The sequence below is a fragment of the Carya illinoinensis genome, chromosome 1 (assembly GCF_018687715.1).
Source record: "Carya illinoinensis cultivar Pawnee chromosome 1, C.illinoinensisPawnee_v1, whole genome shotgun sequence".
In the NCBI taxonomy this organism is placed as follows: domain Eukaryota; kingdom Viridiplantae; phylum Streptophyta; class Magnoliopsida; order Fagales; family Juglandaceae; genus Carya; species Carya illinoinensis.
The window spans coordinates 50,540,097-50,608,488 of record NC_056752.1 but is presented as its reverse complement, the minus strand read 5'-3'; the positions used below and the strand labels follow the sequence as shown (position 1 = coordinate 50,608,488).

The window sequence follows — 68,392 nt, the reverse complement described above, 5'->3', positions numbered from 1 at the left end:
GATATAGCGAATTTTATTATCTATCAATGTCGTGACTCTTTATTAATGAGAATTGATAAAATCTCATAAAAGTATTAAACTCACAAGCTAACGTGTATTTATATAATATATTTGATCTATTTTATAATAAAAATAATTTTATAATTTAATATAACACATCACGTTAGTTGACTTAATTTTCTATTTATTAATATGCCCCACATGCTCTTACAAAATAGTGGATTGCATATTCTTTACATGTAGACTTTCATGGTTTCATGTTTTGAATTTGAATAATTTTACTTGCAACCGCATGGGAAAACCCCCGCGTAACCGGTGCCACGTGGAAAATGAGAAATGGGAAAATGAGAGTGAAATGTAGCGTTTCATACAAAAGAAGCCCCAAATCACTTCTTCTTCCTTCTTCTTAGTTTTTTTTTTTTTGATTCCTAGCGGCTACATTTCCATACTGATACACACATAATAGTTCAAACTTGAGTAAAATGCTTAAGTGTTTATTCTGGAGTACAATTATTGTGGGCAGTGATTCATGCCACTTACTTCCTTGTTCCAATTTCTGAGCTTTCTAAACTATTGAAATAAATTGTATCTTTTGAATATATGTTAGAATGAGCTCTGAAATTTGTTAAAGCTGCAAACTATAGACTCAAAGTGCCCATTTTAAAATGCAGCTAGAAGCAAAGTGGTTTCTAGAAAGAGTACAAGAATGGCGGAAAGGTTATGGTTTTCATGCTCTATCCATCGACATATTATAAAGAAGTCAAAAGCTTCAATGAAAGATTTGAGAACATGGAATAAGGAGCATTTTTTTGTAATATCGGGTTTCTGATTTCTCGTTGATATCTCATAAATTATGTATGTTTTTTGTACAAAAAGGGTTTGATGCGATCGAGAAATAAATTGATAGTGATGAAAGGACTTGAAAACTTAATGATCTTGTTCAAGTGCTCTGGCATGGCAAGGAAAGTTGGGGCAAATGGTTGTGGGAACTGGGTTATTGCCTTTGGTCTGAAGGGGATTTGGGAGAATGGGAAGATGAAGAGGAAAGGGGATTCGGGAAGAATGGAATTCAGTGGAGTGAACTTTGAATGAAACGACCCCGTTTAAATAAATCCATGTCAGCCACAGGTGCCCCCGTGATTCCCCTAGCCGGTTGCCTATAGAAAACCTGTTTAAATTTAAGAGTTTTGCTACATACAAGCACAGTTGTGCACTAATCTGTGTACCAACACTGATTTATTCATACTTAAAATTTAAATTAACACTGTTTTCAATAAAATCTACTTTTTGACCAATCACATCATATTGGTGCACAGATTAGTGCACAACTATGCTTGCAACTATATTTTTCCTAAATTTAATATCGAGCAAGAAATCACGGAAACTCACCTCTATAGGTAGAGGTCAAGGCCAGAAATTTCCTATGCTAAGAAAGCTATTCATTGTGGAAAAAGCGAAGAAGAAACCTCTATAGAGTGCAGACACTTCAAGCAGATTAGCAATAAAATCCCCAAACCTAATGAGTATTTTAAAAAGAGACTAATGTTGAAAGGGAAAATTGATGAACAAGAAGAAAAAGATTCCAAAAACAACAAAAAGCCGATCTGTCTCACAAAACCCGGCATCCTTATGATTGATGAAAAAAAAGCAAGTTTTATAAATTGGTATCCCAAATTGGGTTAATGTAAGGAACGAAAAGGGGAAAGAGTTTCTCTGCGAACCAAACGTACCCAATGAGCTGGTCAAGGAGAAGTATGCGTATGTATGCAACTGCTAAATTAAGTTGGAAATTAAATTGTCGCATAACGTGAAATGGCCAAAATACCTGAAATTTTACCCTAAATGGATATATATGATTAATTTTCCGTTGAAATTGAGATGATCTTTTAAGAATTGGTAATTGGAAAAGAGACAGATTTAAAAAATAAAAAAACATTTATGAGTTATTACACTTTAGACAATCACTTGAAGGCATTTATTGATATGTTTATAATTATTTATGATACTTTAAAGTAGAATCTTATGTATTAAGTTTTTTGTTTTTTCAATAAATAAAGTGTCAACATTCTAGAAAGAAATACAGGGTATTGATGAACAAACGCATTTTTTTTTTTTTTTTGTTGTTGTTGTAAACACGAATCATTTCATTAAAACCTGCATGAAGTCTTACAAAAGAGCAACCAGTAAACGTCTAGAAATTAGAATATTTTACAGAATTGGTGTATCCTTTTCTCTATGAAAATTAAGAAGCCATGGGGATGGAGATGAGGGTATGTTTCCAAAAAAGTTGTTGGAAGCTGCCTAATGTGTAATTGAATGCGTGCATCGATTTGATTCTCGATCAATATATTTTCATGATGTTCCAGCTTTGAAAGGACTGCAAATCCAGCTAACAACAGTTTCTTGATTTTTCTTGTCTTTGCTTCCTCTACTCCTATGTACATTGTCATGGCTTTACCTTAGTTTGGATTTTGACTTTGATTTGTCTGGCCTACACATAGATTGGAGTTCCTTCCTTCCACTGATCTGCAAATGGTTGCTGCTTTGCTTCCTGAGCTTCTTACCACCACATCAAAAGTTAACAAACGCCTTTTTTTTTTTTTTTTTAATACAGTTCTCTGAACATTTCTTGTGATCTCAATCTTGGAATGACTACTCGACAAATTATGAGTGTAATTTTGGGCTTAAGGAGAACAAAGAGGAGATAGGGGATTCAGACACACACTTAATGCTTGGAGGGATAGACTATGGAGGCAACAGCAGGAGAAAATCCCATGGAGGTAAGAGGAGAAAAGGGTTGATATGGGTTGAATGGTGGTTTTTGCATTTATTTAGAGCTACTTTATGTACCACACTCCCATTCCACCTCTTTCACACTGTACTGATGTGGTATTATTATCTACCATAAGATAGAATATGATTCTCATGTTTTACATCATGTGTCTCTCTCCCAGTAAAGGAGGATCCTACTTGAAGAAGTGATAACACAAACCGTCAATAATAACGCTAAGAGCGAGGTATACAATATTTAACCTCGTTCAAGCTAAAATAGTGGTTGATTGTATCTACTTCGACCTGTTACACATGCACAAAACCCTTCACAACCTTGTCTGGTTACCACAACTTGCGGATCTGTGGCTGAATTAAAAGCCCAGCTCAATAGAAGACTGTCTGAAACATCAAAACCTCCAAAATTACAAAACCATTTTCCCTAATGGTTTCTCTAGCTCTTTTCCACATAATTAATAGTGGTTGTTTGCATTCTTTTAAGCATGAACGAAAAAAAAAATGGTATGACATTTTAGTATTGTCATGAAAGACAAAAACTAGGTGAAAAAACATTCACTTGTTGAACACTTGAACTGTTATATTCACCAAAAATCTCTTCTTCAAAATTTTATTTAAAAAAAGCTTGAAACGAAGAGAACTCATTTTATCAGAAACTTGCTGCTAACTGATTCGTAGCTCGGGACATTGAGAACTGCACAACAGAAGGAAACTTTTTTTATTTACCAATGCAAGAACGTAAACAAAAAGATCAGATATTATTTGAAGAATAGAAAATTACCATCCCCATATGATGCCATTGTTAGAGGTGAAGAAATGATCATTTGTGATATCGTAGTAATATCCTTCAAAGTGATTTCATCTACAGCTTTCAAGAAATGCTCGACAGGCAACCTGCAAGGTCAAAACATGCTGTAACGACCATCTACAATCATTTTGAGATGGCAAGATTAATGAAGTACAGAGAATGGTTGTATTTTACCCATAGAAACAATTACCACCATTGTTGAGAATATTACAAGAAATATGCTAATATTTTATATAGAAATAGTCATAAACAAGAATCTTCCATCTCTTCATTAGTTCTCACGCTGTTGCAAAAATCTCATGTAATAAAAAAGTTATATGATGTTACAGCTAGACTAAAGGTCATGAGTTTTCCTTAAATCTCACATACCCTTGCCTTCCTATAATGTGAGCAAAACAGAAGCAAAAAAATCAAACAAGGAAGAAGTTTGTGCACGAATGCATAGAAGAAAAGAAAAAGAATCCAACTACTCATGGCATACCTCTTTCCATAAGTCAAAATCTGCCTCCCTATATCCTCTGATACAATCATCTGCAATATACAGAGCAATTATAAGCCCATAACAGATAAAGAAGCACCAAACAACAAATACATTTAAAAAAAGCTAATAAAATAGAAAACCGCAAGAATGATGTTCTGCTATCAATATAACCCCCTAGGCAGAGGGGAACAGAATGGCAAGACATGGCACAAAACACAAACAGGATAAATCATATATGTGTGAGATAGAGGGCGTGGCGGGATCTTCATACTCTAGATTCCAGATTCATCAGGACTGCAGATTTTGTGGACTCTTTGGCACGCTTAAGCTGCACCTCGCTAACTGCCACACAGGTATAGAAGCATAAAAAAATTGCAAAGACCATGGAGAGGATTTAAATAACAAAAACCTCATGAAGAAAGCACAGAATGAGAGGGATGCAGAGCAAACCTTGTCCAGGTGTTGCAATTGAGATTAATTCTCCAGCTGCTATATCAACTGCTTTTGATGCAAAGTCAGGGCCCTGAGTTCACAAATTGAACATCCTCAAGTTTAGTAGAGAATTAAATGGTGGCAATAAGAAATTGTTTACAGAACTAATCGTCACAAATTCATTAAATAATGTCAGCAAATCTAGAACAGAAACCCAATTATGGCCTAAGAAAAATGCAATATCTGAATTACCGATCAAAAAAAAACTACAATATCCAGCCCAAAAAAAAAAAAAAATGTCTTGAAAATAATCCATCTATAAGAAGAATTTATATGTGTGTATGGCTTACACACAAGGCTATATTCTAGAAAAAATTATGCAAAAAACCAGCTCGTATCTGTTAGGTTTTTCCTTGTCACTCCTCAAATTCTAGTCAAAAGAAAACAATGGGTAAACAGCAGACGAACATAATTTCCAGCATCATCGAATAGAATCACACCAACACCATTGAAGGACCTTAAATTAAGATAAAAAATCAAATGACCATCCTAGCCAACTCAATTAGGTAAGTTTAATTTATCGTTGATCAGGATCATTGAATATTTGAAATAAACATATACGTAAACCACACCACATTCACACTACAGTGATTGCGTGACCTAAATTAAGATAAACAATCAAATGACCATCCTAGCCAACTCAATTAGGTAAGTTTAATTTATACTGAATAAAAATTAGGTGAGTTTAATTTATCGTCGATTAGGAACATTGGATATTTGGAAATAAACACATGCATAAAAAACCACACCCACATTCACACGATTGTGTATATGCAATAAACGTTTTGATTACAATAATGGCAAGTTTAGATGGTCAGTGCCTTACAGTGCTAGCATAAATTCCAAACAATCCTGTTTCATTGAAGATACTGTTGAATGCAGAAAATGATTGGATCTGCTGGTACTCATTCAAGACATTGAGATCTGGGTTCAAATACAGACAAATTCTAAATGTTAGAAAAATCTGATATTGTATATACATAAAAAGCAAGTGAAATTCAACAAGAAATGAACCGATAGAAGGACAGTCTAAGCAAAAAGGACAAGAGAACAAAACCAGAATAAAAGCAAAATATATTCACGCTAAATTGACTCAGAAGACCTGGGTTAAAACTTACATAGTCGTGAGTGCATCCCTTTTCCAGGGCCCCCAGCAGAGAATGAACCACCTCCTCCCATTAGCATCTGCAGCACTCATACTGATTAATTCACAGCCATTTAAGCCCGAATTTTTTATTCCCCGCCCATGCAGTGCCCCAACAGGAAGGTGGGGGGAGAGGGGGAACTAGTTATGACATAAATTGTTATGCGGTGAATATATAATCACAACCATAAAATCTCATTCAAATGTTGATGTTAAAATCTAGCACCTGAAGAACAGTCACAAGAACAGCTTCTTTCTCTTTACGCCAGCCCCCAGGAACTTCAAATGCAAGAGCAATGTGCGTGTTCTGTTCTCAAGGGGGGTCAATGGATAAGTAACAATATGACTAACAGAATAACGTTTCTTACTCAGGCAGTCAATCCATAAAGAAAATACAGAAAACAAACAGGTGGCTTGGGGTGGTGAAACTAAAGACAATGGCCAAGGATGATGAGTGATACACACCACTATATCAGCTTGACGACGATAATCCCCTCCAACATATACAGATCTTGGTTCTTCCAAACGGTGTGCGCTTGGTAAGTCAGAGAGGAGTGGTTCTGCAATGGACAGAAACTCCTCATGTTCAACCCCAGATGCTGCAAGAACCATCCGAGGAGCTGTATAATTCTCCTGAAATACCAGAATCAAACACCATTTATTAAACAGAAAAACACAGAAGAAAGATAGGAAATAAAATAATAAAATGAGGAATCAAACACCATTTCAATGACGAAGAATTAACAGTTAACAAGTCCGCAAAAGTTTCTAGGTCTTACAGCAATAAATTCCTTCAAAATGGTACCATCCAATCTATTTAATGCAGCTTCAGGAGCCAAAAGAGGATTTGCCAATGCACCAGAGTAACCGGCAGAGTGAATAGCCTCTAATAGTAAGCCTTGAGGATTGTTAGAAAGTTCTCCGAGCTCTGCTTTCAGCTTTTGCAGCTATATGAGCATACATTATACCATGATAAGAACATTTGCACCCGAACAATAGACAAAAGGATTGGCTATGACAGATGGACAGTAAATCAATAAGGCTACAATGCATGGAAAACTTCAAACAGATATACATATTTATGTCTCAACCTTTTTTATAGGTAAAATAAATGTACCTAAACTCAAGCAAATGTCGATTGAAAAAAGCAATGGGGGAAAAGGTTGATAAATTCATTTTTTTAAAAATATATAGGAAAAGGAGAACGAGAGAACACTTCTTCTGAACCTAATCTATGAAAAATAGAATAAAACTCCCAAAGTGTCCAAACTGGTTTTATGCAATGGAAAATGCAGTTACATAATATCAAGAGTTCAATGTCAGTTCGGAAAGAAGTGTCCAACCTGCACGGAGACCAAAACCTTTTTTTATTTCATCTTTTAAACTGCTGATGGTGGGCTACATAAAAGCCATACGCTTCTCCAACCCTCCAAATCCCTCCCCTCTCCAGATTTGAGAAGAAGTACCGGTCGGCCACAAGGGTTGGTGTAAATTGGGGGGTGTATTCTGAGTATCTATAATGAGGAAATAACAATTCTTACCTCTTCGTTGACTTCCCAATCCAGGAAGGCTGGGTTCCTCACAGAGTCAACAAGCAACTCTACCATTTGTGGAAGGTACGTTTTTATAGCATCAGCAGTGTACCCCATTTGCTCCCGAGAAGCTGAGGCTCCTATGTTACCGCCGATTGCTTCCACTTCCCTCACAACGCTTAAGTGGCTTCTGTTTGTTGTGCTCTTGAAGGCCATTCGTTCTAGCAAGTGTGAAGCCCCAAATGACTCTGGTGTCTCATAAATAGAACCACAATCAAGGTACAACCCTATGGATGCTGCAGGATTCTGATTAAGACCAACTAGCCTAATCAGGATTATAAACAACAAAATGATAGGACTGAAATTTAAAATGAGAATGGAGTTAAATAAATCAAAGAATACAAAAGATGCAACACTTCTTCCATACCAGCGTTGTTTCTGAAGCTATTTTGACACCATTAGGGAGAGTTGTAATCTTAGTTTTACTCGGTTCGACATAATCAGGTAGTGGAGGAGGGAGGGTCACGCCTGCAAGTGGGATATTCAGGGAAGGTAGAGTTCCAGACCTTCCCCCCGCGAGAAAGCTAAAGAGACCCCCTGAAGATTGCTTTTCCGCAACTGCACTTGAAGTCGCAAACCTAGTGGTCCCAAAAGTGCCTGCATAACCCTACTCAAGCAGTTTCATTATACAGCATGGCAAATTGCCAGTCAGTAAAACATCAATGTAAAAAGGCCCAGTAGCAACGAATTTTCTTTCGCAACTTTCATATTTTAGTACTTGGAAAAAAAAAAAAATTAATTGGATACAAAATGAAAAGGAAGGGTTCACTATCAAATGTGAAAAAAAAAAGAGACATACAAAAGAAATAAAAGCTTATTTAAAATTTGAACCTAAGGCTGAATTTGGTGTTGCTTAGAAAAATCCTCCAAACGTAAAATATACATGCAATGTAAGGCCCACGACTTGATTTCCTCTGTATTCCTTTCTTCTACCAGCAACCAAGCAGATAGGAAAGAGCATTGTGACCGATTTATACTCTTAATCCCGCAATGGTAATTCAATTCAATAGGTTTATAGACTAAACTAAACAAACCTAAATCGCTTATTAAGCTCTCCACCCGATACAAACTCTTAAAAAACAAAGATAAAATAAAAAATATAAAACAAAAATCACATCCACTCATCACAAAACCAGTAATAACGTGAATAAATTATAATACCAAAGTCAGATCTAACCAAGAACAAGTCAAAGTTTCCGAGGAGAAATTATAGCTTCTCGGCCTTTTCACTTCGAGATGCAATAGTTTACGTTCAGGTAACGAAGATTCAGAATCTTTTTAACGAATTTTTTCTCAAGCATTTTCAGAGAAACAAACGAAAAGGTAGGATTTTTAGGGGGACAGAGCTTGATGGCGGCACTGACCTTGAGAGACCTAAGACGTGAAGCCGCGGCCCGGTACATGGTGATGCAGAGTACAGTTAAGTCCTATGAGGATCGCAGACAACGTCAGGGTCTTTCCGAGGGTTTTTTGAGGTTTCTGAAAGAAGTTAGTCAGGTGGCGAGTAGAATGAAGGAACGGTTCTATAGAAGAGAAGGCTTTTGTGTTTGGTTTTCGGGGAGTTGGATCCGCTGCGGCTAGCATGGCTGCGGTGAATTTTGGCTTCCAACGTGATTTGGCCACGTCAGCATTGTTTTGACCATAATTAAGGGTATTAATTTCTTGAAGAAATCAATATATTTTCTGTTATAAACTATCTTGAATTGTATGATCACATTTATCTAGTCGTCAAGTGCATAGTGTTAGTATAGTGTCAGCATAGTGCCAACATAGTACTGCATAGTAACTGGCATAGTAAATGGCCGACATAACACAGTGCATAGTACCAGTATAGTACTGCATAGTAACTGGCATAGTGAATGGTCGACATAGCACAGTGTATAGTACCAGCATAGTACTGCATAGTAACTAGCATAGTGAATGGCCGACATATACACAGTGCCAGCATAGTACTGCATAGTAAGATAGCATAGTTCCCTTTGTGCGCCTATATATATCGTTGAATTCTTTAAGAAATTCATAAGTTTCATAACTTCTTTGAGTTCTATCTCTCTCTCCTTTTAGAAAGTTTTATAATAAATCTATCTCTCTCTTTACTTTTCGATAGTTTTATAACACGTTATCAGCACGAAAGTTCTGACGATTTTGAAGCTAGTAGTCCTCTACTTCAAGTAAGTTTTTCAATATATTTTTATATTCCTGATTTATATATGTAAAAAATGTCAAATCTTACAAAATTGGAATTCGTTGCTCTTGACATTTCTGGAAAAAATTATTTATCTTAGATCCTTGATGCTGAGATCCATCTGGAAGCGATGAACCTGGGAAATACAATTAAAGAAGGAAATCAAGGGTCCCTGCAGGACCGTGCTAAGGCAATGATTTTCCTTCGGCACCATCTTCATGAAGAATTAAAAACTGAGTATCTAACAGTGAAAGATCCACTTATTTTGTGGAATGATTTAAGGGAGAGATATGAACACCAGAAAACTATAATCCTCCCAAAAGCTCGTCATGATTGGATGCACCTGAGGTTGCAAGACTTCAAGAGTGTTAGTGAGTATAACTCTGCACTCTTTAAAATTAGCTCGCTATTGAAATTATATGGTGAAAAAGTCACTGATGATGACTTGTTAGAGAAGACATATACTACTTTTCATGCCTTGAATGTGCTCCTGCAGCAGCAGTAGTATCGAGAGCGAAAGTTCAAAAAATATTCTGAACTTATATCTTGTTTTCTATTAGCTGTGCAAAATAATGAGCTTTTGTTAAGAAATCACCAGTCACGTCCTACTGGTTCTATATCATTTCCTGAAGTGAATGGTACTAGATTTACATCATTCCCAGAAGCGAATGGTGCATCTTTTCAAAGAAAACAAGGTTGTGGACGTGGTAGGAAAAATTATGGAAGTGGAGGTCCTAGAAGTAACCACACTAAAAGGGACAATAATAGATATACACCGTACCACCAGAAGTGGTTCAACTCAGAGAAGGGCAAAGGTCCCCAAAACAAATTTTTAAAAAAAGATGAAGATGGATGCCATAGATGTGGTATGACTGGACATTGGGCTTGTATCTGTCGTACAGATAAGCACTTGGTTGACTTATACCAATCTTCTATAAAAGAAAAAACAAAGAAATTTGAAACAAATTTTACTGAACCATCATATGCTTTAGATTCTATAGATGGAGAAGATATTACAAGTCTTGATGTTTCTGATTTCTTTGAGGATTCTAGTGGTAGAGTTGATCATGAAAGTGTTCCTTTTTAATTAATATATTTCATTTATCTTATTATAAAATATTTTTATATTCTACAATGTTTTGTAGTAATAAAAGTTTTATTTATTTATACTTGTTATAAATTATTGATGATATGATTTATCTGAGAATGGAAATGGAGCATCCCTGAAGGATCGCCCTAAATCAATAATTTTATTGAGTATCTCATATGAGTGATACTTGTACCAAAAACTCATTATGATTTATGCACCTGAAGTTGCATAATTGAAATTGTGGAAAGAATATATATTTGAATGAACGTCTCGAATGTGCTCCTGAAGTAGCAATATCGAATATGCTCCTGAAGTAACAATATAAAATGTAAACGTTCACAATATATTATAAATTTGTATCAGGTCTTTCAGTGACTGAACAAAATAATGAGCTTTTAATAAGAATCATTATTCACGTCTTACTAGATCTACATCATTCCCTGAAGTGAATAATAATGAATTTATATCATTCTATTCCCTGAAGTGAAAAGAATAATGTGTTTCATTCAAAGAAACTAAGAGATTGGACGTGATAATGAATATCTTTTCGGGCCAAAAGCTCATATTAGAAAAGCTGTAAGCTTTCTCTTTGATATGATATTATACAAATTATTGAATCAAATATTATGATGCATCAAAAGGTGATATGATTCAAAATATTTATATCTTTTCATGGTTATCTTAATCATCTAAAATCAATTACGATAAGTCGAATGATTTTCATATGGACGTCCATAAAAGAATCAGAAGATTCTTTTACTATAAAGTCTTACCACCAGAAGTGGAATGAAAAATTTGCTTGAACCAAATAAGATGAAATTATTCAACGTTATCTTGATTATCATATGTGAACCAGAAGTTCAGATGATAATTAAATTTTGGATGCAATAAGATAAAAATGTCTCATATTCTAGCTGCTAAAATCCCAGCGAGGATTGAAGTCCCTGTAGGACAATTAAGAAATTCAGCAGTCTAAAAACATGTATAAAGGCATGTGAGACTTATCGATACAAAAGATAGAGTATCTCAAAAGAGAAATGCACAAATAATTTGGTGCTCCTGAAGAGGCCATACCCACAAAACAAGCAATAAAGTCCATCCAAATTCTCTGTATAAAATTCTCCTATATAAACTCTTGAAGAGTGCCTCCTGAAGAGGTTTTTCATGAAAATGTCTTCCCTTGAAGAGGGACAGGTACCTGAAAATAACGAGATCTCGTTACATTTCATGAATAATAGAAAAATTATGAATAGAAATAAAATCGTTGTCGACAACGTATTTCCATATGAGATGGCAATTGACATTACCAGAAGTAATGGAGAAAGTGAATCAAGAACCGTCGAAGAATACCGACGTAAAATATTGGCCAATATTTGAAAGAAACAATTTCTGCAGAATTGATTCACTAGTAAAATATGATGCATCGGGACTTATAGTCCAAACACCTAAAGAGGTGATGCTTGTTGAATGTCAGTGAGTATTTATGGAAAGGAAATAAAAATGTGATATATAAATCACGAGTCAGTTTCTCAATTCCTGCAGAATTGATATTACTAAGTAAAATGTGATAAATATGGACTTGAAGTCCAAACACCTAAAGATGTGATTTTTGTTAAATATCAGTGGATATTTATATACATGATATAAAAAGCCTGAAACTTTTAATATGAAAATGTGATATAGAAATCACAAGTTAGTTTCTCGAAGAAACAATATTGATATGATTTTAAAGTGGTTGAAATCATATTGAGATTTTTATTAGCTTGAAAGTTATCGAGAGTTTGGATATGCATGTTTAACTGCATATTTATATGGATCATTGGATCATGATATATATATATATATGAAAATCCCTGAAGGATAGAAAATGTCTGAAACTTCTAATATGAATACATCTGGAAATATGTATTCTATCAAGTTTCAAAGATCCTTATATAACCTAAAGCAATCCAAACGCAAATGGAAACAAGCTATTATTGCAGTTTATATATATGATTTAAATGTCATTGAGGCTCCAGAAGAGCTCATGAAAACTGCACATATTTGAAATATAGATCTGAAACCCTTGCGGCTTCAAGGGGAAGATGGATGATGTTATTAGTTATGAAATACTATCTTTTAATACAATTAATATTTCAGATTCATATTATGGGTTTGATATGAAGTGTGCATTATTAAAGAAGAAATGAAAGGGAGCACACAGAACATCTACCAAAAGATAGAAACACAAATATGAATATTTGTGAAATATTATTTTATTATGTTGAAGCAAGAATTACAGAAATTTAAGGCACTTTGCCTCATTCTTTAAACGCTCTTGTTCTTCAAGAATCTGCATGGCATCCCTATCTAAAGGGGTGGGCAATCGAAAATAAGATTTAAGCAAGGATTTTAAATTCCTATTCTCTTGCTTTATTGATTCTATCTTCATGTTGGACTCCAAAAGAAGTCGCTGAAGTATAGCAATATTCTCGTAGAGATTGTCAACTCCACAAGTTCTGAATTGCAGTCGCTGAGAAAATGCGACAATGGATGATTAGTATCGGGTACCGAGACTCACAAGCTCATAGATAGCTTCATTATCTGACCTATGAGTCAGATCATTATATTGCATAATAGCACCTGTGGTAGAAGCAGGTACAGCTGATGAACGAGGTGCAGAGTACCTCATATATTGGCCATGAGAAGATCGCTGAGCCATTGTAAGATAAGAATGCAGAAAGAGATTGCAGAGTAAAAATGCAGTATGATTACAAAAAAAAATTGAAGAAGATGAGATGCGAATGAAGATGAGCTGAATATCTCTTTTATAGAGAAAATTATGATACAGCATCTCTCGTGAAGCAAGAGAAAAGAGACGAAATATAACTTCATAGCTCTGCGGCGCCTGATAGCACGCCTGACAGCACGCCTGACACCTACAGAGGAGTTGAAAATCCGCGGTGCTTGTCTGATCTTAAAAGGCTGGCCACCGTTTTTATTAAAAAATGAGGTTAGCGGTTTAATATTGATGAATTCTCCACTAACTGTGTTATTTACAAGAACTCCAGAAGAGTACAACTCCAGAAGAGTAGTGATGAGCAGAAAGATCCATTGTGATTATTTTATCAACATGGATCAAGTCCACAGTTAGTTGGATGTACAGATGTGAGTTATCTTTCAGATATACACAAGAAGATCATTGCAATTCATGAGAAGAAAATTGAAATTGATATCAAGAAGGTACGGTCAAGTAAAAATCTGGCAGATTTATTCACTAAAGCACTACCAACTGCAACATTTAAGAAGATTATGCAGAACATTGGAATGCGGAGGTTTGAAAAGCTGTTATCATGCACTTTTCAGGGGAAGTAATGTCTTGAAGACTTGTGCTGATTGTACTCTTTTTCCTTCGCTAAGGTTTTATCCCACTGGGTTTTCCTTTGCAAGGTTTTAATGAGACAATCCTAAAGCACTCGGCGATACACATGAATACTGTACTCTTTTTCCTTCGCCATTGGTTTTTTCCCACGGGGTTTTTCCTTGGTAAGGTTTTAACGAGGCATATTCTTTAAATATGGTCATCCAAAGGGGAAGTGTTATAAACTATCTTGAATTGTATGACCACATTTATCTAGTCGTCAAGTGCATAGTGCTAGCATAGTGCCAGCATAGTACTGCATAGTAACTGGCATAGTAAATGACTGATATAGCACAGTGCATAGTGCCAGCATAGTACTGCATAGTAACTGGCATAGTGAATGGTCGACATAGCACAGTGCATAGTACCAGCATAATACTGCATAGTAACTAGCATAGTGAATGGCCGACATATGCACAGTGCCAGCATAGTACTGCATAGTAAGATAGCATAGTTCCCTTTGTGCGCCTATATATATCGTTGAATTCTTTAAGAAATTCATAAGTTTCATAACTTCTCTGAGTTCTATCTCTCTCTCTCCTTTTAGAAAGTTTTATAATAAATCTATCTCTCTCTTTACTTTTCGGTAATTTTATAACATTTTCTTCAATTTTTTTTTTTTAAAATTTTTGGGCACAACATATCATTTTAGTATATAGCTATTCATTTTGCAAGTCCATTATTACTGTTGGGCGTAAATTTATCGAGCCCAATCTTCTACAGGCCCACTAAGATTATCCAAGCCCGATATAATTCTTGGTCTCTCCCTTTATACTACTTTCTCAGTAATTGTTTTTTTGGAAAATGATAATGATAGTATGCCTCATATTTTTGCTTCGATCCCTTATATATTTATTTTATTTTTTAATATTTTTTTCTTAATATTTAAAAAAATAACTTTTAATATATTGATATTTTTTTAATATATTTAAAGATGTTTAAAAATGTTTAAAAGAAAAAAGAAAACAAATGCACAATTTGCACTAGAAGTATGTCCCGTGGTCAAAACTGGGCAGCATAACAGTAGCGTCTTTTATTTCTTTTATTTTCTTTTTTTTTTTTTTTTTTTTTAATGCAAGGGTGGGGGTCAAACCTAGTTATCTCATTTAGAGATTAGGTCTTATGTTATCTTGTCTAAATGACTTTGGCTACTTTCTACTCATCGGCCAATCTCCGACATCTAGTATTAGAGTTGTTCGTCAGTGCATGTAAAGAATGGTAGGAAGAATTTTATTTTTATTTTTATATCCTTAGGTGTTCGGGCTAGTTTGCGTGCACATTGACTAATTTCACGGGATCCTAAAATTAACGGCTAGGTAAACCTCTAGTGGTTTTGAGGGGACTCGAACTAGTAACCATTGGATATTATTGAACAGACTAATAAAATAAAAAGGTTTTTATGGTTTTGGACGAGGCTAATGCTGATGTCTTGACTTTGTAGAGAGCATCCTCCAAATCCAAGCGTAGGCTTCACAAGGGAGGACCTCTTCTATGTCGATGGATCGACAATGAGTTTGAATTGTTAGCACGTCATATCGTTTAGTTATTTATAAAGCAGCATATAATGCAGAAAATTAGAAGGCATGGCCTTAAAGTTGCAGTGGCAAGAATACCCAAGACGATAGATAATAATACTAATAATAATAATAATCAAGGTTATTGAACCAGTTTCGCATAGTTCTTCAGATATTTCCATGTAGGACTCATAGCAATCTATGAGACTCTTGCTAGCCAAGATGTGGACTGTTGATTCCAAAGTTGCCCTTTTATCTTGAAGGAGTTGGTGGAGACTATTTGAATATATTGAGAAAAGAGTCGAAGAAAATGGGCACATGGTTATAGTAAACAACCGTAGGCGCAGAACAAGAGCTTTTTTGGTTGTTGTTTACTAATTATCTCAGACTCAGATATCTCCAGGACGTGAGTTTTTGGATATCTCAGACTCGGAAGATTAGGCACTATGGATGCTAGGATGTATTATCTCACTTCGTTGTTGTTTGCTATACGTTGTCATATTGCGAGCACATTAGCAATGGAATTGAGGTACTTGATGGTGTCTCAATCTTACGAATAATTTGCATTCCATTTTGCTTCGGACATTATGCCATAGAAGGAGCCACAGCTTTGCAAAGTGGCTAGCAGCACATTCCGAATTTGAGCGGCTGCTTATTTGGAGTGTTGTGCTCTTTTCGGGGTATCATTTTTTTTTTATCCTTTTTTTTGGCTGCATGATAGTATGTAGTTCCTACCCGAGTGATCACCGCGCCAAGTAGTGATTCATAAGGTTTTTGTGCGGAAATACACTTTCTGTAAATGGGGGGGTCTACGTGCTCCTTCACACGGTACTTCCATAAAGCATAACATAATATGCCGAACTGTGGTTGTGGCAATACTGATTATACGATAAATATATAATATAAGAATCTATGAGCGATTCAAGCACCAACAGATATGCTTTACACGAGTCTGCGTGTTCCCCACTTCATTGTAGATTTCTGAATCATGCATTGGGCGAGAGATGCTTCATCTCTTATTTCCATGGCAACAACATTTTTGGCATTGACAATAACATTCTTCTGACAAAGTTCAAAACGACAAAGCATCTTGGGGTCCTTGGTGTTAATAAAGATACTACATCTTTACAAATATGTTGATCGTAACCCAAGGACTGGTGGTGATCACTGATGGAGCACATCAAATCATATGAAAGAAAATCCCAAAATACAGAACCGAGTTGAGAAAAGGGCAACAAAGTGACTTTGTATGCACATTTTGGTGCTTCTGTAGTATTTATATCTACGAAATTTAATGCAACAAAAGGAATAAAACTGATCTACAGCTTCATTTCAGTGCGTCCTGAACACAGTGTTGATAACCTCTTTCAGATTCCTGCAGCCTATGACTTCCATTCCCTCAAAACCTTGAGATCCTAATGATTCCACAGCTGGCTTGGGAACAATACATATTTTATACCCCAGTTTTGCCACCGTGTTTACCCGTTTCTCCATTCTAGGTACCTAAAATGTCAAAATAAAAAAGTTTATAGAACTGTTAAGACGTAGTAAATAAAATAAAAACTGCTGAGGTCAACCTATAATTTTAACTTCACATCACTCAAAGAAATTCTAAGCACCACAACAATCTGTAGTGTTTTTCAAGGGTATAACGTCTGCAGTCAGAATCAACTCCTTTGCCTTGCTCTAAAATTGGCTATTAGAGACGTTCCTTGGGCTTTGCCAAACTTTTTTTTTGGTTGGCACCAGGTGTCCGAGTACAGTGTCCAACTAATTCCAGGGATGCAGTGCACGGGCTCTTGGCAAGGAATTTCCCCTCAAGTGCACATTGGGTAATTCAAGAAGAAAATCCCCCAATCCGATAGCCACTAGACATTGTTTGCATCCAAGAGGATACAAACCGACTTTGGAGGGAGCATACTGCCAAGACCAAGGCATTTACCACTTAAGCCAACCTCTTTGCCAAACTTACTCACTTCAGTAAATAATACCTGCCCTGCCTTATTTAATTTATTTTCCAGTAGTTCAGCGTCAAAAAAAAATAAAGGAAATGGCAGAGGTTGGGCATAGGAAATTTATGCATGAGAGCTATGTTAAGCACTGATAACAATACCACTAATGGAATGTAAAGAAGCTTCCATAACTGGAAAAGAATAACGAAATATCTGCTTACCGTGCGAAGCTCACCACCAAGGCCAACTTCACCAATGAATGCAGTACTGTTGGGAATGGGAAACTCCAAAAAACTGAAGACGGACAACACAAACATGTGAAGTCAACTCCAAGGAGAAAGAAAGAGAAAAATCCTTTCCACACCTTTCAAAGCTGCTAATGCTTTGAAAACATGTTATATCAGCCGTGGAATGTTTGAAAAATTCTACGAAAATTATCATGAAGTATGTAAAGCCCCATATATACTTTACAAGATATAGATTATAATAGTTGTAAAAAGGTAACAAGGTGAACTAGATCATAAAACACATGCCTGCTGCAAATTGCTGCCGCTATTGCAAGATCACCAGCAGTTTCAGTCAGTTTCACCCCGCTCACAACATTTAAGAAGATTGCCTATCAAAAAAGAACCCCCACCAAAATAGAAAAGAACAAGGTAATCAGATGTAAAATGAACACAGGTACAGCAGACAATAAAATCTAGCAATTGAAAGTACCATTTGTGATATAACTGGATGAAGAGTTTTAATATCAGTAAAATATCTTCTTACTTGTAAATATATATATATATATATATATAACTAGATGAAGAAAAAAGAGCAATAATGGGCCAAGTAGGTCCTTAAAATTTCTTAAAGATAGCATAACAGGTTTGAACATATTTCTTTGCACTAATTATCACCATTAACTGCATCATCTGTTTTATTATGTAAAATTATAATAAAACAGCTTTTACAATTAAGTTACAGACAAACACATAAAATATAAAAAAAAAATCACAATTGACAATATCCATAGTCTGATAATGTTACAACGAATTTAACTTTATTCCATTTAAAAATTACTTTTAAGTTATTCCATAGACAAGATTCTTTATGGATCTGCACCATTAGAATGTACTTTGGCATTTCTTCTGTATACTTCCTGTGTACATAGGCTTTGCCTATCTTCATTCACTTCAATAAAATTTACTTCTTACTTATCAAAAAAAAAAAATTCTTTATGGATTCTTTTGTCCTATATACCCCCAATATCCATTACATCTTACTCATCTAGGAGACTAGTATCTTAGAACTCCATGTGCAAATTTGACAATCGGTCAATTATTTATTTATTTATTTATTTGATAGTTAATAAGGACAATCGATCAATTATTCAAATAGTTTCATTGAAAAATCTGCTACAAGCTACTGTGCCTTCTCACATTAGTGTACTATTGGTGATAAAGATGACAGCACACTAAAATCATGATGTGTTTCCCTCATCTCACTTCATAAACTTAGAAGAATAGTTCCACATTAATTTCTTTAAAGCAAATCAAGGTTCTCGTTTTTTTCAACATCCTTGGAGCATTTGGAAGATTTTACTACTCTCTCTTTCTTCCATTTCTAAGCCACAATCCTGAAAGAACTTTAAACATTTAAGAAAATTTTTTGATAGGTAAAATTAAGTGACAGAAGCCAATTATACGCCTCATAAATACAGAGAAGAAAACTTAATTGCAAAGCATAACTACTACAGAAGAATCAACTTACATTCTCTTGAAGCTTTAGACTAGCTTGCTTCATAAGAACCTACAATTTAAGAGACTCAATGTGCTCAGTTCACAATCATGGACCACCAAGGCATCCTTTGGTAAGCAGTAAAATGTCATCTTGATTATTTAGCCCTACCCATCAAGAAAAGCGATTGTAGTGATAAACAAACTCGAGATAATAACATTACGAATTGGGCCCCACTGTCTGTTGCTGAAAAATATGCGATAAACTATATTTTAAGAAACATAAGAACCACATTTTTTTGGGATTTTCAAATTATACGAAATTTGAGCCAAACAGTTTTCTTAGATTTGAGGAAAGATCTCGTTCCTCAGATTCAAAGTGATGGAACGGCCAATCGGGCACCCCAGTTTAGAAAGAAGGATTGAAGGTTCTGGTCTTGTCATATCTCTTCTTGCAGTACAGGATATTTTAAATCTTCCTCTAATTTCTGAAAAAATAGCAATAAAAATTTTCTTCTTCAATTTGTATAATTAAAAAATTTATCATGGCCATTGTAATCCCACTTTATGTTCCTAGTTTTCCAAGGGTCAGGGCATGGACAACCACTTTGGCCTACTTGATCGTATAAACAAATCAAAGGTTGGACTAATCTGATTGCTAAATGCAGCTACCAGGTTCAACATATCATTGAGATAACAGGAAGAAAGCAGAACTGCCAAGCTTGGTATTGTGAGACTAGAACAGTAGGGTGACACTGAGCATTTGAAAAATAAAATTTGATAAGGTGGATTTTATAGCTCAAAGGACCTTCAACTTAATTATTACTCAGCATTCAAGTGGATTTTGGTGAAATATTGAATATAAAAAGAATAAGACCCACATAGTAATGATTGCATGAGCATGACGTGTTAAAAGAAACTTAAGCTTACTTACAGAAATGATCATGTCAGCTCTGCTTCCTTGAATGCCATTAACTTGCCTTGAATCTATCGACCCAGATACACATAATGCCTACATAAATATTCAAAAGTCAGTATTTTTCAGACAGAAATGAAGTGTAGATGTCAAGCAATTAAGAGTGTAAAGAGGTGCTTAAAAAATTCTCTTCATAACGTCAATATGGTTCAAAATGTCCTTGTAAGCGCTTTAATATTTACAAAAAAAAAAACCACCATAACATTCACGGTTCACCTATATAACCTGGGAATCTTCATGGACCTTCCAGAGTTTCACTGTAGGCACCACCATCTTGTTTAGTATTTGCACAAAGAGAGGCCTACTAATGTCACACGGGATGAGACTAATGCAACGAAACCCAAAGATTAGTGACTAACCATGATTAAAAATATGGTTGCTCCAAGGTTTAATCCTGATAAAATTCAAAACCGCTGTTTCAGAGGGAAATCAACGGGCCTTCACACCATAAAATTGTTCCGACCCAAAGGCTTACGTAGAATAAAGTAACACCTATTTACGGTGTTAAATAGTTTTGAAGCCATGACAGCATAAAGATTAAATCTAAGGAGTACAAAATGTGTTCCCTATGACAACCATGAAATAATGGATTTGGCAGGCAACACACTGCAGTAAATGTCTAAGACACATATACCTAAAGCAATCTGTAGATTTCATATATAACTCCAGCATCAATAATCCACAGACAAGCACAAAAAGAGTTCCCCGGTACTATTATCAATCCATATCATTAAACTCTCCTGATTCGTCAAAAAGGAAGTCCTAATAAAAAAAACCTCAAAAAGTAAATACTCCAATATAACAGAAAGATGCAGTCAATTGCACAATTTAACAAAGGATTCAAAAAAATAAAATAACTACAGAATAGCTACCTGAATTTCAATAAGGAAAGTTCGAGATCCATCCATAATTACAGCAACAGCTAGTCCAGCTAAGAAGTCTGAATCTGAGTATTGCTCACTTAAAAACATCTCACTGGGGTTCAAAACAGCTTGCAACCCTGACTGTGACATTTCAAGTACTCCAAGCTGAGAGCAAGAGTTAAGCCTACCATCAGCACGGACAGAATAAAACATTTTTCCAGTTGTTATATTTAGTAATGAGTAAGGAACTCTGATCGATTTGTACTTTGAAGGCAAATACAATTAAGAAAAATGACGTAATATACAACCTTTGGCCCTATTCTAAAACACTTCATGGCTCAAAAAATGCACAATTGCAGAGAGCAATATTAACATTACACTCTGGGAAAAAAAAAACTTCAGGAAGTAAGAGAGAATCATCCAATTAGATTGCACAGAGCTCTGTAAGATGGGATTTAACATGAAACTTCATTACCGATTTACCAATTCAAAATATCTTTTTTCATGACCAGAAGATGCTAGATCATGGGAGATGGGCTAGACTACTTCTTTTATAAGAGTAAAAATACAATATTAAGAATATCTTCAGACACAAGGTTGAACCTAAAATAGTTGTCATAACAATCATCACAATCAAAACTACAACAGAGGTTAAGATTAGGATTGAAGGACAATATGACTATAAAGTTAATGCTTCACGGTTATGCATGTATCATTTGAGTGCAATGCAAAGAAAGTGTCAAGTTGGAGCCCAAAGAAAAAGAATTTAACAAAATCATAATTATGAATAATGCATATAGTAAATAGGATTGAAGCAATAGCATATACCCATGAAATACCTCATCAGTGGATCCAAAACGGTTCTTCACAGACCGAAGCAAACGATGTGATGAATACTTCTCTCCCTAAACATTTATGTAAGATATCAGTGGTCAGTTTCTGGCATCATAACCATAATATGCGCAATCAATTTCAGGCATCATTTTGCAACCCATGTATTCACGATATATTACAAAAGCCACTCAGCTGACAATAAAATAGAAGTCATAATGCCTGCCAATGCAAGGAATATCTTATCTTCAACAAGCTAACTTGATGAAGTCTAGGTTAAAGTATGGGTGTGCTTCTAATTTAATGATGCCGGATCAAAGGACCCAAACCTAGACTACATGCTGATAAAAGAAAATAAAAAGGCAGACTAAAATGTGACCAAGTACCAGCTTTACCAACTATCCAGGAAAAGAAAAGGTAACAAGGTACCAACTTCCATATATAAAACAACATCAACGATGTGCTCCAAGACACGAGGCCCTGCTATCTCTCCCGATTTTGTCACATGTCCAATCTGAAAGGCACAACAAGAAGAGCAAAAATAAGAGTACAACTCAATAATCATGGAAGTTGAATGTAAACAAATTGGTAGACGTTATTTCAAGAAAGATCTATACATCCTACCAGCAGCTGCAATTGAAATTATTATCAACTGATCATACTGAAAGAAGTTACACTTAAAATGCTTGTGTAAAAGTTAGGAAGACAAGTAAGAAAGTTGAACACTAAAGAAAATTACTCCTCTCTCTCTCTCTCTCTCTCTCTCAAAAAAAAAAAAGGTTATATTCAGGGTTTCATATATAAGTTTTTATTCATACTAGGACATAGGAGCTGATAACTGGCAAGACAGATTCAAAGAACACAAGAATCAGGAGATGATTACAAACATGACGTGAATATTAACATTTAAAGCTGTCTTCTTATTACAATTATTCTGGCCTCAAATGGAGAGGGGTTCACTTCAAATGGTAACAGTAAATCATTAGCATCCACACGAATTATCTGCTAACTTCCAGTCCATTACGAAGCACTTATCATTCAAAACAACAAAAAATGGCCACTTTCAAAGCACTAGACAAGCCAAAAGAAACTTCAATTGCAGCAACTGGTAAAATGCAACTTAAAGGATTTCACAGAAACATTGAACTAATGTGCTTTAAACTTTCAACCTAGATGTGAAAAAATAAAGATAACATGTATCCCAAGAATTAAAAAGTTCAGTTTCTTTTCTTATTCTAGAGTACCAAAAGGGGCAGAACTAGTATTATAGACATATTAAATCTAACTGCATTAACGGAAAGAAGTCCTAGTATTCAGCAAATGTAAGTCATTTTTTTATAAGTAACAAATGTATATCAAGTTATGAAATGAGGAACAATATAAACAGACATGGTCAGATTTTAGACAATGTATCCTCACCAAAAGAACAGGGATGTTTGTCTTCTTAGCAAAACATAGCAATGCTGATGTGCATTCCTTCACCTGTCACAGATCAGAACCGTATCGGAACGCACATACCGTCCAGAAATCCACATATAAAATCACATCAAACATGTGCACTTAATGGCCATTAAAAATATTATTCTGGTACAAAGCGAGCCTATATGTTTACAAACTGAGAAAAAAAATGAGCACATAAAAAGAAAAATAAACCAATTTTATATAGAAAACCTTTTGGGTTATTAACAACCCAAAAGACCGATAAGCAAGTTTAAATGCATGAAAGAAATGCCTTAGGTGTAAACATTACCATGTACACATAAGATATTCAAACAAAATTGTGCCGCGGTAAGCATTGCCAGAAGCAGCTCATAAATATCAAACATCCTGAGCTAAAACCAGACTTTTTTCCCTCTGGTAGAGTATAAGAGTAATATTCTAACCTGTGAGAGCCCACCAGCGCTTCCAGTCACTCCATTCAAATAAACTGTTTGAATTGAATCAACAATAAGAACCCGAGGGGAGAGAGGCTGAATTTTTTTCAATATATCCTGAAGGAAGGCAAAAACACCAATTATTTTAGCATACATCTAACAAAAATCAAGATTCGGTCACCATTAATTAGATTGGAAAAGCACTTGACAAGGACTTACTACTAGGAGTTTCTAAGCATAACATACTACATATAGATCCCCATATCTTGAAACAGAAGTATCTAGCATGCATCAGTGTTTTCTTTAAACATTTATTTACTAATATAATTTTATATATTGGCCATTGTAATTGTGTTTCTTTTGCTGCAACAAAATGCTCATATCTTCAAGGGCACATCACCTAATTACCAAATGAGAAACCGAAAATATAGAACTTGATACTTAAAACTAAGAATTGTAAGGAAGCACGCATGCATGTGTGCACCATACACAACACACACTATGACGGTCCAATATACAAACAATGACAGAAGTTAGAGAAAAACAACCAGAGACGCAAAGGAGCCAACAACCAGGCACATCAACATGTGACTAACAAATATTGCAAGACAATTTTCAAATTGAGCAAAAATAAGTTAATTATAAACATGATATAAGTAAATGTAACATGATAAGCAGAGATCAAAGCAATCATTAAAAATACATTATAACTAAAACAGTCAAGTCCAGAATCATGCACCTCAATATTGGTGCCAGAATATAAGAAAAGTTCATCTCCTCCAATCGTCATTCGATCAGCTCTGTTTCCAATTTGCTCCACACTCTGCCATAGGGAAGAGACACGAGTTTGTTACTTGAAACAAACAAAGTAACTAGCTTCTAAGGGAGTGAAAATATCGTGCAACACAAAGATGGTGAAATCACAAATTCCACTTTTTTGTTACACAAGCTGAAGAGTTCTGTAGACCAAAAGCTTATGGGAACTATTCCAGAATAAGCAAAGTTAAGCTCCATTTTGGAACATTTCAAGCCACATTCCCTCCAACTAAATGGAGGAAAAATTAAAGCCGTAGTTAGAAACTTCCCTTATTTCAACTAGATATAACAAAATAAGTTTTTCAGAATAGCTATCACTAAAAATTCCTATCAACCTATATGATTTCACTTTCATGTGCTTTATTAAAAATACACGAATATGCCTAACAAGAATTAGAATGCAGAAAATGACCTCTTCACCAGAAACGTACACAACTGGGGCTGGTCGACCAAGATCATGCCCTTCAGCTATTAATGCAGCAATCTTCCAATCAAAGGTAAGAAGTGAACATCAGAATTTTTAATGAGAAAGATGACTACGGTGAAACCAATGGTATAGAAAAATCCGGTACCCTTGGCAAATTTATGAAGTAAAAGAAATACTCATAAGTACAACTACAATGTAAAGCTATTAAGATGAAAATTGATCCTTAAAACAAAATTTATACCTGCAACAAGAGTGTACTCTTGCCAACACCAGGATCACCACCAACTAAAACCAAAGAACCTTCAAAACCCAAAAGAAAAACACAGCTAAAATAAGCACTGAAATTTCTATTTCACAAAGAGCAAGAACTAAGTTATCTAAAAGACTATCAATGACAAATTTTATCACATACCAGAAGATAGAAAAGTAGAATTTCATGTTGGCACCAAATAACCAAGGAACAGGCTTGCGTATAAACTATTTTTTTTAGGTAGGGGGGCTTGTATATAAACTGCTCTTTTTAATGGAAAAACCAAAATTAGCCGTCAGATGGTTTTTTTTTTTTTTTTTAACTAACCATCAGATGGTAATTCTAAGACAAGACAAATCTCCAAGAATGGATTTCTGTGTTCAAACCAAAATCACAAGCATTACCACATGTAATTTTTCGCTTTTAGAAATGGTGTGCTCAGTATTTCTAAAGTTTGCTAACTGGAATTTAGAAATGGAAATGAGTATTTTAATAAACAAGTTAAAAAAGTTGGATAATAGAACACTAGATCTGGGACTTCAATGCATCCACTTTGCAAAGCCTTGCCAAGTCCCATATTACTAACAATGGCTTATCTATCTTCATCTTTATTCTCAAATTTGAATAGACTTCCCTTAAAATCATCTATATTAGCTTATCTATATCTATAATTTTGAATAACTATGAACAGTCATTATTTATCTTTGAAGACGTCATTTTCCTTCTTTAAACATTATTTTTATTATTTTTCCTTGTCCAAGTTATGAATTTGTATGAAACTAGACCACACATAGAATATGTGTGGATTTTTCTGTGTTGCTAAATATATATATGGTAGATTGAATTTATTGGACTTGGATATTGAATTTGACTTGAATTTATTGGACTATCCAAATTTTAGGGAAAATAATAATAATAATATTTTATTATTATTTGGTCAAAAAATATATAATCCAATGTAGGAATTTTTCTTCTTCTTCAAAATCAATCTTTAAAAGATGTGATTTTGAAGATGAAGATGCATAAACCATTGCTAGTGCCCTGGGTGGATGACATACAGTAGAGGGAACAAAAGCAATGATCCCCTTTTAGCGGACAAAGCTATTCTCACACAAAGAAAGGGGAGAACCAAAGCAGAATGATCTCAAAGTCTTTTGTAATAATAAAAATAAAGGTAAACCGAGACAAACCGGGTACAAGACCACCACCGAGCACCCTAGAGACTTCTTCTCCGAAAGGTCCATACCTAAGTATCAATCATAGAAACAAACTCACATATTTTTAAGGAAATATACGCTCCACCATTTAAAAAAAAAAAAAAAGATCAAGCGACTTATCAAAAATAAAAGACTACAGAACCAGAGCCAATACAAGTGATTGATTCCTGGTTCTATGTAATTAAAACAAAAACCTCATACTCAACTCTGTCTCGCTTTAATTTTTCAATTTACACCAAGGTGACCACACATTTTTGTTAGGAAATTAAATACTTTCTTAGAATCCAAGTAGAGCTTACAGCGGAATTCGCCATTTCAGCTGATTAATCCCTCTGTTCACATCCGTCAACCGCAACGGCCGCACGTCTCTGGCTTGCTGTGGGATCCACGACCGCGATGCAGCCTCCAAAACCGAAGCCTCAGACTCCCCTTCAGAAAACCGCTTAAGCGTACCGACGGCGTTGCACTGGCGGCACGAGCCCCACCACTGCCCATCGGAGTGCCCGCAATCGGTGCATACCCAGGAAACTTTTTCCTTCCCTTTTTTCTTACTCCGAGCTATGTCCGCGAGCACCCCAGTAGGCTTCTCCTGACCCCCATTCCGGTCGTTACTGTAAGTAGACCAAACGCGAGGGGTAGTTCCTGTGGGTTCCGGATCGGATAGGGCACTGGATTGTTCCGCGGCGAGAGGAAAAGCGGAGTGGACATGGCGGGGAATAGAGAGGGATTTGGGGAGGGAGGGATTGAGGAGTTGCTTGTAGGAGAAGAAGATTCTCAGAGCCCTCATATCCGAGCCTTGCATGCGAAGAGTGTGCTTGTGGCTTCCTAGGGTTTGTTTGAAAAGAAGGTTTTGCTTCAAGTAAAGGAACCCGCCAATTTCAAGACAACAGTGCTGAACACTGGTCCGAGGATCGAGACCAAGTAGCTGTTTGTCTTTTGCACGTCGAGACTGCTCCGAAAGCATTAGCAAAAAATAAAATAACATATTTTTTTTAATTGATATTGTATTAAGATAGCGTATCCACTGTAACCAATGAACTACAAAGCTAAAAATAAAATATTCAAATGAATCCATCAATGTTCATGTAAAAAAAAAATCCATAGTTCCATACCAAATCCATTGTTCCATAATTTTTTTTTTAATTACTACAGCCAACGCACAAGCTAAAGGAACGAACGAACGAACGAACGAACCACTCCTCTCTCTTCTTCTCTACATAGCAAACCCTAGTGGTCAATACCCGCCACCAATGGCTACAGTACCCCACCCGTTACACACCACCACCTTCAAACTTCCCCTCCCAATCAGAACTGAGATTTCTCACCCTCAAACTCTGAGATTCAAGGCCTCCCTGTCCACCAACGCACCCCTCCCCGGACGCAAGCTCCGCGCCGCGGTGATAGGCGCCGGTCCCGCTGGCTCATCCGCCGCAGAGGCTTTGGCTTCAGGCGGCGTTGAGACCTTCCTCTTCGAGCGCAGCCCACCCACGGTCGCCAAGCCCTGCGGTGGTGCCATCCCTCTCTGCATGCTCCACGAGTTTGACATCCCTTCCCACCTCATCGACCGCCAAGTCACTCAGATGCGGATCATATCCCCCTCTAATCTCGCCGTGGACTTCGGGAAGACCCTCCGGCCAAACGAGTTCATCGCCATGCTCCGCCGTGAGGTACTGGACTCCTTCCTCCGCTCCCGCGCCGAGTCCCTTGGAGCCAACCTTGTCTCCGGTCTCGTCACGGATATCGAGGTCCCCAACACCTCTTCGACAGCGCCGTACGTCGTGCACTACACGGCCAACAACTCCCGGCACGCTCTGTCAGTTGACGTGGTGATCGGAGCTGACGGCGCCAACAGCCGAGTCGCCAAGTCCATAAAGGCCGGCGACTACGCCTGTGCCATCGCTTTCCAGGAGAGGATCAAACTGCCGGACGAGAAAATGGCATACTACAAGAACATGGCCGAGATGTACGTTGGGAACGACGTGTCGCCAGATTTCTATGCGTGGGTCTTTCCCAAATGTGACCACGTGGCAGTGGGCACGGGCACGGTGCGTGCCAAGCAGTATATTAAAGCTTACCAGAGGGGAATCAGAGAAAGAGTGAAGCCAAAGATCGCCGGTGGGAAAGTGATCAAAGTGGAGGCCCACCCAATACCAGAACATCCGCGTCCGATACGGGTCCGGGGGCGGGTGGCGCTGGTGGGTGACGCAGCCGGGTACGTAACCAAATGCTCCGGCGAAGGGATCTATTTTGCGGCGAAATCGGGGAGGATGTGCGGGGAAGGAATAGTGAAGGCATCGGAAGGAGGGGACAGAATGATCGAGGAGGAGGACTTGAAGAGGGAGTACCTGAAAGCATGGGATGCCAAGTACATAAGCACATTTAGGTTTATGGACCTGCTGCAGAGGGTGTTTTACGGGAGCAACGCGGCGAGGGAGGCGTTGGTGGAGCTGTGCGGGGACGAGTACGTGCAGCGGATGACGTTCGAGAGTTATTTGTACAAGAGATTAGCGGAAGGGGATGGGTGGGAAGATGTGAAGATGGTGTGTAATACCATTGGGAGCTTGGCGAGGTGTAACATTGTTGGAAGGTAGTTAGCCATTTTCACTTTTCAGAAAAATGAAGGACTCGAGTTTTTAGCACTCAAGAAAAAATAAATTTCGGCCTCGTCGTTTGTCTTTTCCTCCGAAATGGTTTTCTTTAGGGATAGAAATCTCTTGCGTCGTCTTTTTCTTTTCTCTCAACCAGCCAAAGGCCTCTCTGAAAATTGCACATGGGCGAAGGTGGCTCGGAACCTTGTCTCTGATCACCTCCTCCCCCACCTTTCCGTTTCTGTCCTGTTTTTCCTAGTGTTTTTTCAGCTTTTATGGCTTTTTTCGGTTTTCCTATGTCTAGTAGTGCCAACTGCCGATCTTGACAATCAGCAACCTCCAGCCACCACGCGCAGACTCACTGACTTCCCCAGCAGCCGATCTTCCTGTTCGCGATGGGGGCTGCGATTCAGGCCTACGCGTTGGCCTCACACGCGGCTCTCGCCATGCGCTTCAACAACGCGCTGCCGCGTCGTGCTTTAGGACCTGGGTAGGTAGGGATCAAGCTTTTGGTCCGAAATAAACCTTTCTTTTTTTTTTTCTTTTTTTTTTCAGCACTGTTATATGTTTGTTTTAAAATAATTGTTGGAACTCGCCCTTTCTCTTGTATCATTCTACCCAGTTTAATGAATATGCTTGCAATAAATATATATAAATAATAATAATAATAATAAATGGTTTTCCGTAGGGACCTTCTTTCATAACCGGCAAGTATTTTATTTTAATTTTTGACAAATATCTGACAAGTATTGAATGAAAAAATTTAGTTACAAGTATAACTCTTTAATATATCTCTTTAATATATGTATTAGTTTAATGTGATTATTTAAAAAATAAATTTTATTAAAAATATTATTAATTTAAATTTTAAATATAAAAAAATTTATATTGATATATAAATTAATATGCAACTTTATTTATATATAAGAAAATTCATATTGAAATAGGATTCCATTGGAAACGGAAATAGACAAATAAAAAAAAAATAAAGTTTAAATAATGGGTATCTTTAACGTCATATTTTAAAATATTCTTTCTTGCATTTTGCAATTTCAAATATTTAATCCGAGTAGATAAATTATACTGTAGTTAGCAATGCATAGAAAACATCCATAAAATATTTCACAGGAAATGTCAAAATAGATCAAAATATGTTTTTCATTTTTAATAAGGGTAGGCAGCGAGGTGTCGCATGGCGGAGCAGTGTGGATAACACTGTCCCGCATGGGCAGGAGCCCGTGTCTTGCATCTAGTCTCCCGGGTGGGGAGGGCCCAATCCCGCCCGCTTCCATCTATACATATAATATATAAAAATATCAATATTTATATTTTATAAATTGTGTATAAATGTTATAATTTGTTATATTTATTTATAAAATATGCATTAGTAAATTTAAAAATTATATAATTTAAAACTACTCAATTTATACAAAATATGTGCTAGCAAGTTTAAAAATTACATTATTTTTAAATTATAGTCATATTTATAAAATTTAAATTTACAATTTAGATCTAAAAATATATTTTTAATCTTTTTAAATCTAGAAATAATTTTTAAATATATTAAAATATAGTTTGTATTTAAAATATAAATTAAACGGGGCGCACCCTGCCCCAGGATGCAGGGGCGGGGAGAGGATGGGAAAATTCCACCCCTGTACCGAATGGTGCAGGTTGCATCCTTAATTTTCAATTCTATCGTACTTATTAATGTGATATATTTTAAATAAATATTTATTTCAATGATTGATATATAGAATTGTTTAAAATGTGTTATATCAAATAATATTACTAACCAATTCAAAGTTAAGATGAATAATATGAAATAAATATAACAAAGTTAAGATGACGAAGGTGTGAGAACTTCTGGCACTGTCCAGCTCCAGCCTCACAGAGTCCTAAATCCACCTCCACCATCATCCGACAATATTTATTTTGTTTATTTTTTAACAAGTGAGTTGTTAAGGAATTATTGAATTGGACTTTGGCTGGACACGGTTGTCATGTAGTTGTTAAATCATCAATGGGTGTAAGTTGAATGCACGAGGCCCTCTGTACGTTTGGTCGTCATGACCTCTAGACCAAACTGCCACGTATGTTCATTTTAAACAACGCGTCGGGGTTGGTAGTTTGACATAAATTAAGAATAAATATCGTGACGAATTAAGGCCTCGTTTGGTTACACAGATGAGATGAGATGAGATGAGATGTTTTAAATAGTAATAAATAAAATATTGTTATAATATAATTTTTGAATATTAATTTTGTATTGGAATTTGAAAAAGTTAGATTGTTTATTATATTTTGTATTGGAATTTAAAAAAGGTGTAATGATGAATTGAGATGAGATGAGATGAGATTTTTGGTTTTGGCTAAACAAACAAGGCCTAAGTTTTAAATTGTTTCTCGTCGTTTTCAAATTTATTGTAATTTGTTGGAAGAAACCAAAAACTCACAGATCGAACGCTTTCATTGGAACACCGTGTTTGCGTATTTGGAAGACACACGCACGAGCCTCGTGTTTAACCGTATTTTATTGCCTACTAAAGTCTAGATGACAGCATGCTGTCATGCTCTGCTCTATTTGGTTTTTCAGCCTTAGATCCTTGAAAATCAATCATCCCATCCATTTCTTTGTTGGCGTGTGTGGCGCAGGTTATGGTAACGTTGCCCGCAAGCTCCGAAGTCACAAAACGTCGGCTTTTGCATTAAGTATCAACTTCTTTCCTCCAAAATTGCCTTAATTTTGATGTATGGATGTATTCAATGATGCTGTACCTACCGAGTTTAGACAAATGAAAGCAGTACATGCAGGTCAGTTTGGATGTTGATTAGTATTGAGTAGATTTATGAATAATAGTAAAAAGTAAGTGAAAAATAATAATAAAATAATAAATAATAATAAAAATAAATAAAAAATAAGAAAAATATATAAATAATAATAATAAAATAATAAATAATAATAAAAAATATTAAAAAATATTGAAGATACCGCAATACCTACTTTTTCGGAGCATTAATTTGCCTCCTTTCCCTCTCTTTTTTTTAGCCGTATTTCCATGGTATGCGTGACAGAGTTCTTGTTGGGACAGTTAAATGACTCAAATTGTCAATTCCTTTTTCCCTTTAAAAAAAAAAAAACCCTTTTTCTTTGGCCAATATTAGCATATATGATTTGTTTAGAAGAAAATGTGATTCCTAGTTGCCAATTAGCAATAAGTAAAGAAAACAGAGAAAACGAAAGGGATTATACCTGGAACCCCTTATTTTCTAGGAACAGATTCGATATCCCAGGTATTCCGCCATACCAACCAATCAGTATCCATCCCAAGACAGTGACAGTGAGAAAGGAAGATACAGAGAGAAACAAAAATCATAAAAAAGAAGCGTTTAAATAGGTCAGCCATTAATTTTGAAACCAAAGCCATCTAAATTTAACCCACCAAATCAATCTTTCCTCCCTTGAGAATAACCTCTTTTCTTTTTCTGTTCCTTTGGTTCTCAGCTTGGAATCAGAATCTTATTCCCCGGCTCTCCCTACCCAGATTTTCTCACACTTTCGTTTTACCAAACTCTCTCTCTCTAGCGGCCAACTTTTGAACATAGCATTCAACACGACACGACACGACAAAAATCAGTGACCGGTGTTTGTCGGTACTATTGAAATACAGATTTTTTTACTTATAAATAAATTTGAATTCTTTTATATTTAAAATTTAAATTAATATTATTTTTAATAAAATTTATTTTTTAACCCATCAATACATATATTAACGTGGAATTCAATTTACAGTTAAATTTTTCCGATAATTTATATATTGTCAGTACTCATACCCATCCCACTGTCTGATCAGCCTATGAGGGAAAAGAACGTAGTAGAAACAGAAAGCAGAGGCAACCTCAAAACGTTCTGGAATCTGTTAATCCAAACTGATTCAATGTGTTTGAGAACCGTCGCTTTAATGGTAAGTCCCCTCTCTCTAACTAGAATCAGCACAAAATGAAACGGGTTGATACAGCTTTTCTTGTCTCTGGGTATGAATCATCTTTATTTTTCTTAGAATCGATTGGTGTTTTCTTTTTTTTCGTGATCCTTTATGGCCTAATCGGTTGTTGGAAATAAATTTGGTTTTTCTTATTCGTTTATGGTTTAATCTTTATATGGGTCACCCGGATTTTCTTATACTTCGCTATGTGGATTAACCACAGAAGTTATGATTTTCTTTTCGGCAAAGATGGAGGATGAAGAAGAAGAAGGCCTAAGAGTTTATGGATTTTAAACACAAGTAGCGGCTTTTTGAATTACGATGGTGAGAGAGAAGAGGGATATAAAGCCTCTTTTATTTCAATTTGGCGTGGCTTTAGCTCTCTCTTTTGCTGGATTTCTCTACTCTCGCCTCAGAAACAAAAGGATCAAACCCTCCCCTCCCCCCGCGCCACGTTCTTCGGGTTTGTGTCTTTTCTTTTTCTCTTTCGTATAAATTCTTCTTCATCGTAATATTTAGCTGGCTCTAATTTCAAGTCAACGTTTTCTATGATATCATGCGTATCACCAGATCATGGCAGTGAATTTAATTTCCAAGGTGAAAGAGCTGGGCATAAAGATGAACTTGATGCCGTTAAGACATCATCCAGTCCCAGTAATATTGTTTTTGTTGCAGCTGAAAGATATGTAAGTATTGCCGGACATAAATCCCATTCGAATGCAGTCCAAACTTTTCTAACAGTGAAAATTATTGCTTTCAGCGGATTGAATATTGATTTTATTGGTTATTTTTATATCTGTGATATTTTTGGATTTGTGTCGATACCGTAGCTCTGTTTGGTTGTTGATGAAGCCCTCTTTTCTCACACGTAACAAACGAAATGGTTGTCTCAAAATGCTTTGGGAAATAATACTGCCAATTGAAGCATATTTTTTTGTCTGAAAGAATGGAAGGTGCAGAATTGTAAATCTATTTTCCCTCCCTTTCCCTTCTATAGTTTGCAAGAAAATATTCTACCGTTTATTCATGGAATGGAATGTAGATTAACCAAATCATATAAATTGAGGGAAAATATGGTCTGCCTGCTTTCTGGATGAAAAGGTAAAAGAACTTGTGATTCTACGCTGACAGAAACGTAAATTTCTTTTAGCACTTTTCTGTAATAACTATGCTGGATTCTATTTTGCTGAAGTGAAATTCTCACTCTTTGTCAGGAAGAGACATACATGCCGAAGGTCAGTCTTGATTCCATGGTTGGCGTCTCTCCCAGCAGTAAAGGTAGTGTAGATAAAGATGGGTTCCTCTTGCCAGAGTTTAATGATGTTGTGAAGGAATTTGACTTCACTGTCGCAAATGATGGTTTCTCTTCAAACAAAGGTGATGAAACATCCAGGTCAAACATGGAAACTCCAAAAGCCTTTAGAAGTGCTGATAAGGATGAATATGAGCAGGAGATCAGGTACCTGAGAAACATGGTCAGAATACTTAGGGAGAGGGAGAGGAATCTTGAGATCCAATTGCTCGAGTATTATGGTCTAAAAGAGCAAGAAACTGCCGTCATGGAGCTCCAAAATCGATTGAAGATAAACAATATGGAGGCTAAGCTTTTCACTCTTAAGATTGAGTCCTTACAGGCAGATAACCGGAGACTAGAGGCACAAGTGGGTGATCGTGCTAAAGTGGTGGCTGAGCTTGAGGCTGGCCGAGCAAAAATTAAACTGCTCAAGAAGAAGCTTAGGTCTGAAGCTGAACAGAACAAACAACAAATCTTAGCTCTTCAGCAGAGAGTTGCGAAGTTGCAAGACCAGGAATACAAGGTTGCTCCAGGTGATCCAAATATTCAATTAAACCTGCAAAGGCTGAGAGATCTAGAGGTTGAGGCTGAAGAGTTGAGAAAGTCTAATACGAGGTTGCAGATAGAAAATACTGAATTGAGTCGGAGGTTGGAATCTACACAAATCCTTGCAAATTCTGTTTTGGAAGATCCGGAGGTTATAATCCATTACCAGTACATATTTTTTCTTTTGGTAATTTTATCATTCTTTCTTAAATGCATATTATTTTGTATTTCGATGCAGGCAGAAGCATTGAGGCTGGAGAGGGAGCATCTAAGACATAAAAATGAAGATCTGGAAAAGGACATTGAGAGACTCCAAGCTGATCGATATTCTGATGCTGAAGAATTGGTCTACTTGAAGTGGATAAATGCTTGCTTACGATATGAGCTGCGAAATTATCAGCCTCCTGATGGTAAAGCAGTGGCAAGGGACCTGAGCAAAACATTAAGCCCCAAATCTGAGGAGAGAGCAAAGCAGTTGATACTTGAGTATGCACATACTGAAGGGATGGGAGAAAAAGGGATCAACATAATGGAAGTTTATTACGAGCAATGGTCATCATCCCAAGCTTCAGTTCTTACAGACTCTGGAGAGCTTGATGATTCTTCTATAGATAATTCATCTGCAACCAGAGCCAACAGCTCCAACAAGACCAAATTGTTTAGCAATATCATGAAGATTTTTCGTGGGAAAGACGGTGATGACAATCGGGTTTTATCAGCAGAGAAGGCTGGATCTTTAGAAGAAGGTGATTCTCCAAGGTGCAGTTCAGGCATTTCAACAGCAATGCATGGTGGAAACGATGGACACAGCAATAGATTTTCTACCCCACAGGGTTCATCTAGAACTTCTCTGGATCTCTCCAGATTCAGAAGTCCAAAGGAAGAACATATCAAGGAGACAGATGGCGTCCAAACACATAGTGATTATGGGTCCAAGAGATCTGTTTTAGGTAGCGATGGTGCTGATTTAGCAATTAGAAAACTTGTTGGAGACTATGATACCCCTGAGAAATCTGAGTTGGTAAAATATGCGGAAGTTCTAAAGGACTCTTATGGGGAAAAACCTAGGATTCGTCGTAGATCAGCATCTGCTTGCTCCTTCTGACATATGCTCAGTAGCTGCCAGCATTTTCAATGTACAAATCAAAGCAATAGTGAAATAACACCACCGATGCCATGCAAAGTGTATCAATATCTTTCAGTTGAAAACCACTCAGAATCTTGTTTTGTTGTGTAACATCACTAAAAAAGTGGTTGAGTTACATGTACACGTTTAGTTTGGTGTATCAAACATGAAGTTTTCCAAGTATTTTGTATATTGCATTCGTAAATGAATAATCAATCTAAGTGCTCTTTGACGCAATTTTTGATATCCTATAACCACACGTGCGGCACAATTGGATTTCTCCACCTAGGTCTTTCGGATCATGGCCCCTTTGCCTTGTCCTTGTCGGCGCGTGTAGTTTAGACGTCGGTTCCACGTGCGATCCTTTGAAATGCCACCAGGACCATCCGATTCTAGCCATCTGGTTATGTTTCAATTTTTCTTAATTAAGAATCTAAGAAAAAGAGACGCAGAAATTTTCGACGACTCCAAAACAAATGATTGTAGTGTCTCTTTCGTGGATGCGGATCACCACCACATTCAAAAAATCTATTAGTTGGATTTTATAACTGCTATTGTAGCAGTTCCCTCCTTGATTTGGTCAAGAAACAAGGGTCCAAGTCCAATTTATTGGTCTCTTTGCCCGTTTTATTTTATTTTTTGATGTATGCACTTCCATTTTTGTAAAAGAATTTTTTGTCAGGTCTCCCGCCCTCAACATTCTCTTTTAATTTCAACGCAAAGTTCGTTTTAAAAATACAAAAAACGAATGATCAGTCTAAGTAAGTAGCCGTTGTTGGTGGTGGTGCTAGAACGGCATCACCTCGCGAATCAATCCAATCGAGACCGGCCCATCACGACAATCTCACCCCTAAATTCTGAAACCCTCCTCTCTCTCTCTCTCTCTCTCTCTGAAGTTTCCATTTTATGTGTCTAAAACTGTTTATCTTAAAATGGTGGCCCGGCACTTGATCTGTGTATTCAATTATAAACTTTGCAACCATTTGGGATCTTACGGGCCTCACTCTACCGTGGGTGATCTGCACCCGCTAGTCAACAAGGCCGACCTCGACGAAGTTTTTAGTAAAATGGGCATTACTACGCTCCATTTTCACCAAGAACTGTCAATCCTTTCCTTTCTCACTTCCCACCTTCCCTCTCTTTATTTAAGCCATGTCCTGTGCCAATATTTTGGTACTAATGTCGGCAGGCAGATATCCTCTTTGGGACGCAGAGTTGCAATGACCACTTCTTCACATGCGCAAGGGATTTTCTTTATTCTGTTACAGGATTCTTGGTACAGCAATTCTATCTGTTTTTGAATTAATTCTTACATGGCTCATGAAATCACAGGTCCCAACAAGGCAAAGACACCAGGGTAACATGTATGCCTTATTTTCCCTCTTCAAGAGAACTGATATTTTGAGTCACCGTTACGTACCATTTCCGAGTTGTTAGCAAGTGACATCGCACAGCACACTCCATCTAGAAGACTATAGTTTACCATTTAATCAACTCGAGTTACAGTTCATACGGAATATCATCTATCTTAAGACGAGAAGAAGTACAACAACTATAATTCCGGACCATCTGATTTTCAGGGAATTCTTGAGATTACAAATAGAATGCGTATTATATTTACTGAGAATAAATATCCTCAGCTACATAATTATTATTACAACTTTTGCAGCATCCCACGATGTTAATTGAAGAGCAGGGCACGATCTTAGACATTTTACAGAGACACACACAAAAAAAAAAAAAAAACCATATAATATCGTCATCCAATGAGGGCGATGCCTTGAACAATCAGTGCGTCTGCAAGAACCTGATTAGCAGCCTCAGATGGATGGACGCTGTCCCAAAATACATACTGAGTCGCATTAGAACAAGTTCCCGGTGATTTTGGATTGCACAATACTGATGTTGTCTCTACTGTTCCTGTACCACAGCAACCTCTCCTTGCTTCCAGAAAACCTGCAAAAACATAAGAGATAAAGATGATTACTATTTATTCACCATCCAGTGGCTCCCTAATCGGTTGGAAAAACATGATCCTTACCATGTGTTGATGGGGATTTAACAAGATCATAGAAAGGTGTATAAATGTCGAAGATAACAATTGTAAGACCGGGATATTTCTTTTGGAGATTCGCTGCAGCTGAGTTGATCTTCTTATTGAATCCTTGGGCGTCGGTATTGATCCTGGAGACGCACCCATTCTCATGATTTCCCAATAACGTGATTGCTAAGGGAACGCAACCCAATGGAGGGAGTGAAGTCACCCCAAGTTTCCTGGCTCCCAGGCCGTACAGGTTCTGTTTTTAATCAGAGCGGTCAGATATTTTATTCAGCATTTGGAAACTAATATAATTTGAAGCAAATATCTGCAGTTGATTTCTGTAGCGTATTTTGCAGAACTAGGAATTTTAGTAACAACACTGATTTACCTTCACAAAGTTTGAGAATGCACCAACAAGAAACGTGCCATACTCGTCTGGAGTATAGGCTTTGTTGATTAAAGGATTGACGTAATAATTCTGGAGAAAGTCGCCACTACCTGCACTCAAAATGTATATAGCATCCTTGATGATGGATGCTGCTTTCTTACTGCCAGCCACCTTTGCTAGCTTAGTCTGGTATTCCTTGAAGTACTCCAGCTGCTGAGACAACGGGATTGCATGCTGGCCACAGAGAGTTCATTTGTTTCAAGAAATCAGACACCTTATAATCAAGGGTTATCTAAGTTGAGATACAGGATGACAGTCATAAACATGAAATTATTTACATTAATGATTGCTGCATTCTCATCGTAACCCGATGCAGCTGAAGCAAAGTTGGCTCCGATTAGAAGGTTCTTCCCAGATGCCTGTGGGCTAAGATATGCTGGAGGATAAGTCTTAAAACCCAAAGTTTCAGCTGCAAAAGTAAGTTTCCAGTAAAACATTAGAGCTCATATATAATCAAACAGACAGTAATCATGAATTTACTACTCAGTAATGATCCCTATGCAGGCGTTCGAGAACTACTGCTTTGTACTCACCAGTTATATCAGTGGCTAGTTTACCGTTGCAAAACCTCCCAGTAGGCTGATGATTGACAAAGTCCCTTCCATATGGAGGGTAATTAGCCTTGAAAATAGTGGGAAGATAGTTATTGTTCCCCACATCCACTGCAGAGTCACCAAACGTTAAGATTGCCGGAACAAGTTGAGTTGAATCTTGCCCATTTCCGAACTTTAACAACGCAACTGATAGCACCAAAAGCAGCGTTCTTTTGAAATTGATATCCATCTTCTGCAGCATTGGTATTCTGAGGCTTTCAGCTGGGAACAGGACCTTTAAAGGACCACCAAAACGACCCAGTTCGAGCTGACCTTGAAAAAAGAAGATGGGAAGGTGAGTGTACCCATTAATGAGTGTCCTCTTTAGTGGCTACATCAGCATTGAAAGCCTGCATTTTGCGTTTATAGACGTGACCATTTTCAATTTCCAAATATTTTCTAGGAAATTTTCTTGTTTTTGCCTCCGTGTGCAGGGCGTCGAGATTTTTCTTCTTGCACAAACATTAAAGAGAGAACATAATAGTGACTTAAAGCTCATTGATAACTAAGGTACGGCAAGGTAGTTGGGGACTTGGGAGGATGGGGGTGGGTGTAGGCTTTATTGGGTTGAGGCAACAAGGAAGTTGCACATGCAAGAGTTATTGTGGTGGTTGCAGCCAGCGAAGCAGCAGACTGGTCCTCATCAGATGGACAGATGTCTTGGACCGCCATATTCGCAGCACATTTAAATGAAAGATGCAAAACTATGAAACATCTTGAGCATCTATAACCACTCCAATAATTTGTCACCAAAACTTCATCTCATGCCTAGTGGAAAGTACAGGAAGTAAGAGAGAACAGATTCGAATTCTCAAGCTCAATGCTAATTCCATCGAAACCCGCTATTAATGTTGATAGAAACTTGGCCACATCACGAGTAACTGAAAGAAGAAAAGAGGAGTTATAGGCATTAGAGATGTAAGAGTGGGAAGGGACACGACTTTTTAATTTGTTCTTGACATTTGGGTGCTGTACTTAAAGTTCAATCTCCAACCACGGTGGGTTGGAGATGAACTAGCCATGCCATGCCTTTTTATACAGCAGTCCAATGTCCGTCGTTTCTTCTATTTTCTTTACAAAATCGAAAGAGAAAAAAAGAAAAACGTCATTTTCAGATCTTAAATCCCAATCCCTTTTAGGACGTGAATCAAGTGCAGGGGCGCTATCAAACTTCATAGACTCCATAGATGAGTTATGAAATATGCTTTCGCGGTACTATAATTGTATCCAAAATCGCTCGCTATGTACGGTTATGAACCTCTCTTCTCTGATCTTTATCCGTTAGTAATGGGGTCCAACGCCAAAAGTTAAGCCCTAGGCCTCCATTAAATGTAACGACTGCACGTAGCTATCGCCGTTCACCGAACTGCCACTCCTCAGAGAGAGATGCATTCATGATTTGGGAGAAGGCTCGTGCTTAAAAAAGAAAATCTACTTCTCCTAAGTTTAGTCTAATTCTTACGTTAAACAAATTCCGAAATTCATACGGATACAAGTGTTATAATTTATAGGATATAGACGATGAATTAATTATACATTACTGCAAAAAGGCACTAAACACGTCCGGACATTTCATATATGCCGCTGTAACATAGGGATAGACTAGTGTAGGGTTGGAATTGATAGCGCTGTCTTCAAGTGCATGCAACAATTACTTCGACCAGTTGGCTGGCGAGAAATTAAGAAAGACTTGCACTGAGTCATTGACTCGAGTGTAATCAGTCTGGTCCACTCCAGAGTCACGGATAGAAATTTCGGCCCACCCTTTTTCCAGTCCGGTCGGTTCAACTGGTTTAATTCTGTCCGATTCAATTTATATGAGCTAAGAATATTTTTTTCCTCATTTCTTTTTTAGATAGATAAATTAATATAAAAAATTAATATTAAAATCAAAATTAAGTGAGCTATTTAATGTAAATTATATAACTAAATCATTAAAAAAATAATTATAATTATATTTATGATGTTAATAGTTACTAACTTACTACTTTAGTAGAATATGTATCTACATTTAATAATATATTTTATCATATGATATATTAGTTAATTGATAACATATATTATTTTACATTTTATATGGTCAATAGTGATAGATTAGAAAAAATGACATAATTAACTTATACTATTACTATATAATTAATATATTATATATATAAAAAAATATACATGTAAGTGATTGGGTTGGTTTCGGTCCAATCCGATCCAAAAACATTACACCCGAGATTGAGCAAGGTGAATTTGATTCTATCTAGTCCAGAACCGAACATTTAGTTCTTCAATTTTTCCGGTCCAAATTGAAAAATTTTCATCCCTACCTGCACAAACTTTTCTCACTCTCCGAATGGTGTGTTTTTTTTTTCCTTAATTGCCATGACAATTCAGAAAATCAAATCCTAAAAATAAATTTATTTGTTTTATGATAATATATAGAAAAAAAAAAATTAATAATCATTTTCAAAGGATTGTAAAAGTTTAACATTTTCTTAGAACACTTCCAATGGATTTTTCATCATATCTTTTAAAATGCATCACTAAATCTCACTTTTTCTCTTTTATATACTGATTTTTACAATACATTATACATCAGTTTATCTATTTTTTCTTCATATCATTTTAATATTATATCTTTTAATATTTTATAAGAGAAAAAGTACAATAAAAGAAATTAATTTTAGAGAAAAAGTACAAGAAAAGATAGAACACAATTAAAATATGTTTACATTTGTGTACAGTTGCTTCTACATCTAGAGGCAACACTGTACACAAATGTAAAATAGAAAAAAAAAATAAAGCATCCGTTGGATGCATGTTTTAGACTATTTTTCTTTAAATTTTACATAACAAAATTCATTGTGAGTGCTTTAGTTCTACAACTGGCATTACTTTCTTCTTCCCACTTTGGAAGCCTGAAATGGTGTAGAGATGGTGATTATTCATTCGATGTGACAACATTTTTAGCTATCGTGATTAATTAACTGCTGGGCTTGTGAGCATACATCCGATTATTATATCTTTGTTATGACTAATGGCTGCATTATTTGATGAGACCCATTTTTTAATTCCTAGAATGCAATAATATCAACTCAAATTCCTATGGAAGGGAAACTAACTTTTTCATGATTGCACATAAAAATAAACGACGAAGAATTCCTTGCTTCTGCTCCTTCATCCTCATAGCTTGCATCCCATTTACATGTTGGATTTATTTTCAAAATAATATATATTATATTTATTACTAATAATATGTTAGGATTTATTTCTGTAAGGAGAGAAGTTATGGAAAGTTTATGAGACTTATAATAAATTGGGTCCTTATGTATAACTGAAACCATTCATTGGTTTAGTGATATTGATGACTTCGGTTGACCCCAAAACAAGCGTTCGAAAGTTACCGTAACAAGAAATGAGTTTTAATCCAAGGAAGGATGGCCCCTCCACACGGGCCTGGGACGCCCAAGGCACAAGGCCAACAGCCAGCAGCCCCAACCCCAACCCCATAGGGGGTGCGGCAAGCCCACAAGCCCAAGCACCAAGTAAAGTGACGTAAAAATGATAAGTAATGCTATACACCACACTATCATCTCATTTGCATCTTATTATTATGATGTAACGTATTTATCACTATTTGTTAATAAATAATCATATAATAAATAATCATTCAATAGTGGTAAATGTGTCTCATCTTATTTAGTGAGATGTAAGTAGCATAATAATATGGTGTATAGAATTTTTCAAAAATTATTATGGGCATATCTATTGGGAATCAAGCCAGCACCGATTGGTTGGTGGAGAGACGTGGTGACCGTTGGATTGGGTCCAGCAATTGTTCTACTCACTAACAAGCAGGATAAATATACATGTTTGAATCAAATTATGTAAACTTAAAAATTACAACTTTTCATTCACATCTTTTGGCATTCTATAGATAGACCTATTGGCCTACAAATTATAACATAAATGTAACGCAAGTCCTTGTGGTGAGTTCTTTAGAAAATGATTTTAAGAAAATAGACGAGAATTATCGTTCGTTTTCAAATTTCTTTTCCTTCCATACCAAAATACAAAAGATTCTATATTTATAAATAAAACATGTTTCTTAATTTAAAGGGTTACAGTGGAAAATATTAAAATTTTAAATTAAAGTCTCTCGTACAAAATGTTTTGCCTAGGCTTTTGTGCTCTTCCTCTTGGACCGTGTCTGTCCTGATGCGGCATGCTCATCTTGTTCCTAGGAGGGCACACATAAAAACTAAAATGAGTCGATGACTCGTAAGTGTTACTTTATACAGTTAAAATATAATAACATAGATTTTCATTTATACATTCATCATTCCATATATACCATACATAGACATTCAATTTATTTTAAAGCGTTGCGAGGTGGAGTCTTTCTTTAAAAAGGGTTTTCTTCTCGTAAACAGTTCTTCACACCTCGCTACCTTCATTTCTTAAAGAGTCTTAGCATAGATGCATTATTTCTTAATATGCACACATACTTTCTTATCACTTTATTGACTGTTGTACACTGTTATGCCCTGTGTATGAGAGTTAGCGGTCTTTTGGACCTTGATTCTAGCTGTGGCCACAGGTTAGAAGTCCATTCCGTTAGGCAGCATTGGGTGCATTACCAAATACTACTTACCTGGTATTGCAATATGCTCAGTCCAGTCCTTCAATACCTTTATTTGTTTATTCATGTGGCCGTTACGTATTTTCATACATTAAACATTCAATCATTTCTTTTAGTTTAGTCCTTTCAGTTCTTTTTAGTTTTTTCAGTCCTTTAGTCCGTTCATTCATAAATGTCATTTTAAAGCATGTGCTTAAACATCATCTTTCATGCCATCATTTAAAATATCAATTCATGTATCATTTAAAGCATCAGTTCATAGGGACATTTAAAACACTTTATTTGCATCGTTTAAAGCATAAGACATAAGCATTAACATTTCTTTTCGTGAAAATACATTCATATGTTATTACGTATAGCATCCATATGCATACATACACTTACATGCTTAGGGTGCATAAAAATGGGCTGTTAAGGAGGGCCATTACATAATTATATTTGAAAACTTATACTTAGTGTTTTTTCGTAAAACATGTTTTGTGTCATTTCTTAAAGCATGTAAAGGAAAAATATTTCGTTTTCATTTTGCATTATTTTAGAAAATTCTAGAAGAGTATGAATATAATACTTACCTGTACTTCATGCCACACTCATTTCATATAGTCCATTCACGTGTGTGTCAGATGGCAACCTACACGCGTACACATAACCTCAATGTCATTCTCTATCTAGTACATAAGCAACTATACTATAAATAGAACTACACTTCATTTGGAACACTTTCCGTCTATCCCTATGTTCCTATATGCCATTTACTATACTAAAACTTTTGAGATCCATTTACAGTCACTACCTCCATCTTCTATATCTTCCTTATCACGTTTCTTCTTTCTGTGACCCATTTAGGTCACCTTTTTAAATTCAGCGTTCTAGTTCGAGGTCTTATCCTTTAAAGTGAACCTCCATGATTCACCTTAGGGTTAAGAAACTAAGACCTTTGTCTTACTCTCCTATTAACCCCATTCTAATGCATGACTCAGACCAACTAAGTCACGCATTCTGATCTTAGACAGCATACCCATTACTACATTCATGCATCCTAATCCATACTAAATCCTCATTCCCATCCATACATGCCACATTACTTTAAGCCAACTCTGAGGGTTAAACATCGTGTAATCATGCTTATGACAGATTACCTATTATATATAGTAAAGCCGTTTGGTACACGTGTCTCACTAGATGCACATGTACCTTACCCTTTATCATATACGATTAACTTATAGTCCAATGAACACCAGCTTGTATAAACAAGCTCCCTACTCCGATACCAACTTCTATTTAAACTCGGTCAATAGGACCTTCCTACTTTCCAGCCCTTTACAAGTTTATCCCAATACTTGACATGACAGGACTTCATTCACAACATCTCCGCCGTGTCATGTAGCTCGAGACTATTCCAAAGCTACATCTTGACATTTGTCACCATGACAGGGTCACATCACAACTATTTCGGGACACCGTTTTATAGTTCCCGACATTACACCATATGCTCTACGCTTCTCAATTACACCATCCAAACTTTCATGACATGCCGTCTGGTGTATCACGACACCACAAAGAGTAGACTCCACGTGAAATCTCCTCCATTTGCACTATGCCACACGTCATTACGGTGCACGCCACACCGTGTATCGCTGCACTACATGGAGTACATACCACGTGTACTCCCTTTACAATACTACACCACATCACAACTACGGTACACACCTCATACCCATACTTCACAGCACACTACACGATTATGCCCAACACTTTACTACACAACCACATTTCACTTCATAACTACGCAACGAATTCCACAATACTAACAGCATAGTCCACAACTTATCAACTAACATTTATCATAAATGACGAATGATAGAGGGTTATACGATTGAAAGGATAATCTGTGCGTTGCTCACTGCCTATCACGATCAAAGGTATCGGAAGAGTCGTACGTGACGGTTAAACTGCATACAGTGGCTGTCTGAGCTATTAGAGGTGGCTACAGGTATGGATCTAAGTGGAAAAATGTTTGGTCATGGTCCTAAAGTGGTGGCCTCATGGTGGTGCTGAGGTGGCAAGTGGTGGAGGAAAGGTGGCTTGTGGAGGAGTTTGGGTTGTGTATCACTAAATTGGAAAATTCGTGGGTTTCTAGGCTGGGGGTTATGGTTGGCCTTGGAGGACTTAGGTGGTATGGTGGAGGGTTATGGTGGCGTTAGGGGTCGTAGTGGCCGTGTACGATGGCGTGGGTATGGTGAATCCGTGCATGGAGCCATGTGCATACAGTCTAGGGAGGAGCTAAGGTGGTTGGGTTAAAAGGAGGAGGAAGGGGTGGTCAAGGGAGGTCGTGGGTATTGACTGGCAACCTGGGTTGCCACGTACGACGGTACACGATGGAGAACCCAAATGGGTTTCCATGGGTTTCGTGTGTGAGGGGGATCCAACGGAGAGGGAGAGAGTTGGGGGAAGGAAGACCATGGAGGTGGAGTCCGCGAAGTGGTGTTCGGTGGCCCAGTTGGCCACGCACGGCGGTGCTATGATGCATAGAAATGGGTGAAACTCATTTTGGTTAGATGGAGGAGAAGAGAGAGGGAGAGTTGCGTGGGGCTCATCGGTGGGCAGAGGTGTTTGCTGGAGGGAAGGGAGTGGCTGGTGATCAGCGGTGAGATTGGGCGGCACATGGCGGCGCTGGGCTGGGCTGAAGGAGATTCGGCCAAGGGAGGGGTGTTTTCGTCGGGTTGGGAGAGAGGAAGAGGAGAGAGAAGGGAAAGAGAAAAGTGAGGGGAAAATGGTAGGGGCTTGGGTATTTAATCCGAACCCTTCGTCTTTGGATCTTCAAAACGATTTAACGATAAATTTAAATATTGATTTGAAAATGCATAAGCATTTATTTAATTTAAAATATTAAGATGAATTAAGATAGAATATTATCTTATAAACTAAAGTTCATAAAATAATATTCATTCATCATTAATTAAAATGATGAAGTTTAATTAATTATTCAAAGAGAATAAAACTATTTAAATTAATTAAGAGTTTTTAATATTATTTAAATCTCGTAATATTTTTAAATGATTGAAATTAATTTTTTACAATTATAATAATTTTAGAAGTAATAATTATGCTAGATACGACCAGCTATGAAAACTGCAGTGCAACATGGTATTTTTTTATTGTTTATTTTATTTCTTAAATGAAAATAAAAAGAGAGACCCACCAAAAAGAGAGGGACCCACCACCACTTCCTCTTCATTTTCTTCACCCTCCACGCTCGATCTGAAGTAACTTAGAGCCCTGATTCCATTTCTTGAAGCCCTTCTTGAAGAGCATGGAAACATCATGGAAGTTTTCACACCCACTTGTTAAAGAAAAAACAGTTGTGCCAATTTCTCAGCCCAATTTGACTCTTGACTCTAAGAAGCTAAAGGCCATCTCTTGAGTGAGTGAATAGAATTGATTTTTTTTTTCCTATTTGGGTATTTGTTTCCAGCTTTCATTGGAAAATTGAATTGACAATTTCAATGACAATTAATTTCATTTTGTAGCATTTGGTTGCTCAGTGGTGATGGTATGTTTATCCGTAGGCGGTTCCTATGATTTTACTAATGTAACATATTTATTTCCTTTTGCATGATTCACATTTCTGGATTCTTTTAGTTAGAAGTTTTACTTTGAATCTAAACACAGAGAGAGAGAGAGAGAGAGAGAGAGAGAGAGAGAGAGAGAGAGAGAGAGAGAGCTTATGGCTTGGCACAGAGGAAATGGAGAGGGAGGGAGAAATTGGGAAAAGGAGCTTCAAATGGCCTTGCTGCCGTGGGATGCTTGACTCCAGATGGGCGGAGCACAACTTGTGCTGGAGTGGTTCTCGGCCTACCTGGCTTAAGGCTGACGGTGGTGGTAGTGGAAGGGATGAGAGAGAGAAGAGAGAGAGAAAGAGAGAGAGAGTGTGTATGTGTGTGTGTCTGAAACCAGAAAAAATTGAGAAGGAAGAGCCCTTGTGTCGATGGTTGGGGGAAAGAGAAAATGAGAGAGTGGGGAGAAGAAAAAAAAAATATGAAGAGAAAAACTTTGAACCGGTCCATCTATTTTTCTGTAAAAAACAGCCCTTCAATGAAAAAAGGACACGTATGAGTCCCATTTTATCAACATTGTAACCGCACCACAGACTAATTTTATCCCATCAAAAATCTTCTTCCCTTCTCTAGGCGGAATGCTTCTCCGCCTCCGCCCCCTCTCGCAACCACCCAGCATCGGCGTCGGGCCCTCCCTCCATCACCTCGCGCCGGCGTCGAGCCCTGCCCGACCCTCTCTCGGAACCCCTCACCCACGGAACCTCCCCGAGGCAAACCCATCCCACCAGCCCCCTCTTCCAGCATAATCTGCTCCTCGAACCTCTCCCCTTTTGCAGCCCCGGCGTCGACTGAAAAATTGATGTAGGTGATGCATGTGGAGCTAAGCCCATCGATGGCACTCCAGTCGATCGCACCCTGCGAAGTAGATCTCTTTCATAAACTCAATCCAGTCGAACGACCCCTCACAAATTTCAGATCCATTATTGCCAGTTCCGTCAGCCACTAGTTTCGGCGCCAATAGTTCCGTCAGCCACCATCTCCGGTTATACATATCCCACCACACCACAAAAATGATTCTACAATTACACGAAGAGCAGCCTTTTGATTCTGAAGATGTCGATTTTCAATCGCATTTTTCTCACCGAGTTTTGTTCTGATATCTTCTACTGATTTTCACCTATTATTGATAATTTTTGTATCAAATTTTCATACAAAATTTGTATTGAATTGACTCTTAGTTTGCTTTAAAAAATTGGAGGGTTCTGTGCAAAGTGGTGAACCGCGGCTTGTCACCGGTGGTGCCGAGCAATGAGAAGTAGCGTCGTGTTCAAAAAAGCCCAGACAGAATTGATTCGAGGTGTGTGTGTGTGTGTGAGAGAGAGAGAGAGAGAGAGAGAGAGAGAGAGAGAGAGAGAGAGAGAGAGAGAGAGAGAGAGAGAGAGAGAGAGAGAGAGAGAGAGAGAGAGACAGAGAGAAGTAGTGATGCTGTGGTTGTTCTTGAATGGCTTCAGACTCCAATGAGGTTGCATCACTGTTTTGATGCTCTGATTTTTTGTTCAAAACAAATGGTGATTTTAATTGATTTTGTGATTATTTGATGTATGTTTGGATTTGTGATTTGAGTTGCTTTGTGTGAAAATCTAATTTCTGGGCGATGGAGGATGAACAAAGATAGTGAAACAAAGAATTATCGAGTGCTTTGATTTTATCTTCTTTAGTGTAAACTTACTAACGTGTTGTCATTTGATTGAGGGCTGTTAAACGCCTAAAACTAGCCGGACCGTTCCAAAGTGGAACTCAAATATGAATGGGAGAATGAGTGAACGAGTAACGAAAAAATTGAGAGAGAGAGAGAGAGAGAGAGAGAGAGAGAGAGAGAGAGAGAGAGAGAGAGAGAGAGAGAGAGAGAGGGTGGGAAAAAATAAAATTTTTTATGAAACTGGTTACACAGGGATTCCCTCAGCCGGTTGCAAGTAGAGTTTTTCCTTTAAAAATATTATAATTGTGTTATTTAAAATTAAATTTAATCCAATAATATTAAAAATATCATATATAAATATTTACAAAATATTTAAATATTTATAAGCTTTAAAATACTAGACTTATTTTAAAAATCACTTGATATCTTTAAAAGTATGCCATTGAGACTCGATATATAGAATGAGACTCGTAATTATAAAAAAAAGGAGCAAGTTATTACAGAAATGACAGAAGGCAATTTAGAAATTCTCTCTCTCTCAAAAAGTTTTCATTTCTTCAAAACTTATCATTAGGATATGTTCATTCCCCAAATAACAGATTTTTAATTTCTTAGTTGAATAGCAAAATTTGATAGTATTCGAGATCTAATTTCTTGTGTGTATAACGCAATTAAACAAATAGACTTGTTCTATGCTTTATTGTATCTTGGAAGAAAATTCGGTTATAATCCCTGTGCATACCATTATTGGTAAGAGCGAATGTTGTCTTAAGGAAAGCGACATTGTAATGCATATTGAAGCAAACTTTTCTCTCACTATTTTTTTGTTTTATAGCCCCTTATGCACCAACACTACATTCCTGTCACATTCTCTTCTTACTCGATTCATTATGGGATGATGATAAACTAAAAGAAAATGATCTTATTTCTAAAAGTGACTTGAATTGATATTGATTAACTGGGAGTGTAAAATCATTACTTTTTTTAAAAGTTTAACGTGATGAAAAGATATAAATTTTATTATTTATTTTATATATTAACACTCCCCTTCACATGTGGGTCAGACTCTCATTCAATGAATGACTCAATATGTGAAATATTTAATTAAATGAGATAGAATGTAGAGTTAAAGTTTGAATTTAGAACATTTATTCTGATATCATGTAAAATCACCATTTACCTGAAAAGTTTAAATTGATTGAAAGAATTATATTTTATTATTTATTTTATAATTAACAGGAACCTTAACATTTTTTTGCATAAAATCTATTAAACTTCCTCTACATTATGTAGATTAGCATCTATGGATTTTCAAACAATGTTTTAGACACGGAAAGGGTGTTAAAAAATTGTCAGCACATCTAGAATACAAACTAGTAATCATTGTACTTTATAAGTCCAATAGAGCCTAGAAAGCTGTTGAATTGCTGTTGAAATGCATAATAGTAATCGCTCTCATACTCGATTGAAGAAAAGATAGCCTCATGAAATAAGGATATAATTATTAACAATACTCACCAAATCAACTCAGTCAACGATGATCCAGATGCAAAGGCTACTACAAGCACACATATCGAAACTACCAACCAAGCAACGGCTACTACATGCACACATATAGAAACCACCAACCAAGCAACGGCTACATGTACACATTTAGAAACAACATAACCAAGGACCAAATCAAGCACTGCACTATCCTAATTTATTTTTTTACCGTTACTTGTCTTTTTTGTAGATATTACAACTCTGTAAAACTCCTATAAATACATAAAGTGACTCTCTGAAAGCTCTCACATTTTGTGAGAAATTTTTACAAACAGTTTGTATACAAACTTGTTTAATAATAAGGTCTTCAAAAGACTTGTCATATTGCATACAAGGAACTTTTGAGCATAGTTTGTTTAGTAACTATCTAGGGACGGGAGCAATTTCTGATTCTAGCTCCCAATGGAACGTATTGTGTGGCATGCTTGAAGTTCTACATTCAATTGCCATCGATTGACTACTCCCACGAACCAGAGCCAAACATTCATTTAGTTCTGCCAATACTTGACTCATGTCTGACCTTTGGATTACAACCGACAGTGTGCACGACATGGCTATTTCCACAACTTTCCAGGCAGAAGTGGTGTTGAATTCTCCTTCTAGTCTTGGATCAACAATGTTTTGAATATCTGCCCTTTCAATCAAAGGATAACCCATTCAAGAATGTGATTGTTTTCCTCAAGACCTCTTATTATTGCAGGGCGACCAGTTATAAGCTCAAACAAAATAATCCCAAAGCTATAGACGTCACTTTTCTTGTTGAAGTTCCCATATCTTGCAAATCTGCAAGTAGAACACATATGAGTGTCATTTATCAATTATACAACTCACACTGGTGAATAAAGTAAGACGTGTCCACTGTCCAGTTTCTAATAGAGTGTACTTGCAAAAACTACATACTTTAGCATTCTTTGCACATTGAATTAAGAGTGGAAAATAAGTTTTGGAGATTTTGGATGCATTGGGAACATGGGATTCCGTGTGGCGATCCACAAGGACAAATTTGCAAAACATAGGTAGGTAGTAGAAAATTTAGAGAAAAAGTTTAGGGGATGTTTGGTAATGTTTTTCATCTCCTCTTATTTTCTTTCTAAATATCACTTAAATACAAATATTTTTAAACTAATAATTACAATTTTTTCAAACTAATCCTTACAACTTTTCCAAACTTTCAAATAAGATTAAAAAAATAATTCAACTTTTTTAAATCTCAAAATAAATATAATATTAAAAAATTATATTCTAATGATATTTTAACTTTATAATATTTTTATTTAACTTTTTCTCTTTTTTCTTTTTTCAAAATCACATAAAATATCGTAATTTAAATTATTTTACTACTACTCACAAACCATTTCACTATTAATCACAGATTTCTCATGTTATCTTATCCTCAAACATTCCATAATGTTATAGATTTAACTAGAACTTTAGATATGATAATTGATTACAATATACTAATAAAAGAGCTCTGCAGAAGTCATTAAGTCTAAACACTTACTCCGGATCGAGGTATCCAAATGTGCCAGCTGGGTAAGTTGACACATGGGAATCATTTTCTGTGGCAAAGGCTCTAGAAAGCCCAAAATCAGCTATCTTAGCTTGCATTTTTTCGTTTAGTAGAACGTTGGCCGGTTTTAAATCTCTGTGGATGATAGGTGGCTTGCAACCATTATGTAGATACTCCAACCCTGCAACTCCACCAATAAACAATGTTGACTTATTCAAGCAAACGAAAAAAGAAATCCTGTTATAAAACTATCGAAAGGAGAGAGAGAGAGAGAGAGAGAGAGAGATAGAACTCAGAGAAGTTATGAAACTTATGAATTTCTTAAAGAATTCAACGATATATATAGGCGTACAAAGGGAACTATGCAAGTTACTATGCAGTACTATGCTGGTACTATGCACTGTGCGATGTCGGCCATTTACTATGCCAGTTACTATGCAGTACTATGCTGGCACTATGCACACTGTGCGATGTCGGCCATTTACTATGCCAGTTACTATGCAGTACTATGCTGGTACTATGCACTGTGCATTTGACGGCTAGCTCAAGGTGGTCATACAATTTTACAATGTTATTTTACAACACTCCCCCTTTGGATGACCACTTATAATGAATATGCCTCGTTAAAACCTTGCCAAGGAAAAACCCTGTGGGAAAAAACCAATGGCGAAGGAAAAAGAGTACAATATTCATGTGTACCGTAAAATGCTTTAAGATTGCCTCATTAAAACCTTGCGAAGGAAAACCCAGTGGGATAAAACCTTAGCGAAGGAAAAAGAGTACAATCAGCATAAGTCTTCAAGACGTTACTCCCCCTGAAAAGTGCATGATAAAAGGTCTTCAAGTCTCCGCATTCCAATGTTCTGCACAATCTTCTTAAATGTTGCAGTTGGTAATGCTTTTGTGAATAAATCTGCCAGATTATCACTTGATCGTATCTGCTTGACTTTAATTTCACCTTTTTCTTGAAGTTCATGAGTATAAAAGAATTTAGGTGAAATATGTTTGGTTCTATCACCTTTGATATATCCTCCTCTAATTTGAGCAATACAAGCAGCATTATCTTCGTATAAAGTTGTTGGACTATCATTAATCACTGGAAGACCACACTTTTCTTGAATATGTTGGATCATTGATCTTAGCCAAATGCATTCTCGACTTGTTTCATGAATTGCAATGATCTCTGAGTGATTTGAAGATGTAGCAGATAGTGTTTGTTTGACAGATCTCCATGATATAGCAGAATTTCCATAAGTAAATACATATCCAGTCTGAGATCTACCTCTGTGTGGATCTGAAAGATAACCTGCATCTGCATATCCAACTAATTGTGGACTTGAACCATATTGATAAAATAATCCCATATCAACCGTACCTCGAAGGTATCGAAGGATATGTTTAATGCCATTCCAATGTCTTCGAGTTGGTGCAGAACTATATCTTGCAAGTAAATTAACTGAAAATGCAATATCAGGCCGAGTGCAATTTGCAAGATACATCAGGGCTCCAATTGCACTGAGATAAGGTATTTCAGAACCAAGAATTTCTTCATTGTCTTCACAAGGACGAAATGGATCCTTCTGCACATCAAGTGATCGAACAACCATTGGAGTACTCAGGGGATGAGCTTTGTCCATGTAAAAGTGTTTCAAGACTTTCTCTGTATAATTTGATTGATGAATGAGAATTCCATTTGGCAAATGCTCGAGCTGCAGGCCGAGACAAAATTTCGTTTTGCCAAGATCTTTCATTTCAAATTCATTCTTTAAATATGTAGCAGTTCTTCTGATCTCTTCAGGAGTTCCAACAAGATTTAGATCATCAACATAAACCGCAATAATAACAAATCCGGAGTCTGATTTCTTAATAAAAACACATGGGCATATTGGATTATTCTCAAATCCTTCTTTCAATAGATATTCGCTAAGGCGTTTATACCACATGCGTCCGGATTGTTTTAACCCATATAAAGATCTTTGAAGCTTAATAGAATACATACTTCTGGATGTACTCAGATTAGAAGCTTCAGGCATTTTATATCCTTCAGGGATTTTCATATATATGTCATGATCTAGTGATCCATATAAATATGCGGTGACCACATCCATCAACTGCATATCCAATCTTTTTATAACTGCCAAACTAATCAAATATCTGAATGTGATTGCATCCATAACAGGAGAGTATGTTTCCTCATAATCAATCCCCGGTTTCTGCAGGAAACCTTGTGCAACAAGTCGTGCTTTATATCGCACAATTTCATTACTTTCATTACGTTTACGTATAAATACCCATTTATATCCAACGGGTATTACACCCTTTGGTGTTTGTATAATTGGTCCAAAGACCTCTCGCTTTGCTAGCGAGTTTAATTCAGCTTCAATAGCTGATTTCCATTTTGGCCAGTCATCTCTATGTCGACATTCTTCGACAGTTCTTGGCTCAATTTCTTCATTACTTCTGGTAATGTCAAGAGCCATTTTATATGAGAATATGTTGTCGACAACAGTTTTATTTCTATTCAAAATTTCTCCTGTATTCATGAAATGTATCGAGATCTCGTTATTTTCAGGTACCTGTCCCTCTTCAAGGGAAGACATTTCATGAAATACCTCTTCAGGAGGTTCTTTCTCAGGAGATTTACTCTCTTCATGAGCATCAATTACTCTTATGGCCTGTGTTGGTATGGATTCTTCAGGAGTACCAAATTCATTTTGTATTTTCTTCTTTCGAGGAATTTTGTCCTTAGCACCAATAGGCCGTCCACGCTTCAGGCGTATCTTAGACTCGCCTATTGCTATTTTGGCAACTTGTCCTTCAGGGACTGCAATCCTTGCTGGAACATTAACAGCAGGAATATATGATTTTACCACACCTTTAGTGTCAGTAAATGCATCCGGTAATTGGTTTGCAACACTTTGCAAATGAATAATCTTTTGAACCTCTAGATTACATTCTTTTGTACGAGGATCAAATTGGGAAAGAGCTTTATTTTCCCAAGTAATTTCTTGTCGTGCTTCAGGCACCGACTTCTCTTTACACAATGTTTGTCGTGCTTCAGGCACCGACTTCTCATTACCCATTGTTGGAAAAATGGATTCGTCAAAATGACAATCCTCAAAACGTGCCTTAAACATATCCCCTGTAAGAGGCTCAAGGTATCTGATAATAGATGGAGAATCAAACCCAACATATATCCCAAGTCTACGTTGAGGGCCCATCTTTGTACGTTGTGGAGGTGCAATTGGAACATATACAGTACATCCAAAAGTACGAAGATGAGAGATATTTGGTTGCTGACCAAATGCAAGCTGTAATGGTGAATATTTGTGATATGCTGATGGTCTAACTCGAATTAATGATGCTGCATGAATTATAGCATGTCCCCAAGCAGAAATAGGAAGATTTGATTTCATGAGTAAAGGTCTAGCGATTAGCTGAAGCCTTTTAATCAATGATTCAGCTAAACCATTTTGAGTATGTGTGTGGGCAACTGGATGTTCAACATCTATTCCTATTGACATGCAATAATTATCAAAAGCTTGAGATGTAAATTCTCCTGCATTATCCAATCGAATAGTTTTAATTGGATAATCAGGGAATTGTGCTCGTAGCTTAATTATTTGTGCAAGAAGTTTAGCAAATGCAGCATTTCTAGTGGAAAGTAAACAAACATGTGACCATCGACTTGATGCATCAATTAAAACCATAAAATATCTGAACGGTCCACTTGATGGTTGAATAGGCCCACATATATCTCCATGAATCCTTTGTAAAAACGATGGAGATTCAAAACCAACCTTTGAGATAGATGGTTTGATAATCAATTTACCTTGAGAACATGCAGAGCATGGATATTCATTGGGTAAGATAATCTTCTCCATCTATAGAATTTAAAGCATATGATGGTTCAGCAAAATTTGTTTCAAATTTCTTTATTTTTTCTTTTATGGAAGATTGGTATAAGTCAACCAAGTGTTTAGCTGTACGACAGGTACGAGACCAATGTCCAGTCATACCACATCTATGGCATTCATCTTCATATTTCTTTACAAATTTATTTTGAGGACCTTTGCCCTTGTCTGAGTTGAACCACTTCTGGTGGTACGGTGTATATCTATTATTTTCCCTTTTAGTGTGGTCACTTCTAGGACCTCCACTTCTATAGTTTTTCTTACCACGTCCACGCCCTCTTTTTCTTTGAAAAGATGCACCATTCGCTTCTGGGAATGATGTAAATCTAGTACCATTCACTTCAGGGAATGATATAGAACCAGTAGGACGTGACTGGTGATTTCTTAATAAAAGCTCATTATTCTGCTCAGCTAATAGAAGACAAGATATAAGTTCAGAATATTTCTTGAACTTTCGCTCTCGATACTGCTGCTGCAGGAGCACATTCGAGGCATGAAAAGTAGTATATGTTTTCTCTAACAAGTCATCATCAGTGACTTTTTCACCACATAATTTCAATAGCGAGCTAATTTTAAAGAGTGCAGAGTTATACTCACTAACACTCTTGAAGTCTTGCAACCTCAGGTGCATCCAATCATGACGAGCTTTTGGGAGGATTACAGTTTTCTGGTGTTCATATCTCTCCCTTAAATCATTCCACAAAATAAGTGGATTTTTCACCGTTAGATACTCAGTTTTTAATTCTTCATGAAGATGGTGCCGAAGGAAAATCATTGCCTTAGCACGGTCCTGCAGGGACCCTTGATTTCCTTCTTTAATTGTATCTCCCAGGTTCATTGCATCCAGATGGATCTCAGCATCAAGGATCCAAGATAAATAATTTTTCCCAGAAATGTCAAGAGCAACGAATTCCAATTTTGTAAGATTTGACATTTTCTACATATATAAATCAAGAATATAAGTATGTTTAATATTTCATATTCATTTTGAAAACTATAAAAAAATATATTGAAAGACTTACTTGAAGTAGAGGACTATTAGCTTCAAGATCGTCAGAACTCTCGTGCTGATAACGTGTTATAAAACTATCGAAAGGAGAGAGAGAGAGAGAGAGATAGAACTCAGAGAAGTTATGAAACTTATGAATTTCTTAAAGAATTCAATGATATATATAGGCGTACAAAGGGAACTATGCAAGTTACTATGCAGTACTATGCTGGTACTGTGCATATTTACTATGCAGTACTATGCTGGTACTATGCACTGTGCGATGTCGGCCATTTATTATGCTAGTTACTATGCAGTACTGTGCTGGCACTATGCACACTGTGCGATGTCGGCCATTTACTATGCCAGTTACTATGCAGTACTATGCTGGCACTATGCACTGTGCATTTGACGGCTAGCTCAAGGTGGTCATACAATTTTACAATGTTATTTTACAACAAATCCAAAGATGTTGAAGATGAATAATTTTGTGGTTAATTTGTTTGCAAACCGTGTGCTGTGTCCACTGCAATACAAAGTCGCTCATTCCATGTTAAGACATTTGGGTTTGTCACTGCAGCAAAAAATTCAATTTTGTCTCATTCAGGTTTTCACAATCATGCAAGAAAATAATAATTTCCGTCGCATTTCTGTGAAACATGCAGACTCTTTTTCTTTTAGGTCAAATAAATACATTTAAATAAATGACAAGCATCATGAAGTTCATAAGAGTTAAGAAACAACCGGCACTCAAATTGTTAGCTTCCGTTCCGTGTATTAAACAAGCAAGTGCTAGTTAACTTTTAACACCCAAGAGATTTGGGTACAGAGACTAAATATTGAGCTCTCAACTTCTCACATTTAGACTTAACATCACTCTGGAAACACACTAGTGATCTCTGCCAAGAGGCGAAAGGCAACGCTGAACTCTTTAATCTCCTCTTCTAGATTTTTCCTTCTTTGTACTTCAGTGTTCAAATCCTTCAAAACGTTTTCCTTCTGGTCAGCAACCAGTGCAAGTTTTCGAGATGACTCCGAGACCATTTGGTGCAAATGATCCCTATCTTCTTTCAAAAGCTGAAACTCTGTTTCCAAACTATCGCATCTTTCTTTAGAAACCACCAGGAGCTGGTTATTGAAATCCAACTCTTTCTCCAAGCCATGGCATCTTTTCTTGATAGTGTTCAGGTCATTGCTCAGTTCTTCCTCCCAACAAGTAGTTTCTCCATCCTGAGTATCCTTATTGTATAAGCTTATCGGACTGCCTATGGGAAATGACTTGATAAGGATTCGAGATTATATGCACTGTGTCAGGTGGTTGCTCTAACTAGAAGCCAACCAGGTTCAGAGATGGAACTGTATCTAAGCTATGATGTACTTTTGATTTGATGAAGGTAACATATAGCTAGCGACTCATAGGATGAGAGGAGCCTTTGAAAACGAGATCGCAAATACCTGATAAATGCTGCTGCAGATTCCCATTAGCCATGTACTCATATATGAGCGCCTTTTTTTTGCCATCATCACAGTATCCAACAAGAGTAACCAAGTTTCCATGATGAAGTACCATTAAGAGCTGCGCCTGCGTTTCGAAATGGAGTTCCATTGTTTAGTTGAGTGAAATTGTAGTCTTTAAAACTTTCAAGTAATTGCAAACTCTGTCTTCTATTCTATCTAACCTCCGTTCTAAATTCCTTGTACCCTTGGTTTGATGAAGGAGAGAGAAGCTTAACAGCAACTGGAATTCCATCTTTCAATTTGCCGAGGTACACGTTTCCAAATCCTCCTTTGCCAATGATGTTTCTGAAGTTATTAGTTATCTTAACAACCTCAGAGTAGCTATACTGTTGATTCTTTGATTTGATGCTGGATTTGGTAACCATGTCTACAACAAGAAAGATTATCAAAATTGAAACATTCACATGTCTGCTAAAAATAGGTTTGCGGCTTGCATTGTAATGTGCTTACTTTATGTTTTAAATCTCTCATGCTTGTTACTATAATTAAAAATCCCGAGTCCACTTATCCTAAAGGGGAATGCAGATTAACCCTCAGGCTTGTACAACCAAATCCCATAATCAGTGATGTTATAGTCGTGCTGAGCTTAGATTTCTGCATTATAGTTTGACAGTGAGTAATGCTATAAGAAGTCTAGGATTTCATGCTTGTCTATGTTAGGATGTGTTATCTCCCTTTTCAAGGTCAGCCTCAGGAGGGTACGAAGTGGTGTCCCACTTAATGAAGAGTTTGGGTCTACTTGATTTTACAAAATAGCAGGGGATTGAGATGCCATGGTTGTACGGTATAGAAAGTAATGAGATTCTCAACTATGTCGAACTCCAGGGTGAATGGATAGTAAATGGGAGGATGAAACTCTTTATTTTTAATATTATCTTAATGATTGAGCAATAAAGGGCATCAGGAAGCCAATCTAAAGAAGGATACATTTTGTTGACCTCTCAAAACTAGCCGTAAACATAAGTGTGTGAGAATGGATCCAAAACAATAGGTGAGTAGAATGAGCGCGTTCATCACTTTCACCTACCATGGTGTTCCACTAATGTAATTTATTTATCGATCATTTGCAGTTTCCATCCATAAGTGTGTTCTTTTTTTATTTTCCATTGATTGCTATAGCCTATATCTTTGTAAGCAAGCTCACCTATATAAACCGTGCTAACAACTACAGAAGAAGAAAATATTGAACGAACTACCTGATCCTCTTTTCCTTCTATATATAGCAAGAGCACTAATGATGAAGAGAAGTATCAAGACTGCTGTTATAGACGATGCAAGAACTGGAATGAAAAACTCCCGTTTCTTCTTTCCCTTACATGGAGTGTCCAGACAAAGATCCGGATTTGCATCAACCCTTGTATGAAGTGCATCAAGGTAAGATGATAGAGTCAATTAGTTATAATATATTAGATGGTGCCGTCCATCATGCAAAAAAAAAAAAAATTACAGTTCGAAATATAATTTTTCCTCACAGGGAATAAATGAACATAGACTTTTTCTAGCATTTATTATGAACCGAAAAAAAGTAAAAAAGAACAAAACGAAATTAACATTAATAAGGAGAGAAAGAAAAAGAATATTGGGGGTAGGAAGATAGACTAACCTCAGGTCCAATTTTCCATTCCTAAACCGTTCCAGAAGAGCCTGAGGAACTAAACCCGTGAGCTTGTTTCCTCTTAAATCCCTGCAAAGATAGTTCCAAGTACATTATTTCAATTTCCTTCCCTGAAGGTCATGTTTAAAACACCCACATCAGAGCTCCACAGCTTACAGGGTCTTCAAATTAGGTAGTTGTTCCAAAACTTCTGGCAGTGGCCCAGTTAAGTCATTAAATGACAAATCCCTGAAAAAAAAGAGAGAAGAAAATCTTGGATTAGAATATTAGTGAGTTATAAGGGAAGGTTTGGATAATGAGTTGATATAAAAGTTAAAAGTTGAATAAAATATTGTTAAAATATTATTATTATTATTTTGAGATTTAAAAAAGTTAAATTATTTATTATATTTTGTATAAAAAGTTAAAAAAAATATAATGATTAAGTAAAATGAGTTTAAATGAGTTGGGGAATTTCTTAATCCAAACCGGCCTAAGCTGAACAATTGTTTTCTGTCGTTGAAAATCAAATATTAAATAACATGACTTGCATATAAATATAATTCCTTCCAAGTAAAAGTTCCTGGTATCAAATCTCAGAAAATACACTCTCCAATTATTAACTTCTACGCCAATCAGGGTCCATGATCTGCCAATTGGCAATCTCAAGCTGGCAGACTGTGTTGCTAATTAAATATCTATTGCTTTTCAAATTAATGGTTGGTTTGTATACCTAAATTTAAATTATCTTATTTTTTATAATTTTTATAAATTTTTACACAAAATATAATCAACAATTCAACTTTTTTAATTTTCAAAACAGAAATTAAAAAATTATATTTTAATAATATTTTGTTCAACTTTTAACAAAACATCTCATCTCATTTTATTTAACTGTGTAACCAAATGAGGCCTTAAGACTCACAAGGACTGGATTAGTTCGAGCTTAGAGGATGAAGTTGCAATTTCCCCTGTCAATTTGCTTGAGCTCAAGTTCCTGTTTGTAATTATGAAACAAGGAAAAGTTATTGCCAATGATTAAAGATAAATTGCAATCCAGAAAAAAAAAATACTCTCATGCAATAAGCAGGGAGTCACTATCTGTTTGAAGTTTCGGTCAAAATGAAAGTTTCACAGCGTGATTGAAATTTCACAGGATGCATCCACAGAAGTCCAATGTTTCGGAAATGCACTCACAATGAGATGATCCTTGGAAGAGTGTCATTATTGCAGTTTAAACCTTCCCATGAGTAATCACTTGGGACACATGGATCGCCTTGCCAGTTTCTAGTCACGTTGTACTGGGCCTTGATCTCCAGCATAGCAGTAACTTAAGTTTGTAATGAAAAAACAAGAATTAATAGAAAACGATTGAAACATAAAGTGGGAAAGACTGAGGAGGGAGAACTTGAGAAGAAGAAAAAAAAAACCATAAAGAAGTACCAAAAAAGCATAATAGTGTGCAAACCATGCGCGTTATTCTCCCATGGCTATAAGTTTCCCATGGGAGGAGTTGCAAACACTAAATTAAAGGCCAGAATCTTAGAAGAATTGCACCGCACCCATCATGAAGGAACACCAAATGGATGCAGTGGTGGTGGTGCATTTCGTGTACTTGTTGAACCAACTCTGCGGGCCATGTGATCAATGTTGTGCCTTGAGCCGCTCAGAAATTACACCCACAATAGATAGAGACATTATTTAAGTGGTTCGGCAACTTGCCTACGTCCACCGAAGCGGAAATTCAATTTTTCAATATGTTTGTACAATTTTACAAACACTCATCAACAATCTCTCTATCTCTCAAATGGCACTCTGTTCTGGGTTTCCCCAGAACCCAAATTTCGCCCCAAGCCTCTGCCTCGATCTCTCACCGCAGTGAGGATGATTTAATCTTCACAAATCGTCTCCTTTTATAGGAGAAACCATGGGGGACAAATAGCCACACTTCTTGACCAAGTGAGCCTCTAATGGTGAGTGGGTGGGTAAGTGGTTGGTGGATGGGGTTGGTGGCTGTAAATCCACAACCAATTCACATTTGGGCAATTCACACTTGGGTTGATTTCAACAATCACCCCCTCCACCCAAGTGTGCCATACCAGGCTGCTTGCAAATTGATTCATTTTTCAAATGATTGCACTCCTTTATTGGAATGCTTGTCAGCCATGAGAGATCCGTTATCAAATGCATCTGCAGGTACGTCTTTAAATGGATGTCCAGATGCTTCTCCAAATGCATCTTCAAATGCATTAGCATCGTCTACACCCACGGAACTTGCAAGGGATTTTCTTCAGAGGAGATTTACAAGTGCCTAATTGCACAATCTCAACTCTCTAGGATTCTTTCTTTTGCTTGAGTCCATGAGTCCGCACTCATGTACACTTTGAGCAAACTGAGCTTCGTTCTAGCCACATTCGAGCGAACAATCTGCCTGGTGCCTTTACAGCTTTCAAACTAGGCTTCACAATCCTACAATCACACCAATCTCCAACTTGGAGACTGGTTCTCAACATGCCGAGCTCTATCTCCAGCATGATCCCTTATCATCTACACAATTTTACAGCTCATGTCTTCAACTTAGAAGACTAACTAAAGTGATGCATAACTTTAGTTCATCACGTACAGTGCCCTTAATCAACACATCTACATAGGGCAACACATCTCCTACTGCACTGGGAAGCAATGGTCTCGCACGGACCTTGACACATATCAGAGAACCTGTTGCTGAGGTCTCCATTTCTGATCTGGGTGACTGACCCTTCATCCTGCTGCTATCTTCAGTCGCATGTGCCCATCTTATGTGCAGTCTCCGACTTGCATAATCTCCCTTCTTGTAAGATTTTTCTTCATACCGTAGTTCACTACCTTCATTCAACAGGATACATTTTAAGGTAGTAACCACCATGGAGGTCTGATCGTCTTGGCAGTTCTTTAGGTGTAGATATCCCTGGAACATCTGACGTTTTGTTCCCATCTCTCACACCTGTACTTCATGTCGTGGTCTAGGGAGATTTCTTTAGAAAAGTAAAACTGGGTTCCTTTTACTTTCTCATCTAATTCACACGACAATTAACTCGAGCCAAGACCAATTAATCCTTCGTGACCTTCCAACGCCAAATGCTATTGGGCAACAATAGCAACAATCTCCACCTCAATGAAGATCTTCATAACTCAGGCTATCATGCTTCACCATAAAAGCATATCCACTCAGAATAAACCAATTCCAAGCATTTCACTTCGGCCCATGTCGAAAATAACCTTGTTGAAAACTATGGTGTAACTTCCACGTTTGGCTCTCCTGGAAGTTCATCAGCCATCGACATGAATTTCCACCACACACCCTGCATTAATGCCAAACCAATGCCTGTGTGCAAACTTGTGGACCTGCTAACATTAACACATCCTCTATCATGACAACTCTGAGAATTAGCGGCATGCCATGAGGATATACATGTCTCTTTTTTCATGGAGAGAGACACAACATTAGCATCAATACCAGTATCTCCATTTACTGACTTGGAGCCACTTGCCGAAACTGCTCCTTGTACTAGCCGTTTCACTAGTCACTAGTATCACTGTTGACTTCAGGGATTGATTTGCCCTTCAACGTCTTTGAGAAAACACTACTGAATGACTGCTGTCTTCAAGCTGTCTTTAACAGCATTGTGCACTGCAAGAAATGCAACGCCATGTATTTCTTCAGTCACCATATTCACAGCATCATTCTCAATTTTCTCCTGATTTTAGCAGTCTCTTGTGGCCTGTCTTGCCACAATTTCTAGCGAGTCATCTGTTGTCCAGATCTTGACTTGCCTCTATCCTTACTATCAACATTCAGGACCAACAACTCGAGATCTTGCCAGAATCTCTTCTGCGCACCTCCTCATCTAGGATAAGATCTCTTACATTAAGAAACTTCAACTTCGACTTCTTTGCAGAATTACTCATAGCCATTCTCATGACCTCCCAACCTTTTGACCACAACGCCAAATGCTATTAGGCAACAATAGTACCTTCTGCCTTTTTTGAAATTGAATCGTTTCTCCACCTCAAATCTGACAAGATTTGAAGTCTTACTTCCTGACATTGCTTTAATGAATTTACCGTAGAAATGAATAGTACCTCACTAAGTCAGTTCCCAGGAAAGATTGGAGGGTCACAATGGACACACTTAAAATTTTCAATCTCCTAGACAGAACCTCCTTAAACTGTACGTATCCACACTACCACACCAAAGCTTCATCTGCACTTTGTTATTTGCAACTGGCTTTTCAAAGAAAGCTACAATGAGATCCGATGTGGTTCTCCTCTTAATAACAATATGCTCCATGAATTGTATGACTGCCAAAACCTGCTGATATAACAAGTTAATCAGCATCGTCCAATGATCTGAAATTTGCTCCATCAAATTTCACGATCCCAACTGGCTTAAATCAAGCCCAAACGAACTGAGTCTATCTCGACTCCAACTGGCTACGATCAAGCCCACAGCAAATGAGTCTGTCATGACTCCAACTGGCTACGATCAAGCCCACAGCAAATGAGTCCGTCATGACTCCGACTGGCTACGATCAAGCCCACAACTGATCTGCAACTCTGAACGGTTCAGATCGAAAGTACCGATGGTGAATATCAACATTCCCACCGTACCGATGAGTCTGGAATGATCCAAATAGTTTGTCAGCACTATTTGATCATTGCAATGGAACTCTAACTAGCATAGATCTAGCCCAAAATGATCTGCAACACGTGGACGGTTCAGATCGAATGTACCGATGGCGAATCACAACATTCCCACCGTACAGATGAGTCTGGAATGATCCAAATAGTTTGTCAGCGCTATTTGATCATCACAATTGAACTCTAACCGGCGTAGATCTAGCCCAAAATGATCTGCAACACCTTGACAGTTCAGATCCACAGTACCGATGGTGAATCTCCACATTCCCACCGTATAGATGAGTTCGGAATGATCCAAATAGTTTGTCAGCACTATTTGATCATCGCGATGGAACTCCAACTGGCGTAGATCTAGCTCAAAATGATCTGCAACACATCGACAGTTCAGATCGACAGTACTGATGGCGAATCTCGACATTCTTACCATACGAATGAGTCCGAAATGATCCAAATAATTAGAAACCACTATTTGATCGTTGAAATCGGACTCCGAATGACTCAGATCTAGCCCAAAATCGATCTGCGACTTTTGTACGGTTCAGATCAGTCTTTTGCTACAGTAGCGCGTGCCTGAGCGTGGAGGCGCGTGGAAGATTGTGGCACACACGTCTTCTTCCTCCAGACGCTAGTGGGGGTGCGTGTTTCCTACTCGTCTTCTTCCTCCGACACGATTTAGGCGCGTCTGTGCACTCTCCAACTTCCAGGGGTGCGTACGGGCTCCTCCGACATCCGTTTTTGACGCCGTTTGCGGCCACGGATCCGTCTTGATGAGAGGAACATTGTGGTATGATCAAAAGTTGATTTTGATCAACTGTAATTTTCTGAGTTGCACGAACCAAAGCTCTGATATCAATTTGTTGCGCCTCCGGCCGCCCAAAAATCACACCCACAATAGATAGAGACATTATTTAAGTGGTTCGGCAACTTGCCTACGTCCACTGAAGCGGAAATTCAATTTTTCAATATGTTTGTACAATTTTACAAATATTCATCAACAATCTCTCTATCTCTCAAATGGCACTCTGTTCTGGGTTTCTCCATAACCCAAATTTCGCCCCAAGCCTCTGCCTCGATCTCTCACCGCAGTGAGGATGATTTAATCTTCACAAATCGTCTCCTTTTATAAGAGAAACCATGGGGGACAAATAGCCACACTTCTTGACCAAGTGAGCCTCTAATGGTGAGTGGGTGGGTGAGTGGTTGGTGGATGGGGTTGGTGGCTGTAAATCCACAATCAATTCACATTTGGGCAATTCACACTTGGGTTGATTTCAACAATCAACTCCGGCCTCACATACGCACAGCACATGATATATAATCCAGACAATTAGGAAAACAAAAAGAGAAGAAAGAAAGCATACCATCGTCTGGGGCAGTCGGTTTATTTGGTAGCTCTAGTAACCGATAAATCTCATAGGCGTTGAGGATTGGAGGAATAGTAGTTCCTCGAGCCGCATTTATTGAGAAGTAACGTGTCCCGTCACCGCTAATTGGTGGATCATCTTGGACTATTGTGAGTGGTTTTAGATAATCAAGTTTAAAAGAGCCTGAGAGATTGCGCTCACCGTTCAAGTCAATTGTCAATTCCCTCTGCTGGCCAGGTTCAAGTTTCTCTATCTCAGCAAAGTGAAGGTAAACATAAAACTTAGAAACTGTGTCTGGCGCGGTCCAGGAAACTTTCAGTGGATTGCTCGCGTTCTGTGTTTTGGAAGCCGTCTTTAACACTTGAGCTGGTAATTCATAAGCGTTATCAGTGCTGTTGGTGTATATGGTTGAGACGGAGGAAATTGGGATCAAATCTTGACCAACTTGTTGAGCAGACCAGTAGCGATCATATACATCGTCTCGATACCTAATTTGCAGAAACGTTTTTACACTGTAAATACTAATAACAAAATGATACTTGAACAACACGTATGTTTAACTACTCAATCCTATTACAATTTCATGAACGTACGTATATACTTGAAGACCAAGCAAGTCTTGCCCAATCTATAATTATAATTAGCATCACACTCATGATTCACCTGATTATTCCTGGTACAGTACTAGTATTAGCAATACCAACGTCCAGACGGTAATAGTATTGAAGTGCCCCACTCGCAGTGATCAGATATATGGAATTGTCCAAACGTCGGAGTTCCAATGCTGAAATGAAGGGTACTCCTTGGCCAGTGTTCACAAGACAAACATCTATGTAATCCGTTGAGAGTAGGTGAATAATCTCTTAAGTTTTTCCATCCGTGCTCTTCACTGTTATCCATTTATTGACCCCAAGATATAGGTCGAATTCTGGGCCTTGATTTTTGCCATCGTAATTTCCATACAGGAATATAGCTCTGATCAGGAACTTATTGTTTTTACCTTGATCCGGTCTCAGGCTATAACAATTCCTTTTTCCTTGAGGAAAACTTCTCAAGTTCTTCAGCGGCCGTACATATCTTTCAGATAAATCAGGGGATGGAGTCTCAGCAACTCCAGTATCTATAAATCCTTTATCTGTCACGTAGCGAATACCCGTTGTATCTTCAAAGTAATCTTCATTGCTCCCACAATCAATGCTGATGAAACCTTGAAATTTTGGCAAAGAAATTAAGAGAGAATTATACAAACGGAATTGCTATATATACGGCCTCCTAGATAAATTCAGCGAGATTAAAGTGGCTAATATAAATTTCAATGTGTTAGCTAGTCATGTATCCTTCATGTCAACTTGTAAATAAAATCATTAAATAAGCTATTAAAACAGAATTGAGTATAAGTTTGTGTTTTGATAATCACTCAACTACTTATCAATATTTTATTATTAATTTTTAGCACTTTTTAATTACTATTCACAAATAATCTGAGATTGTCTCACTGTCCAAACGTATCCTAGATTTGGATGTCACCTAAAAATTTCCTTATTTTGATTTCTTTTTTAAATAAAAGGCATGCATAAACAAGCTAGGTAGGTAGGAAAATAAAGCAAAAAATACACACGCGCAAGGAACAATGCATTTTCTCCTCAATGAATAGAAATGTGATTTTAATTCCCACAAATTTAAGATTAACAAAGATTTCAAGATCAGTATATGTTCTCAAATACCTGCTGGAATTTCACGCAGTTTTCTTCCACCATGACTAATATGAATGTTCCCTGCAGCAGCGTGTTCTGAGTTGCCAACTCCAAGAATAGCAGTCGCTGTAACAAAAAGGAGGCAAGCTTTCAAAACCAAAAGCATTTCTGTAATTGCACCAGTATCCATCTTTCTCACTAAATTTTATTGCCCTGCCGAGGAAGACGGGATGGGGAGCACTCCGAAGATGTGGGTGTTTCAGCAATAAATAATGGAACTAGTCTGGTACGCGTCTCCTACGAATCGACTCGCCCCCAAACAATTTCTTTTTAGAAAATACTTTAGTTATAAAAGAATTATATAAAAGTAAACTGGTAAATTGATGTGATTTGATGTTGTATATCAGATTATAAAATTACTTTGATTATAAATTAGATCTAATAGATTTCATGAAACCACATCAGTTTGTGAGTTTATTTTGTACCATCTCTTTGTGTTTATAGTAATTCTCTATTATTTAAAGGTAGGTTTGGAGTATGGGATGATACACAGAATTTTTATTTAATCTCATTTTATTTTATTCCCAAACAATTTCTTTGTAGAAAATACTTTAGTTATAAAACGGTTATATAAAAGTAAACTGATAAATTGATGTG

At 37.0% G+C, this 68,392-nt stretch overlaps 5 protein-coding genes and 1 pseudogene across 13 annotated transcripts; 2 read left to right on the top strand and 4 right to left on the bottom strand.

Moving 5' to 3' along the window:
* Window positions 1-2,982: 2,982 nt before the first annotated feature.
* On the bottom strand, window positions 2,983-8,851 carry LOC122281821 (mitochondrial-processing peptidase subunit alpha-like). 2 transcript variants are annotated; one of them, XM_043093627.1, is made up of 13 exons: window positions 8,669-8,851; window positions 7,672-7,911; window positions 7,254-7,550; window positions 6,492-6,659; window positions 6,178-6,345; window positions 5,939-6,019; window positions 5,687-5,753; window positions 5,395-5,492; window positions 4,527-4,599; window positions 4,348-4,418; window positions 4,077-4,126; window positions 3,569-3,681; window positions 2,983-3,481 (listed from the first exon to the last, which is right to left on the bottom strand). In XM_043093627.1, the coding sequence occupies exons 1-13, from the start codon at window positions 8,705-8,707 to the stop codon at window positions 3,429-3,431; spliced, it is 1,518 nt and encodes a 505-aa protein (XP_042949561.1). In that variant the 5' UTR covers window positions 8,708-8,851; the 3' UTR covers window positions 2,983-3,428. The 2 variants fall into 2 exon arrangements, with proteins under 2 accessions (XP_042949561.1, XP_042949568.1); XM_043093634.1 differs by having other exon boundaries at window positions 7,672-7,901; window positions 8,669-8,825.
* Window positions 8,852-16,512: 7,661 nt separating this feature from the next.
* Window positions 16,513-27,666, bottom strand: LOC122281789 (DNA repair protein RadA). 6 transcript variants are annotated; one of them, XM_043093592.1, is made up of 16 exons: window positions 27,533-27,666; window positions 26,720-27,369; window positions 26,394-26,449; window positions 25,195-25,253; window positions 24,939-25,010; window positions 24,450-24,533; window positions 23,720-23,827; window positions 23,256-23,318; window positions 22,270-22,350; window positions 21,845-21,910; window positions 21,015-21,170; window positions 20,101-20,178; window positions 19,201-19,239; window positions 17,979-18,061; window positions 17,667-17,739; window positions 16,513-16,996 (listed from the first exon to the last, which is right to left on the bottom strand). In XM_043093592.1, the coding sequence occupies exons 1-16, from the start codon at window positions 27,539-27,541 to the stop codon at window positions 16,826-16,828; spliced, it is 1,848 nt and encodes a 615-aa protein (XP_042949526.1). In that variant the 5' UTR covers window positions 27,542-27,666; the 3' UTR covers window positions 16,513-16,825. The 6 variants fall into 6 exon arrangements, 3 of the variants coding, with proteins under 3 accessions (XP_042949526.1, XP_042949508.1, XP_042949517.1); XR_006230322.1 differs by lacking the exons at window positions 16,513-16,996; window positions 17,667-17,739; window positions 27,533-27,666 and adding exons at window positions 20,359-20,399; window positions 20,502-20,536; window positions 20,777-20,904 and having other exon boundaries at window positions 18,019-18,061; window positions 26,720-27,495; XM_043093574.1 differs by lacking the exon at window positions 27,533-27,666 and having other exon boundaries at window positions 26,720-27,495.
* A 4-nt stretch (window positions 27,667-27,670) lies between these two features.
* Window positions 27,671-29,695, top strand: LOC122281811 (geranylgeranyl diphosphate reductase, chloroplastic-like). Its single transcript, XM_043093616.1, has one exon. The coding sequence runs from the start codon at window positions 27,671-27,673 to the stop codon at window positions 29,009-29,011; it is 1,341 nt and encodes a 446-aa protein (XP_042949550.1). The 3' UTR covers window positions 29,012-29,695.
* A 2,948-nt stretch (window positions 29,696-32,643) lies between these two features.
* Window positions 32,644-36,197, top strand: LOC122281776 (protein CHUP1, chloroplastic). Of its 3 annotated transcripts, XM_043093546.1 has the most exons (6): window positions 32,644-32,662; window positions 32,863-32,973; window positions 33,218-33,457; window positions 33,565-33,680; window positions 34,209-34,985; window positions 35,073-36,197. In XM_043093546.1, exons 3-6 carry the CDS (start codon window positions 33,316-33,318, stop codon window positions 35,937-35,939), a joined length of 1,902 nt encoding a protein of 633 aa, XP_042949480.1. In that variant the 5' UTR covers window positions 32,644-32,662; window positions 32,863-32,973; window positions 33,218-33,315; the 3' UTR covers window positions 35,940-36,197. The 3 variants fall into 3 exon arrangements, with proteins under 3 accessions (XP_042949480.1, XP_042949499.1, XP_042949490.1); XM_043093565.1 differs by lacking the exon at window positions 32,644-32,662 and having other exon boundaries at window positions 33,244-33,457; XM_043093556.1 differs by lacking the exon at window positions 32,644-32,662 and having other exon boundaries at window positions 33,221-33,457.
* A 1,307-nt stretch (window positions 36,198-37,504) lies between these two features.
* On the bottom strand, window positions 37,505-39,375 carry LOC122281767 (GDSL esterase/lipase APG-like). The gene is made up of 5 exons (XM_043093535.1): window positions 38,983-39,375; window positions 38,728-38,858; window positions 38,390-38,623; window positions 38,002-38,257; window positions 37,505-37,916 (listed from the first exon to the last, which is right to left on the bottom strand). Exons 1-5 carry the CDS (start codon window positions 39,242-39,244, stop codon window positions 37,720-37,722), a joined length of 1,080 nt encoding a protein of 359 aa, XP_042949469.1. The 5' UTR covers window positions 39,245-39,375; the 3' UTR covers window positions 37,505-37,719.
* Window positions 39,376-50,407: 11,032 nt separating this feature from the next.
* Window positions 50,408-67,957, bottom strand: LOC122281730 (annotated as a pseudogene).
* Between the last annotated feature and the right edge of the window lie 435 nt (window positions 67,958-68,392).

Excerpts from the sequence above, each read along its gene's own strand:
- LOC122281767 (XM_043093535.1), bottom strand. The coding sequence starts at position 39,244 with ATGCTGCAGAAGATGGATATCAATTTCAAAAGAACGCTGCTTTTGGTG. Across the intron at positions 38,624-38,727 it reads AGAATGCAGCAATCATTAAT|CATGCAATCCCGTTGTCTCA; the intron begins GTAAATAATTTC and ends CTCTGTGGCCAG. Across the intron at positions 37,917-38,001 it reads TAAATCCCCATCAACACATG|GTTTTCTGGAAGCAAGGAGA; the intron begins GTAAGGATCATG and ends ATGTTTTTGCAG.
- LOC122281811 (XM_043093616.1), top strand. The coding sequence starts at position 27,671 with ATGGCTACAGTACCCCACCCGTTACACACCACCACCTTCAAACTTCCC.
- LOC122281821 (XM_043093627.1), bottom strand. The coding sequence starts at position 8,707 with ATGTACCGGGCCGCGGCTTCACGTCTTAGGTCTCTCAAG. Across the intron at positions 7,551-7,671 it reads TAGCTTCAGAAACAACGCTG|AATCCTGCAGCATCCATAGG; the intron begins GTATGGAAGAAG and ends GGTCTTAATCAG. Across the intron at positions 5,754-5,938 it reads TTCTTGTGACTGTTCTTCAG|ATGCTAATGGGAGGAGGTGG; the intron begins GTGCTAGATTTT and ends TGAGTGCTGCAG.
- LOC122281776 (XM_043093546.1), top strand. The coding sequence starts at position 33,316 with ATGGTGAGAGAGAAGAGGGATATAAAGCCTCTTTTATTTCAATTTGGC. Across the intron at positions 33,681-34,208 it reads TTGTTGCAGCTGAAAGATAT|GAAGAGACATACATGCCGAA; the intron begins GTAAGTATTGCC and ends ACTCTTTGTCAG. Across the intron at positions 34,986-35,072 it reads CTGTTTTGGAAGATCCGGAG|GCAGAAGCATTGAGGCTGGA; the intron begins GTTATAATCCAT and ends ATTTCGATGCAG.
- LOC122281789 (XM_043093574.1), bottom strand. The coding sequence starts at position 27,495 with ATGGATTCATTTGAATATTTTATTTTTAGCTTTGTAGTTCATTGGTTA. Across the intron at positions 22,351-23,255 it reads CAAACATCCCTGTTCTTTTG|ATTGGACATGTGACAAAATC; the intron begins GTGAGGATACAT and ends TGTGCCTTTCAG. Across the intron at positions 19,240-20,100 it reads GAGCTGACATGATCATTTCT|GTTCTTATGAAGCAAGCTAG; the intron begins GTAAGTAAGCTT and ends CTTAAATTGTAG.